This window comes from Odontesthes bonariensis, chromosome 3 (assembly GCF_027942865.1).
Source record: "Odontesthes bonariensis isolate fOdoBon6 chromosome 3, fOdoBon6.hap1, whole genome shotgun sequence".
In the NCBI taxonomy this organism is placed as follows: Eukaryota; Metazoa; Chordata; class Actinopteri; order Atheriniformes; family Atherinopsidae; genus Odontesthes; species Odontesthes bonariensis.
This window is the reverse complement of record NC_134508.1, coordinates 22,222,513-22,282,241: the sequence shown is the minus strand read 5'-3', so window position 1 is coordinate 22,282,241 and position 59,729 is coordinate 22,222,513. Positions and strand designations below refer to the sequence as shown.

At 40.6% G+C, this 59,729-nt stretch overlaps 5 protein-coding genes across 8 annotated transcripts; 3 read left to right on the top strand and 2 right to left on the bottom strand.

Annotated features, from left to right (window-relative positions):
• Positions 1-2,726: 2,726 nt before the first annotated feature.
• srsf3b (serine and arginine rich splicing factor 3b) lies at positions 2,727-6,507 on the bottom strand. Its single transcript, XM_075461006.1, has 6 exons — positions 6,414-6,507; positions 5,472-5,682; positions 5,235-5,375; positions 3,257-3,295; positions 3,014-3,100; positions 2,727-2,885 (listed from the first exon to the last, which is right to left on the bottom strand). Exons 2-6 carry the CDS (start codon positions 5,672-5,674, stop codon positions 2,858-2,860), a joined length of 498 nt encoding a protein of 165 aa, XP_075317121.1. The 5' UTR covers positions 5,675-5,682; positions 6,414-6,507; the 3' UTR covers positions 2,727-2,857.
• A 3,273-nt stretch (positions 6,508-9,780) lies between these two features.
• Positions 9,781-23,233, top strand: LOC142377168 (S-adenosylhomocysteine hydrolase-like protein 1). 3 transcript variants are annotated; one of them, XM_075461002.1, is made up of 18 exons: positions 9,781-9,874; positions 10,059-10,263; positions 13,732-13,843; positions 14,042-14,185; positions 14,614-14,714; positions 14,891-14,993; positions 15,922-16,016; positions 16,317-16,423; positions 16,511-16,627; positions 17,407-17,470; positions 17,709-17,797; positions 18,114-18,184; positions 18,366-18,460; positions 18,601-18,699; positions 19,145-19,213; positions 19,551-19,629; positions 19,948-20,068; positions 20,460-23,233. In XM_075461002.1, the coding sequence occupies exons 2-18, from the start codon at positions 10,084-10,086 to the stop codon at positions 20,464-20,466; spliced, it is 1,653 nt and encodes a 550-aa protein (XP_075317117.1). In that variant the 5' UTR covers positions 9,781-9,874; positions 10,059-10,083; the 3' UTR covers positions 20,467-23,233. The 3 variants fall into 3 exon arrangements, with proteins under 3 accessions (XP_075317117.1, XP_075317119.1, XP_075317118.1); XM_075461004.1 differs by having other exon boundaries at positions 9,781-9,892; XM_075461003.1 differs by having other exon boundaries at positions 9,781-10,263.
• Positions 23,234-23,924: 691 nt separating this feature from the next.
• Positions 23,925-32,933, top strand: strip1 (striatin interacting protein 1). The gene is made up of 20 exons (XM_075461001.1): positions 23,925-24,057; positions 25,690-25,759; positions 25,852-25,926; positions 26,030-26,164; positions 26,308-26,428; positions 26,611-26,786; positions 26,876-27,003; positions 27,100-27,282; positions 27,633-27,853; positions 27,988-28,053; positions 28,134-28,197; positions 28,280-28,351; positions 28,505-28,579; positions 29,842-29,939; positions 30,187-30,313; positions 30,408-30,508; positions 30,624-30,690; positions 30,773-30,877; positions 30,955-31,159; positions 31,666-32,933. Exons 1-20 carry the CDS (start codon positions 23,947-23,949, stop codon positions 31,911-31,913), a joined length of 2,448 nt encoding a protein of 815 aa, XP_075317116.1. The 5' UTR covers positions 23,925-23,946; the 3' UTR covers positions 31,914-32,933.
• Positions 32,934-33,444: 511 nt separating this feature from the next.
• LOC142377165 (tripartite motif-containing protein 16-like protein) lies at positions 33,445-39,319 on the top strand. 2 transcript variants are annotated; one of them, XM_075461000.1, is made up of 7 exons: positions 33,445-33,989; positions 35,474-35,569; positions 35,655-35,888; positions 35,968-36,139; positions 36,227-36,313; positions 37,737-37,808; positions 37,911-39,319. In XM_075461000.1, exons 1-7 carry the CDS (start codon positions 33,525-33,527, stop codon positions 38,456-38,458), a joined length of 1,674 nt encoding a protein of 557 aa, XP_075317115.1. In that variant the 5' UTR covers positions 33,445-33,524; the 3' UTR covers positions 38,459-39,319. The 2 variants fall into 2 exon arrangements, with proteins under 2 accessions (XP_075317115.1, XP_075317114.1); XM_075460999.1 differs by having other exon boundaries at positions 36,224-36,313.
• A 1,041-nt stretch (positions 39,320-40,360) lies between these two features.
• LOC142377164 (sodium-dependent neutral amino acid transporter SLC6A17-like) lies at positions 40,361-56,302 on the bottom strand. The gene is made up of 11 exons (XM_075460998.1): positions 55,873-56,302; positions 52,492-52,649; positions 49,704-49,830; positions 47,528-47,709; positions 47,320-47,430; positions 46,966-47,207; positions 46,437-46,629; positions 46,169-46,361; positions 45,735-45,894; positions 45,462-45,624; positions 40,361-44,745 (listed from the first exon to the last, which is right to left on the bottom strand). Exons 1-11 carry the CDS (start codon positions 56,150-56,152, stop codon positions 44,341-44,343), a joined length of 2,214 nt encoding a protein of 737 aa, XP_075317113.1. The 5' UTR covers positions 56,153-56,302; the 3' UTR covers positions 40,361-44,340.
• Positions 56,303-59,729: the final 3,427 nt, after the last annotated feature.

Below are 59,729 nucleotides of genomic sequence, written 5' to 3'. Positions count from 1 at the left end.
CAACCCTAAAGGTACCCTGTCACAAATTGGAGACCCGGAAAAACTGAGAAAGTCCATATTGGTGACCCAGTGTGCTCAAACGTTTGCTTCACCCACTCCCGTTGCTGAAGCCAGGTCTGTTTATTCCAGAGGCGAGTAAGCCATTAAAATTCTTTGCACTGCCCTCAAGGCCAGATCCCAGCAAAACATCAAGAGCCCCGACTGCAGGACGCAGTTCATAAAGGCCTAACTGGTCCCTCCCGATGACACAGTGAGTCCTTTGTTAACACGTTGCCATACAGGACTCCCAACTGTGCAGCATAACCATATCCACTGGGGTTGTGCGCTGAAGTTAATGAGGTATACAGTCAGAGCGTGCTGTTTGTGACAGAACGGCAGCTGTTTGCTGCAGAAAAAGCCTGCACTTTTGTACAGCTGAGTAGGCACTTTCTTGTCTTTCAGCTCAAAGGCAGCTGCAGAGTACAGAAGCCCCATCTAATTGTCTCACTTTATTTTCTTCTTCATCCACTGTGAAAAGTACAGAGAGTGTCAAATGCATGCAGAGACTTTGCACGGACGCTCTAATTTTTTTTATCCAGGGGGCTCTGCTCTTCTTAGCTGTATTACTGCACACTTTGGTTACTTAACTCGTGTCACTGAAACGTTAAAATTAGTTTTATATGAGACGTGGGAGTATGCGTAATGGGTGTAAGAGCACATTTGAACCGGAAAAAGATCACTTCAATCATTTCCCATTGTGGAGTGTACCGCAGAGTCACGTGCTCGCTTGAATTGTTTGCGTTATGTGTTGAGTAAATGAACTTTTACACTCACAGGTCAGGAGAAACGCACGGGCACTCCTGGTGTGTGAAAAACATTAGGGAAGCAACATAAAAGGCTTAACATTCTCGTGTCTGGCGCAGGTTACAGAAGAGATTTCCTCACAGGCGTCTCTCCACACATCAAACCACAAGTCACTTTGTTCATGAAACAGAGACATATTGACTTTTGAAAAGTCATCAGTGTTGCACAGTGAATTATCAGCAATCATTTGAATTCTTCGTTTTGGGGGACTCCAGGATAAAGCTCCAAAGGTGCAGTGATACTGTGTCAAATGAACAAGGAGATGACTGTTTAAAACAACACTCAAGCCTATATTCAACTCATAGTAGTGTCTTCATATTTTACAGTTGTTATCAAACAGGCGGATTCAACCTGTGGCCTCATCCTCTGCTCCGTGGGCGCCACGGCAGCAGCAGCAGGCAGTGGGTGGAAATACAGCAGGCTTCATTCTGGGTGGATCGCCGTCACCGTGGATACCATGAGTCACGGGCTCCGACGATGTGACACGTGGGGGCTGACTCGGAAAAGCGCGCGCAGATTCAATAACACCGCGTTTCAGTTGTGACGGCTCACGCGGACCAAGAAGCATTGACGCGTGGGCCAATTCTGGGTGTGATGCAGTAGCAAACACCAACAACTGGAATTGTAATGAAACTGGACGACATGTGACCGTCTCTCTCTGATGAATACAGTTCCGGACAGGTTTTCGGTGACGTGTAATCACGGTACAGCACCTTTATGAGCACCTCGGAAACTTCGTGATTTGAACTGCCCACCTTTCATGAACGTCAGGCTGCTTTTTGATCACCTTTAGTCCGAGAAACAACTTGAGTTCACTGATCACAACGGTGAAGTCGATCTAATCTGACATTGTTATTTTTAAGTACACACACACACCCAGTGGTAGATCTAGTTTACCTGCAATGTGATATTTCAGAAAAGTCACTAAAGACAGTATTCACATTCATATATCGGCAAACCCGTTAATAAATGCTGCCTGGCTGAGAAACCTTAAATGTGACTACTTAAATGTATAAATATATCTGAGCCTGACAACAAAAGCCACATTATTTCTATAGATCCCAAATTTATCATCTGTAACTCGTAATCTACTTGTCAACAGAGAGAATACTAGAACTACCAATGTCGACTCAAGAGGAAATTAACTATTTCCAAGTCAAATAATGCAAACTTCAGTCTGTGTAAAGGGAAACAGGAGTCAAATAAGTGTGGAGTCAAAGTTCATCTCCAAATCCAGGAGGGGGCGCCCTCTTGTGGAGAAGTAATTAATAGTGATTGTGTACAATCTCAAGTCAGGAGAAGTGAGAAATAAACAAACCAAAGAGTAAATTTCAACCAACCTTTATTTTTAATAGAGACCAGTTCACATAGTAAAGACAAAAGATAAACAATGTAAAACTCCATAGGCAGAAAAAAAATCTAACTTCTGTTCATTCATTCTTTTTTCCTTTAAATCAAAGCCAGTTTTGCTTCTTGAATGGGAGTGCCAACAAACCGTGAGCAGATGTATTAAAGTAACAAGAGGAAAATAGGTTGGATTTACATACACCGTTAAGAGAGGAATTTATCACATCTCCCAATCCTTTCTTAAAAAAGAAGGGAAGAAAAAACAAAAAAACAAACAAAAAAAAAAACAAATGCTGTCTTCTACACAATGAAAATGTGGAACTACTATCACGATGTCAAACTACAGAGTACATTCATTGACAAAAAGCAAAGGTCAAAGAGATCAACTCTGGAATGCAGGGCGGGATGACTGAAACAATGCTCAGGTGACGCTGATGATCTGTTCCTGATCACACCCACTCAATGCTTTTGAAAACAACCCTAACAAGAGAAAGGAAGGGACACTAAAATGCTTGATTGTTTAAAAAAAAAAACAAAAAAAAAAAACACACAACAAAAACAAAAAAACGACCACTTGGCCATGTCCACGTGAAAGTCCATCATAAGAAACAATGGAGCCCGTATAAATGTTCACAAACGGCTCCCTTCAAACCTGACAGACCCTCTTCTACTTTCTGTCGTTGGACCTGGAGCGGCTGTGGAGGACAGAGGGAAGAAGAAGGCGTTAAAAGCAGCAAGACAAAGGGCGCGTCACATTGCTACCTCTCAAATACCCTTAGAGTATAGACTGAAATGATCTGCATATGGCTTAAGATCTCAGTACCTTCTTGATCGCGAGAAGGACCTAGAAGGTTTATGGTTCCTGTCCCGGGAGAGGGACCTCTCCCTCCTCCTGTCTCTGGAGAAAGACCTGAAAAAGCCAAAGCATCAAATTATTTTCTTAAAAAAAAAAGTTAAAAAAGCACCACAAACTTAAGCCTTAATGCAACTGCTGCACTGCATTTATTTAGTCATTTACCTCAGGCATCAAGTACTGGATAATATTCAAGTCTGAATGCCTACATACCTGCTTCGGCTGCGGCTGAAGCTTCGCCTGCGTGGAGATCTGCGCGAGGAGAATACAAATGTTAGGAACCAAGACGGTCGGTCTGAGTTGTGCTCCACATCATTTTACTCCACTTACTCTGGGCTACCTCAGCACAGCCCTTTGTCTATGTCAAGTAACTTAAAATGAAAAATCAAAGACTTGGTGTCTTTCCAGGGAAACAATTTTTTTTCTGAGAAAATAGAAAAAAAACACTGGCAACAAGCCAAGCACCTAAAGATGGCAGACGTTTAGGAATTCCAACTCCAGCCTATCCCACAGTACAATGTGCACATTTAAATTAATTTTGAGTCCAGTCTGTAATTTGAAGCCGTGTATGAGGGTGGCCTGACGTGCTCTGAAAGGCTGACCACAACACCAACGTGAGCAAAATGCCAGTAATTCCCCCACTCATAAAACGCGAACATTGTACTGTGGACTAGCCTTTGCTTGTGAAATTAATACAGACAGGGGCCGTCATCTGTATGAACCTGGTCCACTGCACTTAAAAGAGAGAACATAATACGGAGGCTGGTAGAGCCTTTATATTTATCACAGGGAATAAGTGTTGAGAGACAACCAGGCTAAATCTCATACAACCAACACATGGTGGGGACCTAAGAGTTTTGAAATGGTATGACCTCATAATTCTGCTCAGAGCCTCAAGACGTACCAGATTGTTATCTATCATATCAAAACCTCTGGAAGCATGAAGTTCCAGATAGTTGATATGGGACCAGTCCCCTTTGAAAACAAGAACTACAGAAATGGTGGACGACTAAATGAAAAACCTACGACTAAAATAAAGAATGACCTTTTTAAACCAGCTGTCCCTTCACTTTTAAAACTGTAATCAGCAGTGTACTGAATGAAGCAGGAAAACTTACTAGTATTTTTGGATTTCAACAAGCTAGATATGACGAAAGGGAGGCAGACTGTCGGCCGGGTAGGTAGAAATGGCTGAATAGGACTGGCCAGATGGTGGCAGGCAGATGGGGGCTGCTTGTGGCTTTTTTCCTGCTTTAATTGGTAAGCTGAAGGCTGCTGCTGGTAGGTTGTAGACTTTTGGGAACGTAATACGCTGATTGGTCGGGAATGTGAGGTGGGCTGCTGCCGTTTGGTTTAAGGTTGAAGGAGGAGGAAGATGAGAACGGCATGCTGAGGAACCAATGGGCTGGTGCAACCTGACGACTGGCCATGCCTGGGTCATGTGACAGCACCAGCCAAGCTGATTGGGGCACGATGATCAGCAGTCACATGATGCTGAAAGAGGACTAGTTGACTGACTCAGAGGGTGGTGAGAAGAGGCATGGTGGTGGCTCTGCAACGGGTTTCATTCTTATTAATATAGATGAAAAGTAAAAAGCATCCTCAAACAAAAAAGGAAAAGACACATTTGGTACTTTCACCCCCCCAAAACTTTAAACAGGCTATTCTTTTTCCGAACAAAGCACTGTCTAAACCTGTTTCACATTGCTATTTTTGCCACTGTAAAGCAGCTCAAGATTGAATGCTTGTGTGAGCACAAAAGAATGTGCATTTCAAAGCAGCACTGATGCCTAGAGCAACTATTATGTCTTGCATGCCATACTTAACAGTTAAATACAATAGAGATGCCTTTACAGTGTTTTTGCAATAGAATATCATCCCTATGAAGCCACAGAAAAGTCCTAGTCATGAGTCATATAAATATTTGATTTTGAAAGCCTGTTTGGTTCCTTGCACCCAATGACTAATGTCAATGAAGATGAAACTGGAAGCCTTAAGATAGTGGAACACTAACCAATGTATAATCAGCAAGAGAGAAATCACAAACTCTAAAAATGCCTAAACTGGAAGACCACAAGCAATTATCAGGAAAAATACCATGGGCAAGAGAGGTCAATGAATAAGCAGAAGAGGGATAAGAGTACAGTTGTTATCCCCGATGGCCATCATCAAATAATAACATGCGGGTCACCTTCGCCTGGGAGGTGGGCTTCGACGCCTGTAGTCGTCTCGGTCTCGAGGACGCCTGCTCCATGAGGGGGGAGCACCACGGGTGCGGCTACGCTTTTCACCATTCGACAGCTCCACCCGCACTCGGCATCCACACAATGTCCTGTAAAACAATCAGTGTCACCGAGGGTGTAGCAAGACGAACCTGTTTCCATGCTTTTGTTTGCTGGATCTCAAAAAATGCTATGCAGCCACCCACCTTCCATCAAGTTCGCGCACTGCATCGGTTGCGTCTCGAGGATCTTCAAACTCTACAAAGGCAAAGCCTGGGGGGTTCCTGGCCACCCAAACGCTGCGGAGAGGACCGTAGTAGCCAAACGCCCTCTCCAATTCAGTCTTGTTTCCATTGTTGCCCAGATTTCCAACATAGACCTTGCAGTCGAGAGGACAATCGCGATGCATGTCTGTTTCTGAAACATCAAGAACAGAGTTAGTTATGAGCACAGCGATTTAAGAAAGAAAAAACTAACCAGTTACTCCATCTTTATAAAGATGTTAGGTACAAAATAAAACGAGCTTGCCACACACAATTGTCTATATTTCGGGGAGAGGAATACCTGAATCAGTCTTTAAATGGGGTGCGAAAAGTGTCTCGTACTGAATTTAATTTCATACATTTGCCCTCACCATAATTCTTAATGGTGTATAAATTATACGTTTTTCTAATGGATAAAAAAAAACACCACAATATACTTAATTTCACCAAATCCCACAATAATAATCCATCTGCACACTGCTTTGCGACCCGGAGTTTGACCTACTTTTTTTTTTTTAACGGTTTTTTTGCAGCCAATGCTAACTCTAGCAAGCTACAACGTTATCCCTGGTTGCTACAAAAACGCCGACAAGGACTGAAATAATATCATATTCAACAGCATATTTTAATTGATACGTCACCCATGTACAGCCCTTTACATGTAGAAACTCACGGTAGATCATAGTAAAAAGACAATTCCCGTTTGAGTAACTAAAATGGCTGTCCTCTGTCGAGGCCTGCTGAGGTAGCGGTACTCGACTAAGAACCACGGTCATCAAACAATAAACCATGTGGTTGTGTAAATATGAAAAAACCCCACCGGAAATAGACATTTTCTTAGGATCTTGAAAGATATTCACGATGGATTATCTATGCACAAACTACCTTTTTTTGTGAACGCCAGAGCTCAAATGGTCAACGATTCTCCCGCTTGTTTGCTCCTCTCGGTCGTCGATGGAAAATGGCGTAACGGAACGTGCGTTTGTGAAAGGGGTTCCCAGGATGCTGCATCCGGGTGGGCGGAGATTCTCACATCCCTCCTCTCTTTAGCCTTTTGTTCTGTTGCTGGGTGTTTTGAAATCTGAGATTCTTTATCTCGACATGACGAACTGATAAAATATTTAGGCATTTTATCAAAACTTTTTAGATGTTGACAGAAGCGGATAATAAAAGCAGACTGTAACAAAGGAACCTGAAACTGCAATACCACATCTGACCACATACCAGAAACTCTGGCGCTGTTTCTCCATCTTCGGCTAGTAATGTTGCTCTTCAGCTCAGATAAAATAATTTAGTGTATACATGATTAAAAAAGTATTATGTTCCAGATTACCAGATAACTTGTTAGAAATTTAAAAACTATTGCAAATGTTTCAATCAAACAAATCAACATACCTTTTAAACCCAATACAAATTCAAAGATACTTAAACTTAAACAAAAACAGAAAATTAATCTTAAGAGTTAAAAAAAACAAAACTAAAATGGGAGTATTGGTAGATTAAAAATGCTTATTTTGATGTTACTTGCAGGGACAAAAATCCTCACCTCTGTTCACAGTACACATGCACACATCTACACACAATCTCTAGCTTTTACATTTTCAAGTTTATAAACTACCTAAACTCAAGTAACTCAAGGTTTATAGTTCTAAATATTTTTAAATCTAACTTTAAAATCTAATTTTCTGTCTTGATTAAATAATTTTGCAGCCCTAGGAGATTCAATTATTATGCACAAGATTAAATTTAATGAAATATTGAATATCTATTTCGTTTTTTACACTGAAAACTGAGTAGTAACCATATAAAAGATGCTACCAGCCACATACTGCTTTGTGTTTTCGACTCATGTCCATGAACAACAGCAACTGGTATTTAGCAAGGCAAGGCAAGGCAAGGCAATTTTATTTATAGAGCACAATTCATACACAGGGCAATTCAAAGTGCTTCACAGCTACATAAAATCACAAGAAGGCAATAAAATCATTAAAAAGAAATAAAAAATAAAATAAAGAAATTAAAAACCCATTAAAATAATCATTAATCAATTAATTTAAAAGTGAAGAGTGCAGATAAAATACTTTCAGGTGTCATATGCACAGCTAAATAGAACTGTTTTCAGCCTGGATTTAAACATTGTCAGAATTGAGGCCTGTCTCACATCTTCTGGAAGACTGTTCCAGATTTTAGGGGCATAAAACTGAAACGCAGCCTCACCTTGTTTAGTCCTGACTCTGGGCACCAGCAGGAGACCCCTCCCTGAGGTTCTCAGAGCCCGAGTTGGTTCATATGGCTCTAACATGTCAGAGATGTACTTTGGCACTTGACCATGAAGAGACTTGTACACAACCAGAGATGTTTTAAAGTCTATTCTCTGAGCGACAGGAAGCCAGTGCAGAGACCTGAGCACTGGACTAATATGGTCGTATTTCCTGGTTCTAGTCAGGACTTGAGCAGCAGCGTTCTGGATGTACTGCAGCTGTCTTACAGCCCGTTTAGAGAGCCCAGTGAGCAGGCCGTTACAGTAGTCTAACCTGCTGGAGACAAACGCATGGATCAGTCTCTCTAAGTCTGGTTTAGACACTATTCCTTTGATTCTGGCAATGTTTTTTAGATGGTAAAAAGCTGCTGATGTTACAGATTTAATGTGGCTGTTAAAGTTCAGGTCTGAGTCCAATACCCCGAGATTTCTAACTTGATAATGAGGTTTTAGAGAGAGAGTCTCAAGGGGACTGATAACACTTTCTCTTTGTTTCTGTTGGCTACAGACAATGATTTCAGTTTTGTCTGAGTTTAGCTGGAGGAAATTGTTTTGCATCCACACACTGATCTGTTCGATGCAGCGACACAGTGTATCTACAGGCCCGTGTTCTCCTGCCGTCAGTGACACGTAGATCTGAGTGTCATCTGCATAGTTGTGGTAGGACACATTATAGCTGCGTGTTAGCTGGCCTAGTGGAAGCATGTACAGATTGAACAATTCAGCAAAGGTATTTCAAGATTGAAGATTAAACAAATCATGATAAGACATTATCTTACATAACTTGATCATCACTTGATCAATGCAACATTCTTTCTCTTTTGGATTCTTTTCAAGTATCACAAGATTCAAGAGTTTTATTTGTCACATACACAACTATACAGGGTACAATGTGCAGTGTGCTACAGTGCCTGTAGCCCTTTGAATAAATACATATTGAAGAATATATCTGAGAAATTATAAGAAAAGGTTGTGCATTCACGAGAAGAGAAAAAAAGTGCAATTATGTGCAACCTCCAGAGGTGTAGTGCATTTTTTGTTATTTCTGTTCTGATTCTGTTGTTGTTTGGTTTGCCCCTCTACCCAGCCTCACTGCATCATGTTTTCACTTACGCACTTCAGACGCAGGTAACGCTTGCTCTGGCTTGTCCCCTGTCCCATATGACCCAGTCTCACAGTTTTGAGCACTGGGAAACCTCTTGTGAGATTCAATGGAGCATTTAGATATTATTACCCCTCTGCACAGGTTTAATAATTCTTTTAGTGTTAGCCAGTCCTTGTAATCTGAACCGACAATTGGTACTTCTCTCCAGAAATCCGCTTGCACAATTCGGTTTGAATGCAATCTGTTCCTCTCAAAAGCAGAGCCTAGGCCCTCCTGTAGAGGGCTGCAGAGTGTCTGTCCAGGCTGTGAATATGCCAGCCACAAAGGCTTCGCGAAAGAGATCTTAATGATACTCTCAGATGTAAACTGAAACGTAAACTAAAGAAAAAGTCGTTGGAAAAATTAAATTGGGGAGGATTGTGAGATGTCTTCATGGAAGATGTAAAAAGAAATGCTGTTAAAATAATTAAGATTTGAGCAGTGTCTTTGTAAAATTATATTATAATTTGAAATTTTAAGAAATTTTGAAAATCACAACTTAATCCACTGATATACATTTATTTCCTGGTAGCATAAAACTTTCTGCCGTAGGAACATATTATGCAAATGAATACAGATAGTGTACTTCACGTTATTAGATTATAGTATGGAATTGGGAGGATAAGATGGAAACAATGAAAGAAATGAAAAGAAAGTAATTAAAAGATAGATTTCTTCACTGCTTTTTGAAAAGATAACTTTAGAAAATGGTAGCATGATAATAATTAACACATCAGTTTTGGTAAAAGCTAAATTAATTGTGTAAACGTCCATAACAAGGTATTATCATTGGATTGAGTATTGTCCTACTTATCATGAACATGACACGCCCCGCCCACAAAGTTACTCAGCCAGGTGACAGCTGAGCCAGCAGGCAAGCAGCGCGACTCCAACCTACGCAACCAAACCGACAACATAAAGACATTTGTCAGCGCCAAACAAGTTGGGAACACACTATCAGTTACTTTCTCATTGCGTTCATTTTTATACTTTTAGTTTTTTAACATGCACGTTATCTAAAAGCCTATCTTCCGTTTGCTGTTGTGGAGTAGCGAGCTAGCAGTGGAGGGCATCAACGCTAGCTTGTGACGTTACCAGCCTCATCGATTGTTGTATTTCTGTCCAGGTGAGGTTACACAGCCGCCGTGAACATGTCGGAGCCAGCCGGTGATGCGAAGCTGGAGGTGAAGCAGGCGAGCAAAGAGGTGAAAGAGAGCGAAAACGCTGCGGAAAAATTCTCAGCCATGACCGTGAGCAAAAATAGCGAAATGAACATGGGAGAGCTGTCGTCTGCGTTCAGCGCTGTGCCTACTCACAAACCAGTTAAAAAGGTAAGACTTTCTAATCTACTGTAAGTGACAGCTTAACGGCACCACGGAGGACACTGAGTTGTTTACGCCGACATTATACCGTGTGACACTATACGCTAAATATTGTAATGTAAATATTGTCAACCACGTGGGTCCCTCTGGGTTTGGCTGTGTTTTCTCGTTTGCTTTTCCTCATTTGGTAAGTTGTAATTTGCAGCACTTGCAGTTGAAGGAACTCACAAACAAAGTACTATATTTATTTATACTTTATTTACGTGCTCCAGTCTTTTACTAAACTAAAGGAATCATAAACACCTTAACCATTCCCTAGCAAGATAAACACGATGAACAAAGTTTTTAGAAATTTCATCTAGACAGTAAAGGAAATACTTCAAATGATCAGTTTATCACAGGCATTAGTATGAGGTACATCAAATATGTGTTGAAAAGCAGAGAATACACCTGAACAATAAAGTTACACTTCTGTTGCATGTGGTGTACATGTCACAGGGCCACTGATGAGTTGTTTTTACTGACTTTTAAGTTTATTTTATCCAGACTATGAAGTGGGATGAAGAAACACTTCTTTCAGGTTGTTTGTACTCACCAGAAATGAGATTAGCTATGATGAGTCACTTGATTTATGTAATCTCTCTTTAAATAAATATTTATGATTTAAAAAAGAGAACTTACATTTGTGATTCAGACCAGTTAGATTTGTTGTAACCCGTCATCCCAGATCATGAGTGTACCTCAGGAGGCTTGACGGCCTGTGCAGCATGCTACCCCCTTCTGTCCTTAGACTGTCTCAAATAAATATAAGTTTCTTTATTCTTTCTTTGGTCAACATGCTCTCTTTCACAAAGAAACATCGAGCTTGGTGAAACAACAGTTCCATTTGTTCTATGTGAAGGGAGATATTACCTAAAAATGAAAAGGAACAAGGAAGAGTCCTGCCTTGAATTCTTCAGGCTTGAGAATGGGGGGTATTTGCGTCAACTTCGTTCAAGGCAGGCTAAAGTGCCAGCAGATTTGGACTCAATGCATACTCCCATCATACTCTGCAGCCCAAGATATTTAAGCCAGTCTGACTGCCTTGTCTTGATTTGACCGTTTCACATCCTCATTCTCTCTTTAGGAGGACCTTTATTCTACTTCAGCCTGCAGTTATTGAGCCGGTTGTTTGGCAAAAGAGGGTAAAGCTGTTGAGCTGGATTGAAAGTGATCATGATCAACACAACCTTTTTGGTAAACTTTAACACACGAGGCAATTTGACAAATGATCAAACAGAGGCAGCAGAGTTAACATAAAGCGCTTCTTATTTTCTGCAATGCGTTGTCAGATCAGAATATGCAGCTAATTCCTGAAAAATATGACGGCTTTGGTCATCTGTCATGTGAGGTGCAGTGTAGCTTTAGTCCACTTTGAGGAAAGGAGTCTTTATTGTCTCTCCGTGTGGTTTATGCCTTCCGTGCTTCAAGGTGAAAGCATTGTTTCAGCACAAGAATAGTTATCGTATGACAACATTTTTTATTCAGTGTTACGTCATGGAGTCAATATTTAAGGATTGATGGTTATTTTGAGTTATAAGTTGACAAAATACAAATCATGGGATTAAGTTGGGAGATGTTTTAGGTACCAGATTTATTCTTTAGCTGCTACAGTAATGCCACAGTAATATTTTTGGCAGACTTATAAAACGAAGGCAACAACGGCACTTTGATGTTATTCGTGACGAGAGCAGAAAGGAAAAGACCTCCTTGTAAAAATGGCTTCTCAAACCTTCACTGTTGTGTCCAGGGGGAAAGTATGTGGTGTCTTGTCACTTTAATCACAAGGTAACCGCTTCACATTGTTCTTTGTTGCCAAGTGTTTAACTGGTATGTGGATCATTTTCAGTGCCAGCCTTAAGCCTTTAAGCAAGCCACTGAATGTATGAGAGACTGACTCTTAATGAAAGATAAAGACATTGAGGCTGAGAGATATTAATGATGGGGATACCTCACTCACAGTTGTGCACTTGTCACAGGATAAAAGTCTGTCGGCTGATTTATTATGCCTTAATCCAATCTCCCCATGCTCTCCTACACTTTTGTTGAAGAGTTCTGAGATTATAAGAAAGTGAAAACGACTCATTCTAAGAAAAAGTGCTGAGGTGTGTGAATGTGGCCCGTCTACTGCTTCATACCTTTATCCACAGGTTTACATGAGATAAAATAATGTTGCGGCAGCACTCTCTCAGGTTACTTTCATGCATGCAAAATCCCTGTCATCAAAATTTTATGTTTGCTGCTGTCATAGAAATGAGTTGAACAGGAACAAAGTTAGATACACACAACAAAAAGATAATCTCTGTCCTCTTACAGAGACACGCACAGTGTTTTCTTTACAAGATACAAAAAAAAAACTATGGGCATGTTTGCGCAGAGGCGTAATGGCAGCAAGCATTGGAAACACTCCAGGAAAACAATGTGACCATCTAATATTAAGCTAAGGAAGGATGTTTACAATCACGACACAAGCATTGGTTGGACTGGGGCTAATAGAGTAGAATTATAATATTTAATTAATCCCTAAATATAATTTTCTTTGCATCATAAATGATAAAGAGGTATTAGTTATAAATGAATGTATGAAAAAAACAAAACAGTCATTGTGTAGAAGTTGTTGATGTGGGCAGAAATGACCTCCTGTAATGCCACTTGTTGCTGTGGAGCTGAGGAAGCCTCTGAGTGAACACACTTGACTGTTTGATCACTGTGTTATGAACAGGTAACAGCTTTTTGAGCGTTCTTCTTATTCTACCTCATCCAGCCCAAATTGTCCCCGGCAGCTTAGACATCTATTTATGACTGTACAAAAAAAAAATAAGCTTGGCAGTTGAAAAAGATTTATTATGTTGCCAAAAGCTTTTTTTTTTTTTTTTTAATATTCAAATTCAGTTGAATCTCAATGTCCTCCAAACAAAACCTAAAAAAATATTAAAGCATTCATGCTGCCGTTTCTGCTTTAGAAGGGCTTTTAAGTGTACTTTTGCAAAATGCTTAAAGGAGAAGTTTTTTTTAAACCTGGACCTTTCTTAGCCCTGGATAACAGCAACATGGCAGCTATGAACTAACAGTGTAATAGTACGCGTTCATTCATTCATTCGTCTGAAAGTATTGGTGAAATAAAGACAGATAATGCCTTATTTAGAGGCTGTATTGTCTATGCCCTGTTCACTCCCGTTATATGGATATACACGGGTCTCGAGTGATCTAAATATCCTCTGAAGGACGCCGACTTTCACCAAACTGTTATCGGTGAGTAGATGAACGTGTTTCATGCCAGAAATAAGGTCCAGGTTTTAAAAAAAAAAAAAAACTATTCCTTTAAATCGTTACCCGTTCTAACCCATCTGCTTAAATTCTCAAGTTTTCTGCTGCTTCTGTTTTCATTCGAAACAGCCTGAGACCTGCAATGACAAGTGTTACTTTTGTCTGTTTTAGCAAATTCAGTTTGTGGAGGAAAAGCAGGAGTTCAGCAGGTTCCCCACCAAAGCAGGCCGACGCTCGCTGTCACGCTCCATCTCTCAGTCATCCACCGACAGCTACAGCTCAGGTGAGGCGGAGACGGATGCGTGTTTGCACCCGAGTTCAGTTTGTCTGCAGTGCATTATTTTGCATTAGTCTCCACTCTTTTCTTATGAATTCTAATGTGTTATTGCTGTTTTTGAGTGAACTTTTACATCAAAGTGATTTATTGATTTATTTATGTATTTGATTTCAGTTTCATGCGTGTCATAATTTCACATTGCAGCTGCATCCTATACGGACAGCTCTGATGACGAGACCTCACCGCGGGACAAAACGCAGGTCAACAGCAAGGGCAGCAGCGACTTCTGCGTCAAAAACATCAAACAGACTGAATTTGGCAGACGTGAGATTGAGATAGCAGAACAAGGTAAAACAGAAAGAGTACAAAGTGACCAGAGGGTTTTACTTGAATGTTGTCAAAAGAATCTAAAACACAGAAGGAAAGTCTGTCATGATGGGTTACTTTAAGCAAAGACTTGAGATTTCATAACTGTTGTGATAGTGCTGTTCTATCAGTACTCCCTCAAATTTGCTTTCATTTGATCTAATTGATGAATTCAAAGCCTAGTCACCTGTTATGCCATGTCACTGCACATATAGAAACATGCGTTTAAAAGTTGTAAGAAGGTAAGGCAGCAGATATTATCCCAAATAGTGCTTTTTATCCAGCTATATCTTCAAAAAGTCTCTGTGGGTCAGTATAGACGCAACTGTATTTGTGTTTGAAATTGTGAACATTTGTCTTGCTGTTTGTCCCAGTCACGCTTATTTGATTTGTCTTTTTTCTTGTTCTAGATATGTCAGCTCTGCTCTCACTCAGGAAGAGAGCACAGAGTGAGAAACCATTAGCAGGTGCCAAGATCGTGGGCTGCACTCACATCACTGCTCAGACTGCAGTAAGTTTTCTATCTGACATTTTGCTTCAATGCGCCGGGGAGGCCTGCTTTGACCATAATGGGTCGTTGGGTCCATTTTAATCACTTTCTGCTTCGCTTTCCAAATCGATTCTGAAATGACGACACTTATGAACTGTCTGTAAACCCTGTTGTTGAGTTATAGCTGTGATTCTCAGGTGCTGATTGAGACTCTGGTGGCTCTCGGGGCTCAGTGCCGATGGACTGCATGTAACATATACTCGACGCAGAATGAAGTCGCTGCTGCTCTGTCAGAAACAGGTAAGCAGCAGAGACTTCTTAAAGCGCTCAAACACCACAGCTTTCTTAATATTTGGTTACATAAATGCAGGCGATTGAATAAAGAAATGTAATGACACTGTATACAGGAAAGTCTCTTCAGATACGTGGAAACCTTTCTTAGCAGAAACAATATTCCTATCATAATCACACATACAGACCATGTAATTTGTACAATTAGTTTTGTCATGAGGAGAGGTTCATTTGTTCATCTCATGTCCTCTAAAACCAAGGTTACTGTTTGGAAATGTTAAACACTCGCACATTCAGCCCTTCAGAGATAATGGAAACACACAAGTATCTCCATTTAGTGAAGCAGTAGCTCTGCTTGAGCCCTTTTTCTCTGGTTGCTATGTGACTGTCGAGGTATGTGCTAAATCTCCAGAGTAGACCTTTTGAGATCTGGCAAGCTGAAGGATTCGCAACTCTGTTTGGATCGTGTGCTTTTAAGGGGCTTGGTTGTTGTAATTTATCAGTTTGAATCATCTGCTCCAGGCTGGGCTGTTCATTAAACTGTAGAGAACTGAAAATGTGCAAACGTCTGGTATTATTGAACAGTTCAACTTGCTTTTACTTCCATTAATGAAATCATTGTTTCACTGGAGCTGGAAGTATGATTTTTTTTTAAATTTTTTTTAATTTTTTTTTGCCTATACATGATGTAGACTCTTGGCTGTTTGCTTTACAATTGAGCAAGTGATAACAGTAAGTGCTGTGCTATTGTTTTAGTCAGATGAACTAGAATGTATTTACTGTAATGCTATCAGCTGAGGAAGTTGTGGTTAAATTCCATCATGTAGACTCTAATGTAGTCTTTTCAGCAGCTTCTTGGTCTTACAGATGACAGGGAAATCAGTGTTGATTGTTGTGCAATATTGCTCAATATTATTGCCAATCTGTGCCGTTTCAGGTGTGGCTGTGTTTGCCTGGAAGGGAGAGTCTGAAGATGACTTCTGGTGGTGCATTGACCGCTGTGTCAACACTGAGGGTTGGCAACCCAACATGGTTTGTCCGCAGTCTTTTTCTTCCCTGGTGCAGGGACAGTTTATGCAGCCATAAAGTGTAATATACGAGTGACAATGACCAACATTTGCGTCAGATGCCAAGAAAAGGATAGAAGAGTAACTTGTCCTTCATAAAAAGTTGTATTTTTATGGCAGTGTATTTAAAAAATATATATATTTTTATTGATCATTTACTTTTTGTCTATCGACTGAAAGGGAGATGAGATGAAAAACGCCAGGCTCTGTAAGAGCACCAGTGGTAAGAAAAGAAACTAAATTTTTATTTTCTGTACCTTTTTAGATCCTTGATGATGGAGGAGACCTGACACACTGGGTGTACAAGAAATACCCAAATGTCTTTAAGAAGATCCGGGGCATTGTAGAGGAGAGTGTCACTGGGGTTCACAGGTAATTCATTTTTTGGGTCAATTTGAAACTTTTGAGAAGATTAACTGTAGTTGCACACAAACATGTTTCCGCCTCATTATTTCCTAGGTTGTATCAGCTTTCCAAAGCTGGAAAACTGTGTGTGCCGGCTATGAATGTCAACGACTCTGTGACAAAGCAGAAGTTTGACAACCTCTACTGCTGCAGAGAGTCTATCTTGGATGGGTGAGTAAACGGTTGGCTTTAATTTATTGGCTGCTGGAAAGCGTTCCAGAAACATTGTCCGACTTGCACATGAGCTCTCGTGCAGTTTGACTTTACAGTGACTAATAATGTTGGAGAGAAATGACACATCCAGCAGAAGCCCAAAAAGCTGGAATTTAATAATAACTTAAAGCGGTCAGTTTCTATTGATTTATAAACGTCCCCTTTTGATCACAATGAGGGAGAGAAATCTGTGGAGTACTTATTCAATTCTGTCATGATAAAAAGTTAATGTAGATGAATGTTCCTTTTCTCAACTATAGTCACGCAGTCAAACATTGAACACGAACAAGTTCATGACACCTGGTTATTTAAAACAAAGCCACATATTCAGTGAACTGCTACATTTCATACGTCTCTGTTAATTATCAACTTGGTGGCATAATGGATACTCTATTCTTTCACAATGTCTGCATGTGTCCGTATCAGTTCAGTGCTTTCTAAGCTAACCACTCCTAATTAGTTGCTCTTCCTTGAGATTAATTATCAGCAAGGCCCTCTGCTGTCTTGTAGCAGGTGTTCTATTGCATGCAATACTTTACTAACTGCCAGGATGAACTGTCAACAAAACGGATGAACTCTCGTAAAGAGCAAACATTTTAATTGAAGTTTTGTTGCAGCGTTCGGTTTGTCTTTTCGATGCCCAGTAACTTCTCACTGCACATCATTATAGAGTTGCCAGATTGGCAGTTTTTTCACTTCCACTAAATGTGCTACTTTTGTGTCTCAAACCTCTCTAGCTTGAAGAGAACCACAGATGTCATGTTTGGAGGCAAACAGGTGGTCGTATGTGGGTATGGTGAGGTGAGGCTCTTCTTGTGATATTCGCACACCGCGGCCATTTTAACCATAGCTGTTATAGATAGTCATGTTGAAACAACTCTAAACTCATAGCTAGTACATTTGACAGGATTCACGTGCCCTTGACTATCTTTTTCTTGCTATTTAAAAAATAAAAATAAAAATAAAATTCACATAATGTTGATTAGGCATGTCACGCTCAGTAAACACAGTGCTAACTGTTTATATTATGCTGTTTCAGGTTGGAAAAGGTTGCTGCGCTGCTCTGAAAGCTTTGGGAGCCATCGTTTGTATTACCGAGATTGATCCTATCTGTGCCCTGCAGGCCTGGTGAGGAAAATAACAACCTGGACCATCGCCATGCTCAATGTGTTGACATAGAGTATAAGAATAGAGGGGACAGCTGCAGGAACAACGAACAATAAACTGCTCAAGCTGTCCATTAAACTGCATTTTCGTTCATTAGCTTAGGGAAATATTGTTGGATAACTAATATTTAGTTTAAACTCAAACACTGCAAAATCCTACTGGGGAGTGCTGGCCTTTGGCCGAATTGATTTGCATGTCAGTAAATGATAGCTATGTCCTGGTTGTCATTGCCTCGCTGAAGCGGACTGCTTAATCTCCTCTGTCTCGTGTCCAACAGCATGGACGGATTCAGGGTTGTCAAACTGAATGAGGTCATTCGCCAGGTCGACGTCATCATCACGTGCACTGGTAACCTGACTTAAAGCCATACTGGTGTATTCAAACTGGCATGGGATTACATTTCAGACCATTTAAATCTATTGTACATGCCATTCAGCTAACGGTCCTTTACACTGCTCAGGGCTCTTTGTTAGTTATGTGCTCTCTTCTGGATGATAAACACACTCAAATGATGCATCTCTGTCTGTAGGCAATAAAAATGTGGTGACCAGAGACCAGCTGGATCGAATGAAAAATGGCTCTATTGTCTGCAACATGGGACACTCCAACACTGAGATTGATGTGGTAAATTTGTTCTCCATAGTATTCAAAGTTGAATTTATACTACAAAAATAAGCTGCTGTAGTTTCAATCGTTTTGTACAAACGGGTTCAGTTAGCATGAAAAAGATCTGACGGGCTGACTTATATTCTCAACTCTTCCAGGCAAGTCTTCGGACCCCTGAGCTGACCTGGGAGAGAGTCCGCTCTCAGGTGGATCATGTCATCTGGCCGGATGGCAAGAGAGTTATCCTCCTGGCCGAGGTGACCGACTACATCCATGAGTCCTGCAGTCATGTTATCAGTCTTGTGTTTATAGCATCCATATAAATGACACGTGTTGGTCTCATTTGTGCAAACGTTTATAGTTGTTCACCGTCTTTAAATTTGAAGCAACTGGAACAAAAACAAATATGATAACATATTAGATCAAGACACCACTATTCATAAAACAAACCAGCAATCATTTCCTTTTGCAAACTGTAGATGGAAATCATTAGTAGTTCACTAGGTTTTTATCAGCACTTTATTTGCCGTTATCAGTTAGACTTTGCTTAATAAAACAGGTGATCTATAGAAAAAAACCTTCACTTAAAGACTATTTTATATGAACCTTCCTACAGTAGCTTCTTATCTATTTGGACATTTTTTTTTTAAATATATCATGACTGTTCTTTGAAGCCTGATAACGTGTTGATTTGTTCCACAGGGTCGTCTTCTGAACCTCAGCTGCTCCACCGTCCCTACCTTTGTCTTGTCCATCACAGCCACCACTCAGGTCACATGGCAGCTAAAGCCACACTATATCTATTATTATAGTTCCCTGGGGTTAGCAGAGCATGTGGGATCCACTGTGTGCTTTTCCATTTTCTGTAATTATGTTGCCATCCTGGCAGATAAGCTCTTGATCTGACCTGGAAATGTCACATTATGCAGGGCACTCGCAGCTAAATGCTGCCTATGCTCACAGACATGCTCTGTTTGTTTTTTTTATGTTTTTTTCTGCTCTATAATCAGAAGTTCATACTTTATTTTTTTTTTCCTATTCATTAAATTCAAGAAGGTCAATTAAATAATGATTTTTAACAGTTTTATGAATGCACGTTTGTTTTCAGGCCCTGGCCCTCATAGAGCTGTACAATGCTCCTGAGGGACGGTACAAACAGGATGTGTATTTGCTTCCGAAAAAGATGGGTGAGGATATAAATACTTAACCACTGCCATTAGTGTTTTCATCTTCAAAGCTTACAAGCAACATTACTGGTACTCATCTGTGGCCTGTGGGACTGAAGTGCATCAACCTGTTTTCTGTGCCACGCACGGAAGTTTAAAGATTTCAGTTTAAAATGGCGGTTTAATAAAAAGAAATGAATCTCTAAGCTTAATCTTGTACTCTGATGATAACGGAGTTGTAAGTGATGATCTCAACCACACCGTTATTGCTTCGTGTAGTTTTACCAGCAAGTTGAATGTGAACGTTCTTTCTCTTCAACTCATTTCTCTGTATTTCAGATGAGTATGTGGCCAGCTTGCATCTGGCCACTTTTGACGCCCACCTCACAGAGCTTTCCGACGAGCAGGCAAAATATCTGGGTTTGAACAAAAACGGCCCATTTAAACCAAACTACTACAGGTACAGTTCTGCATGTTTTCAAAGGTGAATTGTACATGTATAGTTGGCAGTAGCTCAGGAGGTAGAGTGCTCGTTTATAGTTTGATCCCCAACTTACAGAGTTCACTCGTCAAAGATGCTGAACCTCACATGGCTTTCCACTGTGTTTCTCACTTGTGATTCACTTTGGATCAAAGCCCTGACTAAATTGAAAATATTCTCAATGTCATTCGTTTAACCGTTACTGCCATCCATTCCGTGTTTGAAAAAACGAATACAATTTATTCTTCGTAGATTAGCTCGCTTACCATAGTAAATACTTAAACCTGGAAACAAATTCACACAAAGAAAAATGAAGAACAGCTCTTTCTATGTGACTCCTCTGAATTGAATCTGTTTTTGTTGTTAACAGGTATTAGGCTGTGAAACACACCTCAGAACCTCCAATATGTGGACAGTTTCTGATATTCCCCGTCCTCCAGACAACAGGATTCATATATACCGTTTCTTTCTTTTTTTTTTTTTTTTTTTTACTCTCCATGGTTTGCACACCTTTATTTAGACGTATGTTAGCGGCCGCAGCAGGTTTTGCTTTACTTGCTGCTTTCTGCACATGTTGCATGTGTTACCCAACTGACTATGTTATTGTAGTTATTGTAACTACAGTGCTCAGATGTGTGATGGGAGGTATGAATACTTTGTGCCAAATGACTGTGAGAATGGAGGGTTATAGTTGCTCTAAAATGTTAAATGGTCAGAAATTAGTTTAAACCAACTAAAGCGCTTTTACTTCAACACACACACACGCACACACACACGCACACACGCACACACACACACGCACACACGCACTGTAGTCCTCCCTGTAATGCAAAAACAAAGCTTCAAATGCAACACCCATCGCGCTTTGCTGCTCACTGAACTTTTTGTGTATGAAACTGTTTGCTCCAATTTCCCATTTCCTGATGTGAACTGACATAAAACTCCTGAATGGTGAAAACAATGTTTTGTTCAGGCGTTCGTGGACCAAATCTGAGGTAAAAAGCCAGCAAATATTGGACTGCAGTTCTTCATGTAGGCACATATGTGTCTCTAATTCTTCTGCGATCCCAAAGGAAGCAGTTGATTCCTTAGAACTGAGCCATAAAAACATAAAAACAAGTTTGTTTTTGAGTATTTCTACCATTCAGTGGCCAAAAACCCCTCACTGCTGCTTTTAAAGTTTTCTTTCTACTTTGACAATGAAGCACTTATTCACATAAAGACATTCCGTCCTTCAGAGAGAGAAAGGAGATGTCCTGACCTTTAGAGTATCATCACTTTGATTGCTAGCCTGCAGATCTGGGCAAAACAAAAAGTTTGGTTGTTGTTGATGATAGCAAAGATGAGAGTAGACCTGGTCATTTCTTAAAAATGTCTATGTTCTTAAAAAGTGTCCATATATGAGGTTTTGTGTTTGGAAAGAATATTTCCTGCACCTCAGGGCATTCAGATATTAAAATTTATCTGTATATATATATATATTTTTACCAGATCTGCACTATATGATCACAGTATCCATGTCTAATGTCACATTCTTTGGATATTGTTATTTGCATTAGTACCACAAACACCCTCTGAGGTTTTGATACTCATCTGTTCACCGTGTACTCGTCTGAGTAATACTTTCACAGTTATCTGTATTCTGTGTTTCATACGGTGTGTTTTTACTGTACACACAACAGCGTTTAATGAGCTACTTGTGGTATTTCTCATTAGATTTCTCACAGGACTCTGGACTTGTTTTAAGTAGAAGATGTCTGTTTTTCTATTTTAAAGACTGCAATAACAGAAAAGGAAAATCCTTAAAACACACTTTCACACAGTATCGGCACCTTTAACCAGGCAGATGTAAGCTTAGCTTTACCTTCTATGTCATCTTGTGGTATTATAATGTAAGTATTTTAGAACACAATGTGCAATGTTCCCTGGAGATCTGTGCTATTTGAAAGGCTTAAGCACTCTTTGTGGGGCTTGCAAAATGCACACAATAACATTTTCCTCTCTATATTGACATGCCATATATTTGAAATCGAGGGTACATTTGATGACTTGGTTGAGTGATTTGTTTTAGTGTGCATGTTGTTGTGTCTTTCTGAACTGAAGGCTCTTTAACACATTTCAAAATGCTGTGTTTGATGCTGGCGGTTTTGAGGTGACCCTACTCCTGTGTTGCCGTCTCTACCGGGTGTTCATCGCCTTGTGGTGTTCTGAAGGTGGTGCTCCACAGTGTTCGCTGTTTCCTATGTCACTGTCACCCTTTGAAAATCTTCATCTGAATATACAGGAGCTGCTGTATCTAATTTGTGCTGTAATTTTGAATGAACAAGCTGATTTGAATTGTTTTGTCTTGTGTTTGGAACGGTGGCCCAGAGTGCTACTGTGGAGTGCTAACATCTTTGCACTAACAGCTTTAAGGGCATTGGAGCCAGCGACATTCAGTGAGGACATCATTGTCAGTTAAATGAGTGCTGTAACCATGGTTACTTGTCAGCTGACAGTGCCTTGTAACTCACAGTAATTTCTAGTGTGTTTTTTTTTTCTTTCCCTGAGTATATTAATGCCCAGATCGGTTGTTAGTCTGCAATACTCAGTAAAAGCTATGCAGCAAATCACCCTCATCCCTTCTTCTGTCTAAAGTCTTTTACTTCTGCAGCTGTGGTTAGTTTTTAAGTCGGTGTTTAACTCTCAAAGATCCTCTCTTTATTACTGAAAATGTTTTAGATGACAGTAAACAACATTTTTACGGGCTCCTGTTGAAAAATGTTGACATTGTACATTTTACCTCCCCATTTTATTTCTTGTAACAACCAGAATTTTTCATTTTTGGATTGCCCGTGAAAACTGCTCTCCGTAGTGATTCCTTTCATCTTTCACAAATTGTTTTATTTTCTGAGACAAATGAATGTGTGCACAAAGCTTGATTCATGCCATGTTGATTATGATCAGCGTACAAATGTGATTTGACTGCAGAAGATTTACTGCATTTGGATCTAAAGTTCTGCTAATCATATCTCAGCTCTAGTGTTGACCTGTATATTCAACACTGTCTGTAGTTTGAATTATTTCATCAGTCTACACCCTGTTAGATTTTCTGTGCACAGTTTTCTTTATTAATAATATTAAAGAGTTATTGTTTCAAATTGACTCGGGATACATCATTTCACTCTCAAGAACCTGTTGTCCATGTGAACAGCTACTTGGACCAAAAGTTGTCCTTTGCTGTTGTTTGACTCATGGTAATCATGTTTTGTTTTTGTTTTTTACTCTGTCAACTGAAAGATTGTCCTATTGCCATGAAAGTGTGTAGATATTGCAGTGGGGGCATAAAGAATAATTTGTAGATCTGGATTTGCATATTTTTATCCATCATGCGCTACTACGTATGCATCAGATTGTACGCAGCCTGTTAAAGAGGCCAGACGCACAGCAAGGAGCTGTAATAAACTTTATCAAGCTCCAAATAAAAGCTGAGACTCTTGCAACAGATTGTGAGTCGGCTGTTTCCAAGTTTGGTCTTGTTGGACTCCAAGCCCCCTCAAATACTGCACAGTAAGAACTAATTTGTTAAAAAAAAGAAAAATGCACAAAACACTTTGTTAAAATGAAAAGAATATAAAAGTAAAATAAGAATAGATTTGTCAAATATATTGAAAAAATTTTTTTTATTAATGGAAGTGAAAGCTGGAACTACTTCAGTCACTGAGACTCCATAGAAACACAGTGGCAACTTCTCATAGAAGCTTGAAACCATAAATCCGCACAGAGATAAAATGTCGTGGATTCAACCAGACTGATGTCAGAGGCAGACTCTCGCGAACAGACTTGGATCTCGCGAGAGTACATATCGCCCAAAGATTATGGACGTCGGTGGGAACTGTAGTGGGCTGCCTGTAAACAATAAACAGAGAGCAATGCTACCCAACAAAAGCAGGGGCGAATTTTCTCGAAATTCAAGAAAAGACTCAGAGGTACGTGGTTAAAAGTTTTAACTTCTTCTTGTGTTTCTAGATAACATTAGAGAAACGAGGCCTCCCCTGTTGCTACTCTGATGTTAGCTAACCCTGTTAGTTTAGCTGAACTAGTATTTCCAACATGAATTGATAAGAAACAGGACAACCTGAGCTCTATAGATTTCTTACAATTACAACTATCTGTGTTTCACTTGTTGTTATCAGTCAACTTTTATAGAGTTGGACATCAGTGTAGCTTAACAGGAGTAGCTAACTGGTGCTAGCCAGTCACAGGCCAGACTGTACTGTCAGCTCAGGCTTACTTTTCAAAAACGGTATGTATCAGGTCCATTTCTTGTTTCTGATCTACCAACCTGCCGCGACAGTGCAGTTTTAGTGCATATGCGCTATAATGGGCACTTATTGATGTTGTTTACAAAGAAATGGAGTGCGACTGATGGATCATTACGTAAGAAAATGATCTCTATGGTGTGCCCACTGTGATGGTTTGAATTATACTTTGAAAACAAACAGCAAGGTGAAACTTTGATAAGCAGGAGTTATACATAAGTGATCGATTATGCATCAGTAAGGAGGAACATTGAAGCCATCCGTCTAATATTGTGTAATCACGTGCAGCCATTACAGCTCAGCGCTTAGACTGTCTCTTGAGGTATTTTTGGCATTAACTGTGGATCCTTTTGGTCCTGGTAGCTGTGGGTGGTGTCTCTGTGGATCCTCTTTTTCTGTCTAATCTCACAGATGTTCGATTGGATTGGGATCAGGGTAGTTTTGAGGCTGAGCAAAAGCGTTGGTCGATGAGTTTGTTTCCATGAGCAGTTTTTTTTTTGTGGCAGGGGACGTTATCATGCTGGGGTACAATGAGGGGGTGGGCGGTTTTGTGTAATATCCACATGGATGCTAGGACCGAAGGTTTCCCTGCAGTTTGCATTGTTGTAAAATAAACATTGATTTACATTTAGCCTGTCATGGCTTATTGGTGTATTATTCTATAATTAAGTGTCTTATTTTATGTAGCCATCCAATGATTCCTGTACAAAAATAGTCTGGTAGACTATTGTGGCTGATTTAAACATGATTTCCCTCTTAAATAAATTAAAATAGAAGCATAAAATTGCACTGCGCTTGTGAAATGATTTAGGAAGCTCTTTGCATCATTCTACAAATCTTTTTGATGCATTGTAAGTGAACTGAATATTTAATTTTCTACTTGTAAAAATGCAAATATTCTCAGCCAAAGCATCACTTTGAGTCACACTTGCTTCACGTCTTTTTAAAAACGTTTTCTGATCTTGTTTATTGTTTTGTTTCACAACACGAGGGACAATATTTGTCAGAAGATGATTAGTAGTTGGGTCTGTTTCTTAGAGAGTTAGGCTGATAATTTTGAATGCAGGGGTCTTAAGTTTTAAGTCTTAAATTCAGTTGTGTATATAATCAGTTTCTCAATAGCTATTTTTCTTAGAGATGCACTGATTGCAATTTTCTTGACTGAGAATAAGAATAGAAAATAAAGTCAGCCACGTTATGAATATGCAATTCTAATAGTCAGTCGATCATTTGGTGCCTCAATAGTGTTTCCATCTTAAAGCTGTTTAATTCATGTATTGTGTTATGTGTTGTGCACAGGGGCTGTCTGAGTATCCAGATCTTGAATTTGAATATTCTGACACAGACAAGTGGGCCGCGGAGCTGTCAGGTGTGTATGGTTGAGATTTCTGAATCCATCATCCTTTTAGAACTTGTATAATTATACATACAAGTGTTTGTTTTTGTTATTTTACGTTCCAGAGCTTTACAGCTACACCGAAGGACCAGAATTTTCTCTCAATAGGAAGTGCTTTGAGGAGGAATTCAGAGCTCATGGTGAGTAGTTATTAAACTCATTGAAACTGACATTAACTGTAGAAGGAAGAGGAAGAATATATGTGTGTAACAGTACAATCTCTCCACTCCTGCCGTGCCTCAGTGTCTGATAAGAAGTGGACAGAGCTGGATTGTGCTCAGCACAGAGCTCACGCCATGCGCCTCCTGGACAGTCTGGAAGTCACTGCTCGTGAGAAGAGACTCAAAGTTGCCAGAGCTATTCTCTACATGGCTCAGGGTCAGTACACGCCACTTTTAATTTATTTAGAATAGAATGAAATCTTGCTACAGGGGCTGTGATCACGGTGGATATTTTTGTTTGTCTCTCTACATCTCTCAGTGTTTCATCTCTTTTTTTTTTTTTTTTTTTTTTTTCTCCAGGGACCTTTGCAGAGTGCAGCTCTGAGGCTGAGGTGCAGCACTGGATGAGATACAACATATTTCTGCTGCTCGATGTGGGGACTTTCTCTGCACTGGTGGAACTGCTCAACATGGAGATTGAGTATGTTCTTCATTAGTAACTCTGAATTTTGAAAACAGTTTTCACTACAGAATATTACTAATTGCTAATCTGTCAGCGTTAGCTTTCTCGGACCACAGTCAGGACAAAAAGAAAACATTTTAGGCTGTTTTGCAAGTTGAAATTCATCTTAAAAATGTAGTGATCTGCTTTCTGTTTATCAGTAACAGTGCTGCCTGTAGTAGTGCGGTCAGAAAACCGGCCATCTCCCTCGCGGACAGCACAGATCTCAGGGTGCTGCTTAACATAATGTACTTGATGGTGGAGACGATCCGACAGGATGACCCAGCTGACAGACCTGAATGGAAGATCACCAGGGAAACCTTCAGAGCGGAGCTGGGTAAGTTTCATCAAAGCAACTGCAGTCACATCAAGAATATGTCCAACATCTGATAAAGAAATTAATTCCACTCTGCTGCTCTAATCCAGGCTCTCCTCTGTTCAACAACGAGCCCATTTCTGTCATGCTCTTTGGTATGGTTACCAAGTTCTGCAGCGGCCACGCCCCTCACTTCCCAATGAAGAAGGTGCTGCTGCTTTTGTGGAAGAGCATACTGGTGAGAGATGGGAATATGCAAGATTTGAGTCTATTAACACATAAAAAAAAAAAAGAAGCATTTCGTTCTAAAATCCTTCCCTCTTCTTTGTTTCAGTTCACACTCGGAGGGTTTGAGCAGCTTCAGAGCATAAAGGTTCGAAAGCGTCAGGAACTGGGTCTTCCTCCTCTCCCGGAGGACAGCATTCGAGTCATTCGCAGTATGAGGGCAGCGTCTCCTCCTGCGTCGGCGTCCGACCTCATAGAGCAGCAACAAAAACGGGCACGGCGTGAACACAAGGTAGTCATTGCTGCTGCTCGTAGTCCACATTTACAAAGCAAACAAGTAAAACCTCCATGTCCTGACTGTGGAGCAGACTCTCGTCAGCTGGTGACTCTTAACAATGGTGTTTTATTGATTTATTTATACATAAATCAACTATATATATATATATATATCGTTATACTACTTATCAAACAAAAAAAGCTACTTTAACACTCACAGTCTGACTTAAATATTGAAATCCAAATGGCTCATGTTTCCCCCACTCGTCAAGCCATTCAGCAGTGTAACGTTAGATTTTCTGCATATTACCCTGAGACAGTTTCGAAGTGTACAATATCTTAACTCTTCCCTCGTGTCTTGCTCAGGCGCTGATCAAACAGGACAACCTGGACACATTCAATGAGAAGGATCCCTACAAGGCCGATGACTCTCGTGAGGATGAGGACGACAATGACGACAATGACAACTCTCTAGAGGCAGAGACTTTCCCACTAGAAAGAGACGAGGTGATGCCTCCACCCATTCCTCACCCTCCTTCGGAGAGGATGTCCTTCCCCAAGGGTCTGCCATGGGCTCCCAAAGTCAGGTAAAGTTCACTCTCACTAGGCAGAGATACTGGATTTGTAATAACTTCGGAGTTAGTTGAAATATTCACTGATTAGCTTTTTATTCTAATTTGATCAATGGATTGACTTCTCATTGCTTTCTTTGTTCCAACAGGGAAAAAGATATCGAAAATTTTCTGGAATCAAGTAGAAGTAAATTCATCGGTTACACACTTGGAAGGTGGGTTTGCTTTTTTGTTGGCTGCATCTTAACTGCCTTTGTGCATGTGCGCTGAGGATATTTCATCTCTATATGTGCAGTGATACGGATACAGTGGTTGGTTTACCCAGACCGATTCACGAGAGCATCAGGACGTTAAAGCAGGTATTGCAACATTCCGCTCTGAATGTCTGCATTTATTTATTAGTCCTCCTTTAATTTAAGTGATTGCCTTCTTATTTTTCAGCACAAGTACGTCTCTATAGCAGAAATACAGATTGCAAAGGAGGAGGAATACCAGAAAACCCCTCTGTCTGGTGTAAGTGGAAACAACAGTCATTCACTTGAATAGGTTGATTTGAATAAGAAAAGGTTTGGAGCGACATTCTGCTATCGGCCTCGAAGGTTCGTAGCCTTTTTTGTGAACTTATTTAGTGCTTATCTTTTGCTTTTCTGTTTTTCTTGTCATCAGGGTGAAGAGGACGTGGAGATGTGCGCCACGGAACTGCTCTATCAGGGAATTCTGCCCAGTTTGCCTCAGTACATGGTTAGTGTTGTTTGTGGCTCAACAGCTTCTAGGACACTTTATATTTAGCTACTGTCGAACACGGCAGCCTTGATTGAACTCATGATGCAGTTTGAGGCTTCATTAAAAATGATTTTCTATACTTTGATATGCCTTATCTATCTATTTTAGATTAATGCTTCCACTCGATTTGGGCTGCCACCGTCGCCAGATTCAGATTTATTTTTTTTAATCAGAGTTTACGATGTTTGGGAGTTGCTTTTTTATGTCTTCATTTTCATTGAAATTTCTAGACACTGGTGGGGTTTTTAAATTGTATTTACAGTAGCGAAGTTGTTTTAAGTAATGTCACGTCTGTCTCTTCTCTGTTGCTCTCACACACAATAACGATGCAACAGAGTAGAGGAGGAGCTGCATGCTGTTCAGTGATAAATTGCAGCAGATGGTAACACTGAGCTGAAATGAAATTACCGGACATTAAGGTGAAATCGCTGACATTTTACCGCTTTGCTACAGCAAGTTGATAGCCACTGATATGCCATTGAGCTGCTCACAGAGCAGAATTGGCGTGTGTGTGAGAAAGAGCCTGCAAGACGGGAGAAAACAAAAAAACACTCTAAACATCGAACGTGTTGTCACGTAGCTGCTCCCATACACCAATGTGGTGCTGAGACATCTTTTTGGATGACAAAAGGTAAACAGTCGTGAAGTGAGGCGTTTCAGTTGTATCACATCACATGGGGGAATGAAACTGTCTTTCTGGCCATGACAGACTATCACATTTTACCCCTCAAGGCCAAAGGTTATCAGTATATTATGACTTCTCTCGCGCTGTTTTATTGATGCTGAAATATGAAATCAAACACCAATCATCTGGCACCAGTGAACAGTTCGCTGTCTAAAATTTTCATGCGGCCTGATTTCCAAGAGGAAATTAAGGATGGCATGAAGAAAAACTTGCATTGGTCATTTTTGCTCCATATCTATTCAAATTGTTTTGTTATCTGTATGGTTTCTATGTGTGTAGATAACTTACAATTATCCAGCGCTGCTTTAGTGGGATATTTTTTTTTTAATCCAAGCTTTCTGGCCAAACGGTCTCTCACACCAAAAATCACACCAAAGCAGTTAAAATGACAAAGCTGAAAGACTGAATATTACAATATTCAAAATTGGTATCACGGTCAAATTACATACAAACCCGTAATAGGTGAATAGATATGTCTATAGTTGGTGTTTATTTCTCTGTCATTCAGACACTGGTGTCTTTCTCTGAATGCTAGATTGCGCTGCTGAAGATCCTGCTTGCTGCCGCTCCGACATCCAAAGCCAAAACGGACTCCATCAACATCCTGGCAGACGTTCTGCCGGAGGAAATGCCGTGAGTAGATCGAACAGGAGAACACCTCAACTTTACTAAAAACACGACAATGGTAACAATGTTTTAAGTGGAGGGATTCACATTCACAGTGAAGGTTTGTAATTACCACAAAGAAGAAACCAATACTCTAAAGTCGAGGTGCAGGATTACAGGCTTTCGAGGGGGTTTTAATTAAATGTGAACAGTTGAGTCTGCTGGCTGAATGACTTTGCTGTGAGGCGCTGATCTCGTCTGTTGAACTCTGCAGGACCACGGTGCTGCAGAGCATGAAGCTGGGAGTCGACGTCAACCGGCACAAAGAAATCATTGTGAAAGCCATCTCTGCCATCCTGCTGCTGCTTCTAAAACACTTCAAACTGAACCACATCTACCAGGTGTGTACGCGACACGCATCTGAAAACATTTGACGTGAGGAAAATCTCCCCCCTTTAACTGAACCAAGTGTGTCTTTGTGTGCCGTTTTTATAGTTTGAGTACATGGCTCAGCACCTGGTGTTTGCCAACTGCATCCCACTCATCCTGAAGTTTTTCAACCAGAACATTATGTCGTACATCACGGCTAAGAACAGGTGCTTACAGGGTCATTTGAAAAAGACGAAAATAAGATGTCTTTTATAACAGTGAGTTTGGTGAACTTTACTTAAATTGCTTTTATTTTTTATCTCAATCTTGTTTCTCGAACAGCATTTCAGTGCTCGACTTCCCATACTGTGTGGTGCACGAGCTTCCGGAGTTAACTGCTGAGAGTTTGGTGAGTTTCTGGTAGCTGTGAAACGCTGATTCGGAGCTGAGGCTTATACGTTTTCCAACTTTCAATGCTTTCGGTTTCACAGGAAGCGGGAGACAACAATCAGTTTTGCTGGAGGAATCTGTTTTCGTGTATTAACCTGCTGAGGATCCTGAACAAGCTGACTAAGTGGAAGCACTCCAGAACAATGGTGAGAGAAGTTCACACCTGACTTTACACGGCAGCGTGACTCGCGGATGCCTTTATAATGATTAAATCCTCCACTAGATGCTGGTCGTGTTTAAATCGGCTCCCATCCTGAAGAGGGCGCTGAAGGTGAAGCAGGCCATGATGCAGCTGTACGTCCTGAAACTGCTCAAAGTGCAGACCAAATACCTGGGGCGGCAGTGGAGGAAGAGCAACATGAAGACCATGTCTGCCATCTACCAGAAAGTCCGACATCGCCTCAACGACGACTGGGCTTATGGAAACGGTGAGCAGACACAGAGGCACCGCTCTGAATGGACCAAACTGGCCCAAATGCAGAATAGTATTTTTCTGATTTTCTTCGGTTGAAGCTTTAAGAATAGGGAGTACCAGGCTGACTTGTGAGTTTTGTAATATGAGTTGTTTGCTGTATTGATGTTATTCCATTTGCAGTGTTGTTTTTAGTAATCTTAAAAAGTTTTTATGAAGGCCAGTTCTGCCACACAGGACAGAGAAATCTGATCTCTTTCAGAGTGTTGCAGTTTAAAGATCGCAGATTACATCTTATATTTCGCTGTAAACTCGCATCAAAAGTTCACAGTATTTCAGGCTCTGTGGATCAGTACTGAGCCCTCTACAGTGGCTGTCTGAAGTTGTTTGTCATCATGCTTGATTCGCTGAACACTTGCAGTTGCTTTTGGTGAAGAGTAAGATTGTAAAGCTTCAGTTGAGCTGTGTTTGCTGTGTTCAGACCAAAAAGCGCTAAGCTTGACTGTTTGTTTCTGGGAACAGATCTAGATGCTCGTCCGTGGGACTTCCAGGCCGAGGAGTGCGCCCTGCGAGCCAACATCGAACGTTTCAACAGCCGGCGCTACGACAAGACCCACAGCAATCCCGACTTCATGCCCGTGGACAACTGCCTTCAGAGTGTTCTGGGACAGCGAGTGGACCTGCCCGAGGACTTCCAAATGAACTATGACCTTTGGCTGGAGCGGGAGGTCTTCTCCAAGCCCATATCCTGGGAGGAGCTACTCCAATGAGAGTCAACCATTGACATCCTTTTGTTTTTTTGTTGTTTTTCGTTCGATAAACAGTTTCAATCAGGAGATCAGAGAAACGACTGGCCGTGTTCTCACTGATCAAACTCTGAACGCAGCATTACGCGTTCTGACGGATGGATTTCACCGTCAGACGTCACACAGGTGTTGACTGCCGAGCATCGGTGTGGTTTTACAGGTGGATCGAGGCTTCGACCAAAGGCTTTTAGCGATGAACCGACATTGATGTCGGTCAGAAAAAAGAAAGAAAGATCATCCTTTTGTATTGAGCCGCTCAGAATTATCCCACTGCCCCCGATTTTGTATCCAATCTTAGATTTACATTATTTACTCTGTGTGCCTCTTACCTGCTACAGTGGGTCTGTACATGAGCTGGAAGCACTACACGACTTTTGGATTTTAAAGTTATTTTGAGTAGATTTTATGTATTAACACTTGAGACGAGGCTGGACTCGGCACAAGCCAGTTACATGTAATAGATATACCATTCCTTGGTTTCACCTCTCAGTACGAGGAAAGCAATGAACCGTCATCACTGGCGAGAGTATTTTACTTTTTGATAGTTGTGATCTGAAGAGGTGATGAGCTCCTGTTTACCGCAGACTTTATTGTTGTTCAGTCTCCTTCCAACACTGACTTCTTGCCTTTACTCTGGGACCATCGAGAAAGTCATCCTGACGTTACTGACCTATAGGCAGAATGGACACGAGAACACACATTTTTACTCACAATAAGAACAGACTCGTCAGCTCCTTCGTTTCCTTTACTTGGTCACTCGCCAGACAGCTGTTTTGACCTCAAGGGCAAAACTTGGCTTTTATTTCCAGTCACAGAACCTTTTTCTTCTTTATCTTCATGTCTAATTTCTTTTCTTTTTTTTTCTTTTTATTGGAAAGGTTAAGAAAATGAAAATACACGTAAATGTAGAAACCTATTTATCATGGCTTTTGTCTTTGTTTTACATGGATGTGAATACTGTAATAAAGTTATACTGTCATTCAAGTTGGACTAATTTTTATTGTTTTAAACATCTCTCCACAGCATGCAGGACTCAGCCCAAACTTAACAGCATTTTAAAGTGGAAAATCAACGTGAATACAGCAGGACTTCATCTGGTTTTAGACGTGCATCCAACAGCACTAACCACTGTGCTGCTGCGTTTAATTCTGAGAAAATGTCTCAAGTTTGCATTTAAATTCCCTGACTAATTGTTCCAGCATTGACCTGAAAGTTTCAAATTGAAGCTGAGGGGAAAAAAAAAAAAAAAAAATGTATTTTATTTATTTTTTTAATTTGTCTTTAATTTAATTTAATTTAACTTGTCACACTTTGAAGAAACGAAAGCATCCCGACAGAGAAGCTCTGAACAGAGAAAGGGATTCGGAGAGGATGAAGAATGCCTGTTGCACGAGTCAGTTTTCAATTCAAACATTACAGCGCGCGCACACACCCTCTTTACTTTTTGAAATCGGTTCAAGTATAAGTCACACCCACTTCCACTGTGAGATCAACAAACCAGACGCTAAAGTCCTCTGAGTCAGATGTGCGGGAAACGAAACCAAAGAAAAGGAAGCGCGCCTTTCGCACACAAACATGGCAGAGCTTCATATCCCTGCGAGGAAGAACCTCTCCTGCCGAATCTGCGGCGAGCTTCTCAGGAATCCAGCAACCATCCCATGTGGACACAGCCTCTGCCTGGGGTGCATCCAGGACTGCTGGGATCGGGACAAGGTGTACTGCAGCTGCCCCGAATGTGGACAGAAGTTTCCCTCCAGGCCTCGTTTGATCAAGAACACAGCTCTAGCTGAAGGGATAAAAGAAACGGAGGGAAGGGAGAAGAGGAAAAGAGGAGAGCAGCATTTAGCGGGGTCCCTGGAGGAGCCGGAGAGACCTCGGACCAGCACGGGAACATCTGGGAGCCCGTTGTGCTGGCGTCACAAGAGACCACTGGATGTTTACTGCTGCACGGATGAACAGATCATTTGTGCTCTTTGTGCTTCAGCTGAGCACAGAGGGCACAGAATTGGATTGGTGAAGGAGGAACAGAGGAGAAGGCAGGTACGTAAAAAAAGAAACACAGAAATTTCTTTATAAGTTACTTATTAGTAACTTATTATTAGTTACTTAGTAACTTATTTATAAGTTACTACCCCAGGAGGGTGATTTCACTAACTGCAAACCTGTTTGGTTGTAGACCGGCAACTGTTGGAGTTCAAATCCAGTTATAACTTTATGTAATCTGACAGCTTCACCCTCAGAAACAGAATAACTATCAGATTCAGAGCGACTACTGTTAATGAAAACATTGTGGCCTCTAAATAAGACGACACAGACAAGCTTTTTAGTTCAGTTTTACATTTCATGCGGATCTCCTCTGGGGAATCATCGTTCATCACTTATGGTACTTTTGAATTTACTTCCTGAGCCAGTTTGCTAACAAAAGAATGATTCAAATGGAATAAACACTGAAAATTGTCAATAAGGGGTTTGGCAGGACACGGATGCGGACTTCAGGGGTGAAAATCAAACTTGGTTTATTTTTCAAAACAACAAAAGTCAAAACAAAGGCGCGGCTGTAAATCTATTGTAAATGGATTTACAATGCAGAGATGTGTTGTTAAGGAAGCATGTGTTGCTGCTGCGTACAACTTATCAGACAGATGATAATAGACGGATGTATAGTTGATCACCTTGAATGTTAGACTGGATAGTTAGCCTGTTGATACTGCTGTTACTGGAGTGGTTTTCCTTTAAATTATTAAAAAGAAAACGTACTTTATGTTTAATGAAAGAAATATAACAGAACAAAAACATATATAATTTATTATTTGTTTTTTAGATGTATCTAATGATGTAGCCTTTACTTACTAAGTAGTTTTTCTCAAACAGAGGAACCCTTTGAATATTCTCAGGTGACTATTGCATTGGAATTTGGTTAAACAAATGTGCACCATGTCTCTATCAGCTCTGCCATTTGATGCCAGGACCAGGATCAGCTTGTTTTTCAGCAAGTATTTACATCAACATTAGGACTTTACAAAAGGTACAAATCCTCCCTTGGGGGTGCTTTTTTAGATCCTCAAATGTAAAATATTTATGAATAGAAATATTTTATTGACCTCAGAATCAGATGAGATAAGAGAGATCCAATATGTTACTGTACAAATGGTATGGATTTGTACTTGGATTGAAAAGGAGTTTGATTTGTAAAGTTTGTAACGTCGGCACTGGTTAAAAGATAACAGATTTATTGTACCGTGTGCTGAGCACGGAAACATCGAAGTCCTCGTTTTCATGGTTCTCTGTTTTTCCTGAGCAATTGTTAAAAATTCACCTTTTCTGTGTCGCCCTGTTTGATGTATGTTTCAAATCTACTAAAGACAGACTGAGCCCACAAAAAGGAAAACACTGATCTTTCCTCCAAGCAAATGCAAAGTGACACTTTAGTAGGCAAAAACGAGAATGTTACGTGAGAGCTGCTTTAACTCCAATTTCGCAATTCTTGAAACACAATGTGTTTGCTTACTTAAAATCCATTTAAGGAGGAGCTTAGGAAGAGGCAGACCAAACTACGGCAGATTCTGCAGGAGCAAGAGAGGAAGTGGGAGAACATGGGGAAGATGGTTGAGCAGATTCAGGTGAGTTTTATTGTTTGAGTGTGAGTGTTTTGTGCATCTCCCGGTCCAAAGATTCGCTGATCCTACTAACCTCTGTGTGAAATAGGAGGAGGCCATAAAAACAGAGGACTACTGTGAAAGCATTCTAGTCGAAGTCATTGACCGCCTTCAGAAACATTTCATGTCCACGAGGGAGCTGATAGGAGCTCAGGCGGAGGCGGCTGCAGCTCAGGTTTACATCTCACAGCAGACCCTCGAGAGGAAAATGGAGGAGATGAAGAAGAGGGATGCTCAGTTGGACTGTTTGGCACAAAGTGAAAGCAGTGTGCATTTCCTGCAGGTAATGCATTCACATCACTTAAAACTTTACCTGTGTACGAGAGAGTCTCTCTACGACTACATCCAGTCTCCTCTCACAGGAATGGCCCCGTGTGCGACGCCGCTGCGATGAAGATCTTTCATCGCAGCCTTTCCCTAAGGGTTCAGAGGATCCACTCCTCCCCTTCGAGGTTACAAAGAGAGCAGTCGAACAGCTCGGGAGGCAACTGGAGGAGTTCTGTGACAAAGAATTTGCTTCAATCTCCTCCGCTGGTATGTATCTTTGGTGACACGTGGAAACCCCGTCTCCTATCACAGTTTAAAACAAAATGTCTGTGTTCTTGTTTTTTTTTAAAGCAGACAGGGAAGAGCAGGAAGGATCAGATGGAGAGACGGATGAGGATGACGTGCAGCGAATATGTGAAGCCAGTGTACCAAACTTCCTTGGTTTGTATCTGAAACTGTTTTTGTAAAATCAGCTTCAATGGGCTGAATTTCCCATTCAGAGAAAGAAACTTGTCTTTATACCTTTCTCCCAGAGAGTCAGATTGTATAAAAAGGGATAGAATCCATAGAGAGTAGATTTGTGGTGGATGAATAAGAAAAATATAGATTTTCATGATGGAGAGAGGGTAACGAGACCCGCTGGACACCAAAAGGATGTGTTTTTTAGGCTTGCTTTAGCTTTTCAATAAGGAGAGGGTCTACGTGTTTTTTAATCTTTTTTTCAAAATAAAACTCTTAAGTTTTATTATCTAAATCTCACCAGCAAGAAATAAAAAATAAAAGTAAAAAATACGGGGTCACAGTCTTGTGTTCCATCTCATCCACTACAGCTCATCTTTTCTTATATTTTCTAAGCTCACTTTTTGGCAGAAAGGCATGACTGTTGGAATCTGTGGTGGACCCAAATGCTGACTGACTGGAGGCAAAAGAAAGTCTACATTAAATTCTAAACTACTATTATTAATACTACTATTATCTACTACTAAATCTACAATGATCTACTATTAAATTCTAAACTGAACAAAAAGCAGAACAAGACAGGAGAACCATGGAAGAGGAAACAACAAGACAACTGAGGACATCTAGGGGTGAAGACAAGAATAGAGGGAAACCCATAAACATAACAAATCCCACAAACTACAATGTCGATTCAGATTTTTCATTTAGTAAAATGTCAACAAAATATAGATAAAAGAAATTTATTACACAAATCAGTTGCATTCAGGCTTTGCCCCCCCAGATTATATAGACTAAAACAAAAAAAGACTCATAAACCAAAGAAGTCACAGTCAGTACTGTGTTGCACCTCCTCAGGCTTTTACAACCGCGAGAATCCTTCGGGGACTTCATCAATGAAAAACTTAATGCTTCACCAGTGTCATTGTGTTGACATGCCCCTCCTGAAGAAAAGTTTGAACCCTCAAATTACATTATCATCCTAAAAAAAGATACCCCAGCATCACTAAACCTCCTTTTGATTGGTGGAATGAGAAAAGTGGTCAAACTTTCCACGTCCACCGTAGAGGTAATAACTGCCATCTTCTCCGGTCCTTGACCTGACATCAACCCCCATATCGTTTATGATTATGGAAATTCATTTTTATGGAAGCTTCGTAATCCTGTTAATTGTTTCCACTGACAGCTCTCTGATAGTGACCATGTTCTCTACCAATCAGCCAGGAGCAACAGCTCCTTAAGTCAAATTCTTTTTACCTGCAGACTCATTTGTAGGGATGGGAATTGATAAGATTTTCACGTGTCCAATTCCATTTTCGATTCTGCTTAACGATTCGGTTCTTTATCGATTTCTTTATCAAAATTCATGCTGAATTCCCATCAAAAATGATCTGACTTTGTCTCAAAGGTCTCTCTGGAGGTAACAGGATTCTGACTAAATGGGTAGAGGAGCCTCAAACCAGAGAAGAGTTTCTGCAATGTGAGTTTGTCCTCAGACCCACCGCTCTCTATGGCCGCACTTCACACATTCAACAGCAACCATTACTCCAAAAGTGCTAATGTATCTTCTTCTTTGTCCCAGATGCATGTGAACTATCTCTGGACCCCCAAACGGCTCACCAGGACCTGAACATTTCTGAAGGAGAGAAAGAGGTGATACTGAGCCCACAGACATGTAAAATTCCAGCCATTCGTTATCCACAAAGGTTCATCCATCGACGGCAGGTGCTGTGCAGGGAGGGACTGCAGGCCGAGCGATGCTACTATGAAATCGAAGTGAAAGGGGATAAGGCTGAGATAGCCCTCGCCTACAGAGGACTAGACAGAAAATCCTGCACTAAAAGGTCCGCCTTTGGGGGAAACGAAAAGTCTTGGAGCCTGGATCGCTCTAGAACGTACTCTGTGAGCCACATGGCTAACAGCGTCCAGCTCACAACACTCCCGTGCCATCACAGGATCGGAGTTTACCTTAAATTCAAAGAGGGAACACTGTCTTTTTATGAGGTGTTGGACAGTATGAAATTTCTTTACAAGGTAGAAGCCAAATTCACAGAGCCGCTGTATCCAGGCTTCTGGCTCGGAGAGAAATGTTGCATCAGGATCTGTGATGTGAAACAGCACAGACTGTGAAGCAACTGTTTCTGTTTACAGTGACGTTTAGGTTATGCTTTTGTTTTCGGTCCATGTTTAGTTTTGCCTTAGTTTCCCTGCACTCAGTTTATTAGTTCACTCACTTCACCTGTGTTTTTTCCCTCAGCTGCACTCACTCTCCAATCACTCTCACTCCCTATTTAGTTTCCTGCCTCCCCTGTCAGTTTGCCGGATCTTTGTTGAATGTCAAGTTTGTAAACCCATGCCAAGATTCCTGCGTCCCATGATTTCCACGTTTTTTGAAAGTTAAGTATTTATTCCATGCCATGTTCTTTTTGTTTTGTTTATAGCTACGTTTTTCTCCGGCTCTGCCGCGTTTTATGTTGACACTTTGTTTTTGTTTAATAAACTAAACCCTTGTTTTTGGAAAGTCTGCATCCGTGTCCTCCCTTCCTCCCAAATCCTGACATTATACCGCCGGAAAATAGGCGAATGTCGAATAGAGCAACATTTATGTCTTTTAGACTTATTGGACGAGGAGATGATATGTCAATACCCAGAGCTAAGGTGAACTGGGGGTTCCACTGGATTCTATGGTAGGTCCTGAGGTGCAAACCAGAACACTGCGTGTTAAATCAGCGTGAATGTGACTGACTGCTGCTGTGTTCTCTGTGTTTATTAGTTTTGTGTTGTTGTGTCATGTACTCCTCAGGACCACAGAAGGATTGCCTCAGTGATCTCTGTGGGTGTATGGAACACCGTGCTGGTAGAATATCGGTTTGAACTGTCTTGAAAAATTCCTTAACAACACATTGCATTGTCAAAATGTATTTGAACTGTCTTGATTCAAGGGATTAATTCTGCTTCAGTCAGCGTTTCTGCTCAAATCATAAAGTTACTGCTGCATATTAAATATGAAGTACATCTACATTTGTACTTTTTTGGTTTGTTTGTCTTAGTTTGTAAAAACTATCAAATATTTGAGGCAAACAGCCTCGACTAATCATGGCATAAAGCAACTATAACATATGCAATTATTATTTCATTTGATTGAATTTGGCATCAGACGTTTATATAAAGAGCAAAGATAAACAGAACATAAGATGTAAGCAAGTTCAGTACCAGTAACTACATGAAGTATACACATTGTTTAATATGCTCATACACTGCCTTAAGTTAAACTTTTCTCAGTTTCTTAGGGCAAACACTTCCCTAAAATCTGCTTTGAATTTGGGACATTATGGGACACATTAGGCTGGATGTACTTTTACACAATTATGCTTTGAGGTAAATGCTAGCTTGTAATGTATCTGGTATCCATGTCTCTTTAATGGTCTTCAATGAAACAGCTCTCTATCAGGCAGACAGTAGGGTAAAAGTTGGAGACTCACTGAAGGGACTGGAAATCAGCCTGAGAAGAGTATTAATGTGACTCATAAAACAACAGAGGGTTCTAGCCTGACTAAGATTAGCATGGCTGGAAAAGTCTTTCACCGTGGCAGCTGTAAGTGTTTTAGGATGTAGAAGATGCTTTCTGCGCAGGTCAATGACACTGTGATTTACTGCTTATCTCGTTTAAACTCTAATAGTCATCTGAATTTGAACACATGGAATTTGAAGGGGAAGGCTTTTGTTTCAGGTTTCCATTTAATATTTAAATTCCATATCGAAATCCCAGTAATGTTGATGAATTATTTTTGAGCCAATCAACCCATGTGGAGCACACTGGTAAAAATACAATGTTGAAAGCCTTGTCTGTTGTCCAATCACATTTAATTTCCCCCTTTTGTTACTTTTTCCAACGTGTCTGCCCTCAGACAGTGACGTCCCCCACAGCCCTGCTCATTACACAACAGCTAATGGTTTCCAGAATTAATCTTCACAGACGTTTGACCCAATTTTGAACCAGAAAAATCCAGAAATACAACAGCAGCTTGTCCACTCTTTATTCTGATTATTTTCATCATTATTATACAATCATATGACAGAGAAGAAAAAGAAGCTGTAAGGGGAAGTTTTTAAGTGGGTCTCCTGTACAGATAGATGTATACTCAGTAAGGCCCCACACTCACCAGTTTAAACCTATACACACATTTATACGTGTACACACGCACACTTGAGCACTTAAAAAGTCATATTACTGTACTTTCACTATGAGGATGGTTCCCAGTAATTCTTATGAACCGACACTCAGGTGTCTTTTTCCTTTCAGCCACAGTTATTCTAGAGATATGATATTCTATGATATTGCTTTTACACCGACTGTGAAATTTACTGCTTTACTTGCAGAAAAGTGCATTAATCACATTCATTTTAATTTTTTGTTACTGCTTTGTCACCGTACTACTAAGATGAACTAAAACAATACAGACAAGACTTAAAAGTCACACCAGCAGTCCTATTGGATTTAACATTCATCACAAAAAACACAAAACAACACTTTTAAATGGATGAATAAGTGAGATGAATGAGCTTTGAGCCACCACTAGGGCTGAAAATGTCAAGTTTGGCCTGAAGATGAGATGAGATGTAACTGGACACTATCTTTACATTCACATACAGTGCAGAAGGATACTATCATTTTTCTGAGGTTAGTTATTTGGAGAGCAGAGAAGAGCTCATTAATGTACATTAACGTAGGACGTACCTGATACAGACAGGTTGTTCAGGTAATCTGGTGTTCTACCAGCAACGTCTATGACGCTTCAACAATATTTTAGAAATAGATTACCTTATATGTAAATGCTTAACAGTATCTAATATTCCATCTGTCTTGGAGAAGCGTGAAGTAAGAAGTTTTAAAGGTGCTATTTGCAATCTTGCCCCATAGTGAAGCCTGTTCGGGAGCCTGCTGCGACAGCTTTGAAAGCTTATGGTACCTCCACACTATCACGTTTGGATGTGCAGGATTTCCCAAGTTGGGAACGTAACAGTCGCAGGACGCCACACCATGACAATGTTGAGAATGTATGGGAATGTAAGCAAGGCTTTTTGAAGTGAAATGTATTTTATTATGTATTTGAATGTCTAACCATGAGATTGTTCTAACGTTAAACAAGAAGGCTACTTTAATGCCTAACAAAGGTGTTTGGGGGGGTGGGGGTCTATATAAAGACAACAAAAGGCTGTGATAACAACAATCTCAAGGTTGGACTCAGACATGAGTCACACACTTGGGAGTTGAGTTGAAATTATGTTTTTTATTGCTGTTTATTAGTGGAGCAGCTAGTGCAGAAGGATAACTGGCATTTTACAGCTGTGTAGAGCATTTTCCTACGCATCAGAAATTGACAAAAAAAAAAGGGTGCCACGAGCACTAAATGCTTATGTGAGGGGTTCTTAATAAACGTGTAATAGGTGGTGAGTTGGAAACGAAAATGTGATACAAACTTTTGGGTGTTGCAGAACAGCAGCAAACTCTAACCCCAAAACAAACTGGGAACCCAAACAATGGCTTTCAAATCTGTGGGTAAAATCCACCTATATAGATTCAGGGAGGATGACAGGCTTTGGACTCCTGCAAGAACATCAGTACACCTAGATCTTAAAAATATATATATATATACACTGGGAAAACAGTTTTTTTCAGATGTGTGCTTTGTTCTCACTGTTATTTGAAATATAAAAGTCCATAATTATGAAGAATTGTTTCAAGAAATGATGAAGATGGAAAAAAAGCTGCAACACTGCAGCAGAGGTAGCTACCTCCATGTTCTCACTTTGAAACCATTCCTCCCATTGGTTTAACTTGTATAAGTCTACTCTCTGCTCTGTCACTCTCAGCTGCTCTAATGCTACATTCATATAAATCTGAATCATAATTTCGGCTGACTGGGATTAATTTCTGTGGCAATCTGTCATGACCCAAGTGAAATTACAACAGCACTTTGAGGCCAGTGTTGCTGAAAAGTAGCAAACCAGTATAAGCAGAGGTGGAGACAGATGCTTCTGCATCACCTGACACGTGGTGCAGACACAGGATGTAGATGCTGTCCACACAGGATCACACTGACGTTAGCATTTTCATATCCCACAACAAGAACAAGCTGCACAAACAATAGAACATTTAAGTCTTAAAATACACAGTTTCAATAAGCATCACACAACATGAAAATATACACTACTGATGACTTGTAAAAGATAAATCTTTGTTACTTGTCACACCAACATAACTGCAAATATACAGGATTATAAATATACCCCATTTATACTTTAACACCATTGCTTTGAATACTGTAATAAAAAATAAATAAATAGATGTCATTTTCTGACTAACACTTTCTAAATGTGCTCAGTTTTAACCTGTAGACTGTTTTGCACAATTATTCACAATCAGTGTGTACAAAAATTAAACACATCAGTGGCAAGACATCCATCTCAACTGTGCCCGTCTTCAGTAACACGTTTAGGAGGCTTAGTATTCCACAGATGTACAGAAAACAGCCCGTTTGTGTGCGTGTACGTTTCTGCTTGTGCACGTGAGGAGGCTTTCAGGAATACAAACTATCAAATAAGCAGGCAAGTTGACATAATTAGGATTTTTGCTCCAGTGGCTCCTAATATTTTTGGTCCATTTTTTTTCTCTTTTAAGTTAATCATGTTTTGGTCAAAGTGAACACAGTTTGTGCTCCAATATAGACACATGTCTAAATATATGTTGCAATGTGTGAAACATATTTGATGACTGGAGTTAGATTCAATTCCACATGTGCACTGGGCAGTCAAAATGCCAGAATAATTGGAGTCAGCAATTTGCTTATACACCATAATCTCCTTTGTGCTATTGTAGCATCGAACAAGCAAACTGGATGTTTGTTTCAAATCCTCATGAACAAACTGTGCTTGCTAACACTTAAAAAAATCATACTGCCTTGTCTTTCAGTCTCATGAGTTTAAAATAAGCTCTCTGGTCGCTTTCAGTGCAGTTCTGCACATCAAGTCTGTTTTTCTGTGCTAGAATTCAAGTGCTATTTATCAACTTTTTATTCTTTGGTGGTGAAACTGACATTATTTTCTGTGGAACATTTGACAACATGAATGTGATGGCTCTCGTTTTCTTCTAAGAAAAACTATTTTACCTTAGATAATATTACTATACTGTACATACCTTTTTACAGAATGAACAAGGATTGTTACACATAAACTACAGCAGGAGTTCTACTTTCTAACAAAAATAGGTGTCTTTAGAGCAGCCTTCTATACAGAAAGTCCTGTAAAAACAAATCCACATGATGGGATGTATTTTGTAGATCAGAATATCTAAGAACAGATGAGCATGTCTGTGCTTAGTATTGAAACACTGCATAATATCTAACAGATAACTCGGTCTGTGTCACGCTGTGTATGGCTTTGACACTCAGTATTGCTACAGAGGGAAGCAACGAAAACTCTTCGATTTTATTACTTTAAATGATTAAATTCACATTCACCTCAGTTTGTTGTGCCACTGTACTGAATGAGTCCTTTACAACTCAAACCTTCCACCACACAGACTCCATTACATTCATTCAAGCCTCCTGCACTGTGCAGAGATGTGCATTGTGCTGTTGGGCTCATGTCCACTGATGTACCTTAGACTAAGGCAAAATCACAGAACTTCAACTAAAGTGAACAAACCTGATGATTTTAAATATGCGTAGTTTATTCTCCTGCTCGTTAATATATATATATATATCTCTGAATGATTTTTCCAGATTTTGGGAAATATGGAAACACTGTGGACATTCAGGTTGCTCCTTGGTAAAGTTTTGGGAAGCGTATGCTCATGATTAATTGAGTGTCTTTGTAGTTTTGTTGCATTAGTAGGGCAGTGGTGGGGATACTTGGTGCAGGAGTGACCCCCAGTGGAGATTTATGGCTGAAAAGTAAAGTGTTATACAGGACTAGGTTTCTGAGGGTTGTTTCTTGGGGTTGGACAACACTCAAGAGTCAGACTCTGGTGTAACAGGCGCAGTTGGTGTTGTTGGTGTGGTAGGGCTTATGGCAGCGTTTTGGTAGCTCGTACCATAGCAGATGTTGGGAGACAAAGAGTTGGGATCCAGGACTTTATTCCCTGCTGGAGTCAGGTAGGGTCTGCGTGCCGGAACTGAGGATGCGTCACCGGGCTTGGCGCCAAGGATAAACCTAGCCTCGTCTTGCTCCTCAAGGTTGGATATGTCTTTCATCATAGTTTTACGGTAGGACACAGAAAGCTTATTGGAGCCATCTGACATCAGGTTGAAGTAACGGGCGATGAAGACAATAGGGAGAGGAATCATGGCCACTACAATGAGAGCGAAACACATGGCCAGAGCCCAGGGAGGGTAGCTCTCGAAGCGTTCTTGGGCCTAAAGCAACAGAAAGGGTTTAAGTGATGATGTGCAACTCGAAAAGAAATACAAAAGAAACATCTTTGACCAGATCTGAATCAATTAGCCACCAATCAGCCTTAACAGCCATACAATAAAGGATTGTAACCTTGTTAAAATGCAATATTCTGCCATGATATTCCACAACAAATGTTCATAAACATCCATCCATAGAAACCCTTACAGCAACCCACAGGGCCATTACGATGCCAGACAGCATAGGACACCCCAGGAGTTCCTGTGTCCCAGCTCCAACAGGTGTGAGGAAGCATGGGGTGGAACTACTGAATATTAGACAGGTGTTTTTAGGCTTTTGGCTGATTTATGTAAAGACCCACTTCGCCACAAACACCAGTGTTAATTTTCGGGAGCTAAAGTAGATCCATAAATTTTGCATAGAAACATTCTTGTAGCTACCACAACTCAGACAAGTAGTAGAGATGACATTATTTTGCTGTAACCAATTACATAAATAATATACTTGATCCAATGATATTTACATGATAAACATAGAATACCACATTTATATAGTCTTTTTTAGAGTGATTACATATGGCACCCCTGTCATTTTAAGAAAAAGCCTTTGTTTGTCCAAAGTGTCTGTTATATGGTTTGATAATGTCAAAGCCATTCTAAAGCCCACGAGATCACACACTCACTCTCACCCACACCAACACACAGACACACAGACTGACCAGCTCTTGAACCCAAGCATTATATCCCGGTGGGCTGATGGCCATCTCTATGACCGTAGCTGAGATGAGAACGATGAGACAGAGAGGGGAGACGTATTTCCACAGGTAGAAATAGATCATAGATGGCCGAAAACCCAACATGTCCTCCAGGTCCTGCATGAACCTGAAAAAGACACAATAGGAAAAAGCAAAAAAAAAAACAACAAGGACAATGTACCACCAAACAGAGCTGCAGAAATATTAATCGCAGACATACACAAATGTTAATCTCACCTTTTAGTGCCGTATATCCAGGCAACAGATATATTTTCCAGGATGACCACGACAGTGAGAGGCAGACCAGCTGAATAATCATCGAACATGGTGACAAAATAATTTCCTGAGCGCTGAACAAACAACAGGCCACAAAAAAAAGCCACAATGCAGCAACACACTGAAAAAAAAACACACACAAAAGGAGAGATTAGACCTCATTCAGAGGAAATTATGGGAAAAAGTTCAAGACGTTTGTCTAACAGCCAGTGAGTGGTTTTATTTCCTGTTACTGTTTTGCATTCAGAACACTCGAGCAATGTTACAAATCCTAATGCAGCCCATTCCCAGATGTACTTTAATCCTTTCTAAGTGCTGAGTAAAGGGTTTCATCTACTAAAAGCAAAGGTCTGTGAGGGGGAGACAGACTGGTGGTAGGGTGGGGGAGGGCATACCTGTGAAAAGTTCCTTCTGGACTTTGTACGTGTCAAGGACGGGTGTGGTGATGCCAGTCATGGTGCCGATCATGCTACCCAGACCCAGGTTGATAAGCATGAAGAAGAACATGACTGACCAGAATGGAGAAGCTGGGAAATGGGTCATGGCCTCTGTGAAGGCGATGAAGGCCAGGCCAGTGCCCTGGACTGACTGCAGAGAGACGATAAGGGCTGTGAGAAACAGCACTTGTTGTGGATTCGGCTGTTATGTGTGAAAAAGACTTACCTTGTTGAGCTCGTCCTCCAGAACGCACGGCTCCAGACCCAACTGGGCAAAGCCGTCCTCTCTCACCGTCTTGATGACTCCATACATCTCAGCGTAGTCTGATGTCGTTAGATGGGAAAAGTTTACATGTGGAGGAATGAGGTCGTGGCTCAGGACGTTAGAGTTGAGGTATCCCAGGATCTTTTCAGCATTCCTGCAGAAAAAAGAAAGAACAGGATCAGAATGATCTTGATGCAGGCATACGGCTAGATATTAAGAAATATTAAGCTAAACAAATATAAGCAAACTTAATTGACATTTACTTATTGGGCATTTACTGTTGAGGAAATAAGCTCAATATAGTGTTCAAACACCACACAGTCCTAGTATCAGATGTATGTGCGGTATGATGGTTAAAGTGTCAGGCACTAAACCACCTGGACTGTAGTTTCTCTAATTTACCGATGGTCACACATTCTGTAGTGTTAGGTTAAAAAAGAGTTAAACCAAAAAACCATGACAGAAAGGTTGTTGGAAGTGTTCAACTTACTCTGTGACACACTTTTCATTCATGATGTTGGCCTTAAAGCCCAGCACAGCAAACACCACCAACGTGGCCAAAATGGAGGTCAAGAAGTTGATGATAGAGACGAGCACAGCATCGAAGTGACAGTTGTTGTCTATCTTATTGTAACTGGAGAAGGCTATGACTCCTCCAAACCCCAGACCCAAGGCGAAGAAGACCTGGGTGGCTGCTTCCCTCCACACCTGGGGCTCCAACATCTTTTCCAACTGAGAAATGAGGAGAGGAAGTTCATGAGAACGAGTATTATCCCGAAGAGGTAAAAATATCATGGAATGAGAAAACTATGGGAAGACACAGCAGTTCACACAGCAGGATCACCTTGGGAGTAAACATGTGAGCGATGCCATCTACTGATCCCTTCAGCATTAAACCCCTGACCAGGAAGCAAAACAGCACCACGTAGGGGAACAGAGAGCTGAAATACATTACCTGTGAAGGTAAAACAAAAAAAACATACACTTAAGATACATCCATAATTCATATTTTTCTCTCCTCTATTTCTGTCTCATGCTTTCCACAACTCTACCTTCCCAGAGGAGGCGATTCCTCTAATGACAGCGAGACAGACAATGATCCAGGCCACCAGCAGAGATAAGGTCATTTGGACATTGAGGCCGCCGCTCTCTGCGATGGTGCTGGTTGTGTTCAGAGTCTGCCGGTACCAGAAATAGGTGGTGGCCGAGCTTTTGTCACACTCCGGCTCCACAACTGTGCACCAGAGGGAAAAAAGGGGAAGTTTACTTAGAGCGATGGCAAACGCGCAGTAAAAGAAATAGGTGTGAAGACACAACAGGGACACAGGAGGTTGAGGAAAGCAGAGGGGGGAGACACACAGAGACCGAGCATGTCTGTGCAGGGTCAATATTCTCAATTCACAGCTGGTTTACACCTCTCAGATGCCAGTGTGCTACACAAGGTCATCTGTCTACTTAGTATGCAAAGCATGAACCTCCAATTCACATAAACACCAGACATTTTTTCAATGTATACTCAACCTTGAAGAAAAGCTCTCTACTGTATGTGGCTGATATTAGAGTCAGAAATTGTTAAAATACTGCAGGAAGATGTCCGTTTCGTTAGTCCAGAGGCAAATAAACCTATACAGGTGCAAAGGTTATCTCTTTATAAATGAGTCTGCAGTGTGTCTAACATATATCCTAAATTCATTGATACATTTGTTGATTGTCTATTATGTCTTAGTCTGCTACACTGGAAATAGATCAACGACAAGCTAACTGAGTGAAATATTCGACATTCTGCTTCTGTCCCTCATTGTGAGTGGCTGAATCTCTTCTCCTCATCTCACTGCCAGCAGTCTGAGCCTTGCTGAGTCATGGACGTGCCGAGTGTTTCTTGGCTGCCCTGTGGGCTACTTTATTATCACCACTAATTGAATAAACTCCAGAGGGTTTCAGTATGGATTATGTCAGAGAAGTGGTGACAGAGAGCTGTAAGGGACTGATGTGGATGACGCAACGCAAACATATTCCCAAACTTTGTAGCATTTAAGGCATGATTGTGAGGAGGATGCCCTGCTATGTTTGGCCTCATCAGTGACACAAATTGATATAATTCCAAATATGACATAATCCATAACATGTTATTATACTGTATATGTTGACATTTGTCTCAAAGCTGATAAACTAAAGCTTTAAAATTTCAGTCACTAGTAACCAGCTAGCTGCAGATGGCCTGGCCTATCTGATCGTATGCCAGTGTTTTCCTTTTCTTTTTTCTTTATCACTACCAACAAGAAACTGGCATCAAATCATGGTGAGCAACTTTAAAGGGCACAAAGATTTTTGATTTGTTTAATTTTGTCTTCATAGCAAAGAATTTAGCTGAAACACCAGCACGAAAGGTCACAAGCTTTAGTTCAGCAGGTAGAGGACTTATATTCTCCTCGTTAGGTCAGCTGTTTGATTCCTGTTTCCAGCCACTGCCAGCTGCTGAGCTGCAGTTTTTCATAGAAAGTGTCACATATTTAGTTTTTGCTCTCCCAATTACTGAAATGAATCTGGCGCCTTTGCTAGAGAGGCAGTTGAACAAAGGCGACCTGGTCGGCCTGCTGATTTAGACATGTAAATGGGACGTGACAGGGCAAGATAGTTAGTGGCGGTTGAAATGCAAAATAAAACACCGGCACACTGTCTAGCACCTATAATGGGTTGGGTCAAAACTAAGGCCTCAGTGAGACCAAAAATATATTTCAAGCATCCTTGAAGAAATAACCTTCTCGTCCCCTTTAGATTGAGTTTGAACTTTCATGTTGAACTTCTGGACAACATGTTCCTGTACAAAACTCTATTTCTTCATGATTTACAGCCACCATTTCAGTGAGGCTCCATAGGTTTCATTCAGCCTTTTTGCAGTCTTATTTTTTTAGATTTAAAATACATCTCAACAACACGAGCCAAAATTTTTTTGTCATCACTCATTTGCCCCCAGAATGTGAATATACATTACATCTGCATCGACAAACTAACAAACAACAGCACACTGTCACACAAAACCTATATGGTGAATTTATAACTACATGTTTTACCTGCTTAACACCACCATGTTAGCTGTATTTGTGTCATTTTAATTTCAATTCCATCTTTGCCATGTCTCTGTTGTGTTTTTACATGCTCTTCCAAAGAATTTAAGGCCCATGTCACAGTAAATTGCCTGTCACTAAGTCGATATTAATTGTCACTCACTGGCAAGTGTCCCATTTTTTCTGATTGGACAATCACTCCACGGCAGAGGGTACTGGAAGGAATGGAAAAAGTAGAAGATGCTCCAACCAATGATCACATTGTAGTAGAGACCCACAAAGCCACACACCTAGATAGATAGATAGATAGATAGATAGATAGATAGATAGATAGATAGATAGATAGATAGATAGATAGATAGATAGTCATTTGGCAGCATTCCTTCTAATATGTGAAATAAACAGGCACAGTACATGAAATAAATCACAAGTATATGATGTTAAGCTTAACATCATCATTTCTTTGCAGAACAGCATCTGTGCAAAATGAGAGTAGCATGCAAACGAGGCATCAGGCTGTGTGCATGTCCCATGTTGCTGTCAGTCTTCTTAGTAGTCTTGCCAGCAAGGACATTCAGACTCTCGATAATGTTGAGGAAAGCATGAATAATTAAAGTGTTCTCTTTTTAGCCGTGATATTCTTTGAGGTATTTATAGTTCTCTCTGTGAAAGTCATGCAACTTTGAAGAAAGGCTACCTTTCACTCTCAAACACATCAGTGACACCCAAAAATCCAATAGAGCACTGTGGTGGTATACATAAGCCATAACACAGTAGATTTTTTATTGTTTTTAACTGTCTAACCATGTATTTTGTAACATGTAAACATAAACATATACATTCATTAACCCTGACTATTTGTGGATGACAGTGCTGTAGAAAAGTAAGGGAATGCATATGAAAGAGAGGTAGAAAAAAAAATGACAGCTAAAAACATTGTGCAGGATGGTTATCAAACCAGTTATCTGTAACACCTGGATTAGCGCCTTCCACCATCCCTTCCTTTCTCCTTATTATGTTTGAGGCTACTTCAACAGTAGTGAAACGTGGAAAGAATACACTGTTACACAGTAACACATATGGAGATACAGCACATCGACATGCAGATGAATTTCAAGGTTAAGCTGTGTCTGTGTAAGAAGCAGAGTAAGAAAAGCATAGTAATGGTACAATTTTTGAGCCCGTTTTTGTAAGGTCCAGCTTTTCATGTTCTGTCATCAGATGTGTACCTACGTATAGTCTGTATAGAAGGCCTTTTAACCATTCCTAGCCATACAATACAGTTTGTTCATCCACTGTTCTCACAAACCTTCATTCAGCGCTTCACAGGCAGAGCTTTTCTCTCTATAATCAAACACTCATGATCATATCCGGGCAGTGAGGGGGTTTAGTGTCTTACTCAAGGATACTTTGGCACGCAAAGGAGAAAAAATCTTTCGATTGGAAAAGATTACCACCCAGTGACCATATATCCATATCTATTTTTATCTATCAGCAGCGCTCTATTCTAACAGCTTCATGAGGTAATAACTTGAAATACATTTCAGTAAATAGTTCTTTATGTCATCTTAATGTGTTGATGTGAGAACATCAGTTGTGTTGTCAGTGTAGTGTTGGTTGGCATGAAAAAATATTTCACAATATGTCAAGAACGAGTGACTCAAGGAAAAAGAAATTAAAGTACATCATTACTTTCAGTCAGTCTGAAAAAGTGCAAAAACTTTGTCTTTGATTGCCACAGCAAAACAATCAAACGCAGTGTTCAAACTCGCTCTCACGAGGACTGTCACAGGACAAACAAAGCAAGACTCATCTCTGCTAAAGAGGGTAAGCTGATTAGAGTGACTGGTCATAAATCATCAATCAACAGTACCTCAGATTAAAGTCTACACGAATGCTTCACACTGAGCAAGTGGCTGATGAAAACATATACTTAAGAGTTTGTGACTCAGGCCTTCTAAGAAACTGCTGCAATGAGGCCTCTACTCGAAAAGGACAATCAGAAGAGGAGCATTCAAAGCTTTTGTCTTAGGGGTAAAAAAAAAAAAAAAAAAAATCACGATTTCCCCTTCTAACCTTCATCTTTGTTAGACACGGGAAAAGAGGAATAGATGGTATCTCATCTGTGGGTCCCACCGTGGAGAACAGAGGAGGAGTGCTTTGATGCTTAGCAAACATCGCTAACACAGCATTCTGCAGATACGTGCCATCTTGTCTGGTTTGCACTTGGTCGGACCATTATGTTTATCAACTGGACAATGATCAAAAACACACCTCTATGTAACGCCTATTAAACGTAATAAAAGAGTGAAAGAGTGCTGTGTCAGGTGACCTTGCTTAAAGAATCCCCTGACCACAGCCCCAATGAAATGGGTTGGGATGAGTTGGACCTCAGTTTGTAAGATATATGACAGGTCTTGAACAGAACTAAGAGCTGCTTCAAGGAATTCCAAGTGATTATACCATGAAGCTGTTGAATCATTGAATATCATTGAAAAAAAGGCGGCTAGTTTGAACAATTTGAAATATTAATTTTCTAGTTTGGATGTCTTCAGTATTGGTCAACAATGTGGAAGGTGGTCAAAATAAAGAAAAACGTATGCCTGCGTGTGCACGTCTAAACTTTTGACTGGTACATGAGTTAAAGAGTGAAAAAATGACTCCATAAATCACACAGACAGAGTTTTGGCTTCTTGTTGTTGCGTCCTGAAGCTGGTGCACATTCAGCACATGTAGTTCTATTCAACAGCGGGATTTGACAGCTGTTCCCAATCCACAACCTCTCTGATTCTTATCTGAGGACCCATACTTTTCCTTCCTGCCACGCTGCTGTCAAACTGCTTTCCCATGGTGCCACTTAACAGCAACAGCCAAAGGAACTATTGTCAAGAGTATATTTTAGGCTTACAGCTCTGAATTACGCTAATTAAAGAGAAAGAAAACAGTCTTACCATCAGGCTTGACATGCCTATCCCACCCAGACAGGGACACACATAGTTCCACACCCCAATGCTCCCACGTCGGATCTTCTGACCCACTGCTAGCTCCAAGAAGAAGAGTGGGATGCCGATGATGAGGAGGAGGATGAAGTAAGGAACCAAATAGGCACCTGAAACAGATGCAAATATACTTGCATGTTATGCAAGATTTCCAATTGTATTAACATTGGTATAATATATCTTGCTAAATGTGATTTATTTCTTTAAGTCCATTACCAAACACTCTTTGAAACTGAGGCTAATTTTAACAGAAGTCTAAATTTGTACCCTTTGGAGCTTAATCTAGGGTGGATTCACCAAGATGCAACAGTGTTTTATGTGCTAAAGGGTGAGTCATCTTCCTGAATGTGAAGACATATGGCAGCAAAAATGTACGATTAACACATAAAAGGCAGGAATTAAATTAATTGACACACACGTCTCATAGTGGGTGGAGTAATGAGGCAGAGAGATTTAGCTGGGATCTTTAAATCAGCTTCAAGTGAAGGCGCTCCATCACATCCTATTTAAGGTCGAGCCAGCTAGTACAGAAGAAGTGATATATGACACCTGAAGCCAAGCATGAAGACAAACCAGGAAGAATAATAGGAGATGTCGAAAGAGGTAAAGGGCTGACGAGAGGGCTAAAGAGTAAATGAGGGAGGGGGAAGCCCACACGGTGATAATGTTGCAAACAACACAAGCCTTTAAATGTAATTTAATTGGCCGTAAGACATCAAGTTACACTGTGAAAAATGGCTCCTCGCCAGGTCGCACAGAGGTGAGACCTCTGGACATAAATCGAGCCAATTGGCAATAAATCCTATATATAGGCACAGAGAGTAAAGCTGAAAACACATTGACCGATTGAAACGACAGCCAGCCAGTCCATGATGACAAGGTGTTTTTCCAGATAGTGAACAAAGGTTTACAATATGTACGCATCCGATTACATACATGCATCCCAGACAAAAATAAAACCTCATCCCTATACTGTTACATTCATGTTTTTCAGTATCAGTTGAGCTCAGCTCGCCCTGCTGGCTGTAGTAATCAATAGTGCAGCTATTCTTGGACTTTTCATCACAATACAGCCGCTCTCTTGGCAATTCTGTACTGAGTGAAAGGGCCATGTATTTTTTGATGGTTGAGGTCACACAGCCATTCCACAGACAAACAGGAAGTTTAGGCCATATATGTACCAATCAACAGAATTGTTCCAAATTGTTTCAGGTGTTTCAAATGGATTGAGATCCAATGGTTGGGAAGGTCACAGCATGGGATTCACATCATTTTCATTCTAAACAAAACATTCAGTGACCACTCATAGATGGGACCATTGCCATCCTAGAATAGACCACTCTTGACCACTCAGGATTGATATATTTCATTATATGATCAAGCTGATCACCAAGGACAACTTTACACTGACCTGCAGCGACTTTTTCCTCTAACGAGACAAGTGGGCCAAAGCCATGCCCAGAATACATCCATCCATTTTCTACACCCGCTGAAACCGTTGGTCGGGTCGCGGGGGGGCTGGAGCCTATCCCAGCAGTCATCGGTCAAGAGGCGGGGTACACCCTGGACAGGTCGCCAGTCCATCACAGGGCCACACAGAGACAAACAACCACACACGCTCACATTCACTCCCTCCTAAGGACAATTTTAGAGACACCAATTAACCTAACATGCATGTTTTTGTTTTTTGGTGGGAGGAAGCCACAGTACCCAGAGAGAACTCATGCATACACAGGGAGAACATCCAAACTCCACACAGAAAGGCCCCAGCCGGAAGTTGAACCAGGAACCCTCTCGCTGTGGGGTGACGGTGCTAACCACCACACCACCGTGTAGCCGCCCAGAACACAGTAAAGGATAACTCATCTGACAATATCACTTCACATCTCTGCAGACCACAGTTTGTGGTTTTGGCACCACTGAACCCCTACATATGCAGCCACGTCTGCATTGAGTGGCTTATTCATGACAGTTCAAGTCTGATCACATCCTACACTGACATTCTCAGCTATTTGAGGAGGAGTTTCCCTCTGTTCTTTCTCACATATCACACTAACATATGAGCATCAATGTCATCAAATTTGAACTGTCAACCTTTATTTCTGACCCAAATTACCAACTTCTCTCTCATCGATTGTTTCCTTTTACCATCTTTACTCAGAATCAGAAATATTAACACAATATTAACACAATATCCAAGTCTCATTTGTTAATATCTCTGTCTTTATCAGTGTCTGTCTTTTGTGACACCCCTAATCCCTTTGTATCCTATTCAGGAGGCTGTATTTACTTTTTTTTTTTTTTCATAAAACCTTATAAAGTCAGCTTAAGGTTTAGTACAAAGACCTGAAGTGTGATGAAGAGTAAAATTGACTTTTTAGGACAAGTAAGGCTGATGGATCTGATCTGTCAACGTGTTCCTCAGAGGACAAGAGGATAACTTCAGACTAGATTGTAGTAAATTGAAAGCAAAGATGCTGGAAATTAGATTACGTTTTTTTTTGTTTCATTGTTCAGTGTTATGGAAAGTCTAAATAACTTTTAAAAGGCCAAGATTGAAGTGAATTTACTCCACCCTCTCAAACTGCACCCAGCACTGGCGTCTTGATGTACTCAACAATCCTGGAGTACTCATCACTGAAGAAAGGTGAGAAGTTAAACCACAGGAGATCAACATTAAAAGTTTAAGTTGCTCTGTAAATGCATTGAAGTATAACTTAATGCATATTACAAATATTAAGATATGTGTATGGATCTCTTTTAATTCAACTAATTCAAATAGTCTCAGTTCATAAATACATCATCTTAGGGCAATTTGCAGTGAGGTCAAGACAATTTCATCAAGATAAACCCCAGAACTCCCCTCCTGTCTTTCTGTCATAATCTGTAAAGGTGCTGCTGAGAACACAACAGAGATGAATATTTCATATTGTAAAACCACGAGGAGTACCTTTTAAGTTCAGTCTAAATGTTTATTTTTAAAACTGCTTCATACTGAGGATAGTTTTTGTCCAGTTGACACCAGTTGCCTTTTGTGGGACATCTAAAAAATAATAAGATTCAGTAACACTGTTGCAGTGTAAACAGAAAGCAGGAAGTTGCTTGTGATAGATGTGTGAGTCAATCATGGGAAGGAAACGTACTGAAATACAGGTAATGTTCAGGAGGTGAATGTGGAATTTAAAAAAAAATGGTATTTTCTCAATGAAATGTGCTCCAGAACATAATTAAAAACAATTGATGTAATTTGGTTGTAACTGTATTCAGTTTTTCTTTAAAACCTTCTACTATGTGTGCTGCTGAGATTATTGTAATTATCATCCAACAGCTCACCTCCTCCATTTTTTTGGCACAGGTACGGGAAGCGCCACACGTTCCCCAGACCCACAGAGAAGCCCACCTGGGCCAGAATGTACTGCAGTTTGCTGTTCCAGGCGGGTCGCCCATCGTTTTCGGGCACTTCTATCTGGGGGGCTTTCTTCCCCGCGGCTGCTCCGACGTTCAAGGAACTGCTCTTATAGTCGAGCTCCTCGTGTGCGAGCAGGTCAGCCACAGACTCTGTGACGTGCTCATTGCTCTGCTCGCGCTGTGTCACCTTGCTGTTCTTAGGCATCAGGGAGGCTGAGAGTTGGGAGGGGGTGGGGGTGGAGAGAGGAAATAAGAAAGACAGAGACTGGGAGGAACCGTAAAATGTGACAGAAGCAAAGAGTGGAGAAGAGATGAATGGATGCGGCTGAAGGGGTGGACAGCTGGATTCCTCCTCTTGGCTTCAGTCCTGCATCAGGAACAAGACAGAAAGGTTCAGTTTCAAATTGTGTTTCAAGAACATCATCAGGTTGAAGTTGCAATGACAAGCTACTACTGGGTGATAATTGATTGTACAATTTTACACTGAACAAAAAAACGTTGATGTAGAGTCATTTCATGTTTCTTTTTTCCTGCTTGTGGTCCTTAAGTAACACTTCACACAGTCGCTGACTCCATTACACCTCTATTTAATGCTTAGTTAAGCTTGTAATAAAACACTGAATTGTAGCACATGGTTATGTTTCCACAGAGTCATGAAAGATGCCAACACAAAGGCAGGAGAGCATTTGTCAAACAGGTGTGTTCACTAAATCCCTCCTGACTTTTCGGTTCTAAAAATTCCCAATTCTGCAAATTGTTCCATTTAAATTCCCTGCTCTGCAAAGCTTAACTTTTAGTGATGTTTTTTTTTCTCTCCTGCAAATCCCCTAATCCTTCGAAGCCTCACAGCAGCATTCATCCTGACCCCTCTTTCAGTGAGTGGGTGGTTCGGCCCAAACGTAATAGAGGAAGTTAACATGATGCTTGGGATAAAGTGCCCTCATGTGCTCTCCTGATCCACATTGCAGGCCCCTCTGTAGGCTCATTACTTATTGAGTGAGCTGTTTCTCTGTTATAAAAATCTGCCGTCAGAACACTGCAAAGCTAGAAAAAGAAAAAATAACGAATGGAAAAAGAGAGACTCTCTTGTGTGGTTTGTGACTGACTCTGGTTAATCATTTAAAGTTAAGGGAAACAGTATGATGCCAAAGCTGAATGAAGACCCCTCATGCATGTGGCACACCAGTGATGTGCATGAGCCGTCATCGTCACGATACTCAGTGCTTACTTCTGCCTAAAACAAGCTTTCTTACTACCAGCAGATTCACCACAAAGACCTGCGATGTTTCACATCTCCACTTAGAAAAAACATGAAAGCTACACATTCATGATATGCTTTCCTGCCTTGAAAATGGATTTCCTCCTCCGTGCATGTCAAGATGAGCCTATGATGCAATAATCCATGAACCGCCATTCACAAGTCTTCATAATCCTGTGTGCATTAACTGTAAAACCCCCAGCGCTGCTTGTCTGTCTTGTCATTCAGTCTAACTCCACATTGTACAAGACATAGTACGTAATATCAATCAGCAGCTGCATCATCCTGCCAACACATCAGGTCACCAAACCAATAATCCTACTGGAAAGACAAAATCAACACACAGTTCAGATGACCCAAGCCAATACTTAGTCAGTCACTGTGGAGTGGTTTCATACATTAAAGGCTTGTAAAAACCTTTGATATTTTTTCTCCTCGGTCATTCAGTGTTTTGTCCTTGAGGTGAAATCCCAGAACACAAGTAGGGTACAATCTATCTGAAATGTGTGTTTATTCCTTTTACTGGACCTGATTCTGCATCAGTTTAACTTCTGTACATAACCTCATATCGTGCTTGTTGTCATGCTCATTCTGAACAAATGACACAGCAAAAGAACATTTTTTTAATGTATATATTCAGAGTAAATATGATACGCTTTCTGTAAGGAAATACACACTTCTATACCCAGGAAATTAGAGGTTGTTCTCTCCCGTGAGTCCATATTCTTGCATATTAAGTGTTAGCGCACTTACTCATTTTAATACGCCCTCATTCATAATCAGTTAGCATGACAATTATTTTCTTGATTAGGCCAAAAACTGTCTCAGTCACAAATCCCCCAAGGCAAGGATAGATGAAATGGTGGTAATGCCCCCCCCCCCCAACAAACTAATCTAAATCCCAATATAAAACACTTTTAGTTTCACATATGAGAAAAGGAAGCTCTCAATAAAATACTGGACAACATGGAATGTAAATATATTTAAAAAAAAGGGATGATTGAATCAGTTATCAAAGTAAATGTTTACCAGAGGACACACACTTCAAACAATTTAATCAACACAAGAGGACTCAGAAAGCAACATATCTAATTTATCACAAGTTTACTTTATTACTTTAGTAACGACACATGTAGGTCCATAGCAAACATAGAAGGCATTTACTGCAATTTAACACTTCACAAATCACACAAGAATATATTTTTCACTTTAAAATAAAATTATCTTTTTTTATCAGGCACTGCTAATATAATAAACACTGCATTAAAGGTTTTATTCACGGTTTAACAAGGTGAGCAGACATCAGATATCAGCTGGAAGGTGCACTGAATAGATTTGTCTATCACTGATAAATATTCATATTCATCTGTTTCTGACCATCAGCATGTATCAGCCTCTGTAATCAGTCTTGTTTAAATGTCCAAACTTGTTCATTAGGCAGTGACTGCTGTTGTGATTACAAGTCTGAGAAACTGTTAGCAGCTCGTCAGCTGCTATATAAAGGAAATCACTTTTCAGAAGTATGAAACATGGCACTAACAGCCAGCTGACCTGCAGTTTACTGATAAAAGCCTGTTATCTTATAAGCTAGAACAATCGTGTCATCTGACATGTATCTGTACGTTTTTAAAGAAAAAACCCGTTTCATTTTGCGCAGAACAGTTGTGGGTTGTTAAAGGCTCCCGAACAGCATCAGCACCAGGACACCGATCACTCAATGAAAAGACACTGACTCCTCACCAGCTGATTGTAGTAGTTCTGCCTCTGGTTTTACTGCTCGTCACGAGGGATGCGACGACTTCTATACTCAAGGTCACAAAGAAATAATCTCCTGACCTCTGCGTAAACAAAATCACGTTTTACACTTTGAGCCAGATTCCGCACATTTCGAGACAGCTTTGCGAGGATCAAAACACAAGCTGCACTATTTCAAGATACGAGTAGAGAGATTAAACTATTTTAAGAAGCTTGTGAACTTCCACAATTAGACAGTCCACATCCTTGGGAGTCCAAGTATGAATACAGTGAAATAAGTACAGGGTAGATCCTTCTTACCGGGACACTTAAGTAGCGACCAACAATATCCAGGATTTAAAGTGAACGCAGTTGTTGGATCATATGCAGAGAGATGCATGAAAATATCCACCGAGCAGCGCGCTTGTATTGTTGTGGTCTTGACTGAACGCGCACAGGACAGTTAGTGAGGGGATGGAGCATCACATGCTGAGCCGCCAACAATTAACATGCAGGGTGGAGAGCTCACCGTGACGCACAAAGTGCCGCTCATTACAAGCGATGACAAACGATCACTCGCCTCTCTGTCACCTGTTTAAAAATTGGAGCCGTCACAGCATCTTTGCAACCGATAAAAAAAAAACGGTAAAAAGCGAGAAAAGGATCAAAACTGAGCGCCGATTTGTCAAGGTTATCCACTCCTACCAGAGGAAGTGGTTTTCTGACTGACGCAGGTTTCGTCATTCGGTTTTCAATTGATAAAAAATTTAAGCCATTCAACGCTGGCTGC

Excerpts from the sequence above, each read along its gene's own strand:
- LOC142377168 (XM_075461002.1), top strand. The coding sequence starts at position 10,084 with ATGTCGGAGCCAGCCGGTGATGCGAAGCTGGAGGTGAAGCAGGCGAGC. Across the intron at positions 18,700-19,144 it reads GAGTTATCCTCCTGGCCGAG|GGTCGTCTTCTGAACCTCAG; the intron begins GTGACCGACTAC and ends TTTGTTCCACAG. Across the intron at positions 19,630-19,947 it reads TTTGCTTCCGAAAAAGATGG|ATGAGTATGTGGCCAGCTTG; the intron begins GTGAGGATATAA and ends TCTGTATTTCAG.
- srsf3b (XM_075461006.1), bottom strand. The coding sequence starts at position 5,674 with ATGCATCGCGATTGTCCTCTCGACTGCAAGGTCTATGTTGGAAATCTG. Across the intron at positions 3,296-5,234 it reads AGCCCACCTCCCAGGCGAAG|ATCTCCACGCAGGCGAAGCT; the intron begins GTGACCCGCATG and ends CTCCTCGCGCAG. Across the intron at positions 2,886-3,013 it reads TCCTTCTCGCGATCAAGAAG|CCGCTCCAGGTCCAACGACA; the intron begins GTACTGAGATCT and ends TGTCCTCCACAG.
- LOC142377164 (XM_075460998.1), bottom strand. The coding sequence starts at position 56,152 with ATGCCTAAGAACAGCAAGGTGACACAGCGCGAGCAGAGCAATGAGCAC. Across the intron at positions 47,710-49,703 it reads AAAAAATGGGACACTTGCCA|TTGTGGAGCCGGAGTGTGAC; the intron begins GTGAGTGACAAT and ends TCTGGTGCACAG. Across the intron at positions 44,746-45,461 it reads ATGCTTGGGTTCAAGAGCTG|GCCCAAGAACGCTTCGAGAG; the intron begins GTCAGTCTGTGT and ends CTGTTGCTTTAG.
- LOC142377165 (XM_075460999.1), top strand. The coding sequence starts at position 33,525 with ATGGCAGAGCTTCATATCCCTGCGAGGAAGAACCTCTCCTGCCGAATC. Across the intron at positions 36,314-37,736 it reads CAGTGTACCAAACTTCCTTG|GTCTCTCTGGAGGTAACAGG; the intron begins GTTTGTATCTGA and ends TTTGTCTCAAAG. Across the intron at positions 37,809-37,910 it reads CAGAGAAGAGTTTCTGCAAT|ATGCATGTGAACTATCTCTG; the intron begins GTGAGTTTGTCC and ends TCTTTGTCCCAG.
- strip1 (XM_075461001.1), top strand. The coding sequence starts at position 23,947 with ATGGACGTCGGTGGGAACTGTAGTGGGCTGCCTGTAAACAATAAACAG. Across the intron at positions 30,878-30,954 it reads GGAAGCACTCCAGAACAATG|ATGCTGGTCGTGTTTAAATC; the intron begins GTGAGAGAAGTT and ends ATCCTCCACTAG. Across the intron at positions 31,160-31,665 it reads CGACTGGGCTTATGGAAACG|ATCTAGATGCTCGTCCGTGG; the intron begins GTGAGCAGACAC and ends TTCTGGGAACAG.